This window comes from Pogonomyrmex barbatus, unplaced genomic scaffold (genome assembly GCF_055798465.1).
Source record: "Pogonomyrmex barbatus isolate J1 unplaced genomic scaffold, ASM5579846v1 scaffold6, whole genome shotgun sequence".
Classification (NCBI taxonomy): Eukaryota; Metazoa; Arthropoda; class Insecta; order Hymenoptera; family Formicidae; genus Pogonomyrmex; species Pogonomyrmex barbatus.
Window position 1 is genome coordinate 2576920 of NW_028297160.1, and position 72089 is coordinate 2649008.

The following is a 72089-nucleotide window of genomic DNA, read 5'->3' on the forward strand; positions in this document are numbered from 1 at the left end:
ATTATTTGTCAATGAGATTAGCATTGTCCAAGCCTAGATATGAAACTAGTGCATGTTTTTAAGTGAGACACATACAACTATAACGACAATGTCATTGGAGCCATATCTCCAAAGTATCTCACGTTGATTTAATTTTACAAGGCAAAACTTTTACATTTTCACGCCAATCACTATATATTAAAAAAATTATAATTGTTATTTGTTTATGAAGATATCTAAAAAAACGTTGACACGAACCAAAATTAACTGAATTTAAAATTTTAACATTTTAACAATAAACAGGACTCTCTCTCTCTCTCTCTCTCTCTCTCTCTCTCTCTCTCTCTCTTTCTCTCTCTAATTTGTAATTTGCTTTGCTTTCAAATAAAGAATTTTCTTTACATAGGTAAAAATTATCTATTATCTCTAATAGTTTCTGGATATAATTATTTTCTATAAATATTATAAATGATATTTTTTCTAAACATAGATGCTGTCAATATAAAATTGACTAAAAAAAACGAAAGTTTCAAGATACAATTGGCCGTATAAAGTATTGCCTGTAATTTTGAAAAATCATATAATCATATCAAACCTCTGATCTAATATAACAGCAGCAAAAAAATAACTGAGAGACATGCAACTTTTGTCTAGGTCGTAGTTCGATACGAAGCAGAAAAGTTACGAGTGTCCGATGCAATAAATTGAAAGCTCCGTCTAGGGATAAATTGTATGAGCCACATTTTCCTATATTATACAATATCCACGATGTAAGCGCAGATTATGTAAACGAGTATATCGCGCCGTGTACATGCGAGCAGCATCGTACGGCATGGAAATATGCAGATATGTGTGTGCACATAAGAACTTCGCCATAACGGCTTCAAGGTCTCGTAAAACTGGCTTAGACTATTCGCAGTTACGTACATTCCAGATCGTCGTGGGATTATCTTCTGAGCCTACCTGGGCGCGGTTGTTTACGCATCTTTACTGCGAGCCACCGTATTAATCACAACGGCTAACCCTGTGCGGTCGCCGTCAGGCGTCTGTCAAAGAGAGCGCCTGATCATGAAAGCTAAGTGGAACATGTAGTTCAAGATCAACTACCGCGCGAATGCGCTCGTCGAGAAATGCTCGTGTATATACGTGTCCGATTTGTATCTGCGTTGAACTTTACGGTTGTAACACGCGCGTGTTACACGTGTATTATCCGCGATTTACATGATTTTCCTTTTTTTTTTGTTCTTTTTTTTCTCTCTTTTTTTTTTTTAGTTGTGACGCACAGTATCTGGAACATTAACGTCACAGTTTAGCATTGAGATACCGCAGTCTTTTGTTGATAATTCCTTATTATAATAGTTGATATAATATAATAGTTGACTTAATGTTTTACATGTCACAATTTATTCCCTCGGATTTTAAACAATAACGTTGTATGTAATGCTCAAGAGGTCGATTGAAATCGGGAAACGATACGTATTGTTCCATCTCGATGAGAGACCGTACGACGTAATTACGCGGATACCCTGGGCTGTGAGTCATCTCATAATGCTGGAAGATTGCACAGCAGTCAGTTTTAAGTCCTATGATGCTTCACAGAACCCGTTTATCGATGTTTCATATGCACACGCCCTTCCGACTCATCTAAGAATCGTGCATGCGGACAATATTCCACGTGATTTCTGCAACCACATTTATTTCCTGTACAGATATTGCACCTGTCCATAATGAATATCCCATACAAGGCCCGCGCATAATGGAAGAAATATTAGGAGCAAGAATATAAATATTAAATTTCGGAATAAAAAATTAAACATACATTAAATATAAAACGCATAGACACAAATAAGTATGGCTATATCTTATACTTATACTTGTATTTATTGCGTGTTATGTTTAATTTTTATTCCGCATTTACATTTTCAAAATTATATAATATTTATTTCTGTTCCTAATATTTCTTCCGCGCAGTTTCTTGTGCGAAGTTCCCTAATATTTTAACAGCGTTTTAAGTATTAATTAGAAATTTCGAAAATTCTTCTACAATGAAATATTGAGATTGCAATTGCTTTCAAGTTATAAGCGATCAAAGTTGGCAACAATATCATATAGAATTTGCGTGTTTAAATCTATAATTACAGTTGTTAAGCCAGGAAACAAGTACGAACAAACGCGAACGCTTTACCTCAATGAGCGGCGACACCATTCGATAATCATCGAAGCAAATTGTTCGTATGTTCTTACACACGTCGATTTGTCGTTTGTTATTAATTTTAATAGCTCCAGTGGTATTGATTTTTATTACTCAATTGATCTCTCTTGGTTTCTTAATTGCTGTGTATAGCGATATGTTCAAGACATTTTGAATCATTCCAGATATATCTTAAATATAATCAAAATCTTAAATATTAATTTCAAATATCATTTTGAATAAAAAAATTTGAAGTTACGAATATTTTAAATATTTTTCAGTTAAAAGTTTTAAAAATCTAAGAATATTTGCCTTGGAAATAATTTTCCTGCCAGACAAAATCTCTTTTTGCAAAAGTTTGCATTCAGTTGTTGATTATTATTTTTTATTTATTTATGATTTTTTCGATTCCTTCCCGAACTTCCATCTTCTCTTCTGTGTCTTTGTCTTTTTTTATCACTTGCTCGATATTCACTCGCGAAAACATAATTAATTATGATCGATTGAATATCGAAATATGATATTTTGTGCGGTATTTCGCAGGATATCGTTAATCGCACGCATCAACATGCACTTGTGCATACCGTGATGAAAAAAAAAACATATCGCACAAGGTGATTTGCTTGATCATATCCGCGACAACTCGTAAATTAACGCAGTAAAGAAATCTCGAATAGCGAGAAGTTTAATGAGTTGCGAATGTGCAAATTTAAATTTATTCTACGCAGTTGTCAAAAACCAAAATAAAATTACAACTTTACTTACGAATTAAACGCATTGTTGCGTGATGCTGCTAGACTTGACATTGATTCATTTTGCACACTCGTAACATCCCATTAACGATTGAAAATTTTAAAAGTGATTATCTGTGATATTTTGATTTGCAATATTTGATAGCGCCGGTGAATTAATTCCTTTTCAATCTCTATGCGGCAGCACTATAATCAAATGAGAATAAGTAATTTAATTCTGAGTTCAGTGTAACGTTAAGTAATTTAGTTAAGTAATTCTTGTATAATTTGACAATGAATAAATTATGCTAAGTGAATAATGTAATAGCCCTGATATATAATAGTACGTGATTCAATTCATAAAGTTGGGTCAATCAAGGTCGTTCAAAAATATCACAATTTAATATTACACACGTGTAATATAAATCCCGCGAAATCTATCACAGATAAATCACAGCTTTCCGTTAATTACATCATTAATATTTACATATCATTTCACGTTTTTAATTTTAAACTAGGAAGCAAATTCCACTTATAAGATTAAAAAAAGATATTCAAAGTGTGACAAGTACGACAATATACATATTCAAAGATATAAATCGTAAAAAAAAAAAATAACGATTACGTGATTATTGCGATGTAGCAATTATATAGTTTATAAACTTGTATAATAAATAAACTAAGCAAAATATCTGTCTCATGAGAAATAGTCGTCGTCTTGACTGAGAAATCATCAAGCTCGTGACTTGATTAATCTAACTTGTTGATTATTGTAAAGAATGATCGCATCTCGCTTTTTATAGGATTATATTTGTGCGATTAAAAAATAATGTGAAAATATATTGCGCAATATCTACTTGTTCGAATCTCATTTCAAGATGTTTCCGACTTGACAATCTTGTTGCAGAAATCATATTTATGTTGTTCAAAACAAACGAAGGATGCCACATGCTACTTTACAAAATAAACATTTAACATTTAAACATTTAACATTCAGATGCAATAATTTTGTGTACAAATGTCACTTCAAATGTACATATTTTACAAAAACTTTAAGTTAAAAACTAGTCTGTCATGCTGTGACAAGTTTTTTTATCGGATAAAATATAAAAACACAAAATATTTTATTCCTTGCATATTAAATTTATTTAATATTTGAGAAATGTGGTATGTACAAATGTCTTATGAAATGTACATATTTTAAATTAAATATACTAAAAAGTTTAAATTAAATATGCTATGACGAGCTTTTTATCGAATAAAATATAAAAACACAAAATATACTTTATTCCTTATATAATAAATTTATTTCGAATGATCTAGGATCATACATCAAATTTAATCTTCATTTTAATAGTAAAACTTTATGTTGCTCAAGAATGTATTTATTAAATCTCAATATATATTTATTACTATTTATTATTATATCATATATTTATTATTATTATTGCCGTTTTCATAGAAGTTTTTATATCTCGACAAGAAAAAATTATTCTTGTTTTTCGTAGATTAAGACAAGTTGTTGCATATTTTTTTTTTTTAAATCGCGGCATGATGATAAGATTAGATCGATTTGTATCAATATGATCACATTCTGTAATATTAAACAGACTAGAAATAATAATTTACAAATTAATATGTCTAGTAAATTGAATAATGATTCAGCATTTACAGAATTTTTTCTTAATGATAAACGATCGACTAATTATTGTAACTTTACTTCTGTTATGTATCTAAAAATAGATTGATCAGATTTTTTCTCTCTTGCTAATTTTCTCTCATGCCAACTTGCGTGAGCATTGTAGATATAAATCTTCGATAATAAGTCATAATTGAACCTCCGTTTATTCATTATCGTAAGTTAATTAATCAAGTTCTTAACATATCATGTTCATCTCAATCTTCTATCTCGGACAATACGTCTGTCTATATTTTATATTAAATATTTATTTATTTTTTATGTCTTATCACCCCGGTATATTTTTGTAGTTTCGAAAACAAATCTTAAATGTTTACAGTATTGCAAAGAGCAAACATGCGCTCCGATAGACAATGGGCCTCATTGAAAGCAGTCGGCAAATGACTCTTGTCAACGTGAGAGCTTCAAGATGTCGCAATCAACAGCCAGTTGGCCCTCGACCCCCATCGTTCTCTCCATACCTCTCATCACTACTTGGCGCTCTTACGTTTCTATTTACCTTTCCTCCATTTCCCTCAATCTAATTAGCATGCTTTTCGCGAAATATCCTGTGGAATAATCTTTTACTCTCGTGTAACAATAGAACTTCTAGATAACAAAGTCTCTTTATCATTTATTACTTCGATCTTCTTTTCTCGATCCACGTTCTTGATTTTTAACTTTGCACATATCCCTCTTCTTCTCTTCTCACAAAACAAGCAAGTTCTTCGTCTCCTCATCCTCGGCTATTTCCACTTACTCTCCCACGACAATCTGTCTAAACAACAGCGACACCGACGAACCAACGACACGAATGAGGTGCGCGCGAATCCCCCACCTTTTTCGCCACGGATGACCTCCTCGTGGTCGCGTTCGAACAGTTTCGCAGGGATAAATGTACACTTGGAGTCGTCCACGAGGCTTTTAGCGTCGGCAGAACGAGACTGTCGTTCGTGTTAGTCGTGCTCGATCGGTGGAACGGAATTTTGTACGACGACGACGACGACGACGACGACGACAACGACGAGAAATTACTGTGTGTACCCGCAATTGATCGGACGACACTCGTAACTACTCATTATCGAGGATTAAAACAAATTTAACTTTCGATGAAGTTTGCTTTCGGTGGAACCGGTGGAATGTTGGACCGCATCAGTTTTGTAAGTTCTCAATAGGGTGGTTGTCTCCTGCGAGACGATTTTAACGCTAGAAGGATGAAGATCGCTCATCTTCTTATTCGGATGAATAAGAATAATCTTTGGAAAACGTTACGTTGGAAAATTATACAATTTCAGTCGGCGAAGAATTTGAGAACTTTGATATAGTGTATGTAAGAAATAAGGAAAATACGATTGAGCAGAAAAGAAAAATGTGTGTATCCATTGGAATAATGAGTGCGCTCCTTCTAGTGTTGAATATCGTGAATGATTTCAATGAGACGTATGTGATTAAGTAAATTAGGGACTTAAATAGAGAGAAGCGAATCTAGAAGAGTGTTAAAACTGTGTCAACATTTTTCATACTGTAATATTTGGGATATATAAAAATATTCAGGTATTAAATATATGCAATTTATTTTTTAATCACTTTTCTTCATATACACAATTAAAAAATCAGATATTAATTATTCATATAATTAATATCCGATCATTCTAATAACTCTTTTTGTTTACTTCAAAAATTCAATTACTATATTTCTATACAAATATAAATAATATCCTATTAAAATTCTCTTGGATCAGAAGCTTGTTAATATTTTTCTTAAACTATTATAAATATGCTGTTATTTTTAATAATTATAATACGAATCAAAGTTGATTATTTTAATTATGCAGGATAATTCTAATATATGTAGAATTTATTTATTATCAAATATTTATATAAACTTATTTTATTTATTTATTGAAATTATTTCTTAATGGACTTTACACATCAAATTCTGTATTTTTTTACGTTTATTAAAGAAATAATATTATTTATATTTTATTAAATAGTAGTGTATTTATATTTTATTAAATTAACTTGAATTAATATAGCAAGTTTTATGTGAGACTAATCATTAGAAAACAGATGCAACTTTGCTCAGTATTTATGAATCATCCCTGTTAGATCGTAACGTATGATCTTATTATAATTACGTGTAACAATGACCTCGTTTTTATCTTTATTAAGTATGCTCGGATTTTTTTATTTTTATTTTCCATAAATCTTCTCAATATCTCAATATTATATTATCATGGAATATTATACAGATTTATAGAGAATAATATTAAAATGCGCTTTAGTAGACATGTAAAAAAAACAATTACTTTAATCAGAACCGTAAAATATTAAGCTTTATGCAGTTGCAGATTAAAGAATAAGAAATATGAATAAGAATAAAAAAATATGTATTCTTCAATATGTATTCTTCAAATGTAATTGTATGAAATCAAGGTCATTATATCTCAATCAATCGCAGGTGACCTACTACTGTGCATAAACCTTTCATGTTGGGAAGAAATACGTAACGCAAAGACGTAACACGTGACCGTGAGACCAACAAATGAATTGCGCGTAAATGCTTTGCTCATAATGTCATGACGTGATTTAGAGAAACAATGAGATTTCTATATTAATTTATAAGGAACGAAAGATGTAATAATAATTTAAGTGCGGTATTTTTGACATTATAATTTCTGATACAATAATCTTGCTTAAGTTCGTGTCAGATTATAGACTAGAAAAAGTTCGAATTGATCAAATTCAACCTCAATCTTAATCTTTGATCTGATATAAGCTTTACGAAGTAAGATTCACAAAGAAAAATTCATCATATTGATAATTTAATACAAACGATTTAAATAAAAAAACGATTTAAATAAAAAAACATTAGATCTGAAACGATCTGAAAATTATTCATGATTTATACATTATAGTTTGATGATTATTGTTAGAAATTATCATAAGAATAGTACGAAAATTGAGGTTCACTTGAGGTGAATCATTATCCAAAGGGTCGTTATCCTTTCGGGGCATTACTCTCTTTAACAACTACGCCATTTTACTTTCCTTTAATCAATAACTTTATGTTTACCTAAAGTCTCCCTAAAAGTTTCATTCCCCTGGAAAAACCCGAGAATTTTCACTTTGTATTTCATATATTATCATAGTAACAGCACATGATGATTGATCCTAAAAATGATTAAAGGATATCATAAATAAATGCCATATATATTTTTTATATATTCAAGAGATGTCAGATAATATAAAGATCAATATAAAAAAATGACGTTTTTTAGATATTATTAGGACAAGTTTTGCAAAGATATCTTTAAGACATGTATCGATTTTAAATTTTATGCTGTCTAAGGTCATTATGTTATATATAACAATTGAAAGTGCTTCAAATTTTCAAATTTTTTTATTAGCTGCATCTATATTCAGTACATCTATATTTCATATATCTAAGGAATTTTATATATATTTATTTTATAAATTGGAACACAGTATATTAAGTATACGTATTAAGGAAAAAAATTAGACATATTATAAAAGGAAAGGATTATAAAAGGAATATACATAATTTTACGAAATGAATATTCTTTTGAATATTCCAAAAGTTTAATTACACTATTAAGAATATATCTATACAAAGCAAATGAAAATAAAACATAGTATGATAGAATTATTATATGACAAGTAATTTTAAATTTTTTTAGAGAATTTATCTAATTATTAAGAATGCTAATTAATATAGATTATATGATATTAAGAATTATATATATAAAATTAAACTTCCAATGAACTAAATTTCCAATTTGAGAATTATTTTTCTTTTTATATGAAGTTAACTTTTATTTGTATATTCCGCTATTTAACTTTTATATCCAAAAACTCATGCACCTGTGCGTGCGCGCGCGCGCGCGTGTGTGTAAATATATATGTATGTCAAAGTAGATGTGTTTGAGTATTCACGATATAATAAAATGAAATGAGTTTGTTAAATTTAAATAACTGTGCAAATTAATTATTTTAATAATTTTCAATCACAAACAAAATTTATGTTATGCTTGTAAAGTTTTATTAATAATAATAATTTGTTACGAAACCAGATAGAATTAAGAGATATAATCTCCAATATCATCTAAATCTAAGAAATTTTTTTGTCACTCTTGCTAAAAATAGATTGAGAATCATTTGCCCGGTTTTATCGATTACTGGTCAGCATAAAACCATATGTCATCCTGCCCGTAGGGTCAATATCGAATCCATTGACAAACTCGACTGACCGAGTTCATCAACCTTAGTGACACGTTTTTAGAAATATTAGAATTATGTAGATTAGGTATTATTTATTATATTACTCTCAACAATTCATATAAATTAAATTCATTTATAAATTAAAATAGAATAATAAATACAAGTTAATATTAAAACATAAAACTTGCAAAAATTTTAATTAAAAAAAATATTATTTTAAACACAAAATATCTGAGTCAACATGAAACGTTTAAAATCAAGAACATAAAACATCAGAATATTGAGACGTGTTTAAACATCTTTGGGACGTCTTTCGCAATGATGTTTTATGTCTCTTTGAACTTTGTATTGTCTGTATTTCTTATATTGCGTAATAAAAATTTATAATTTGATATTGTTAACTGGGAATTAATAAAACGCAATTTAAATCAGCTATCATTTTCAATGTAAATACATAAAACAAATAGTTTTTTTTATATGCATGTGTTTAAAATAGAATTTCTATTTGAGAAATGTAACTATGTATAATAAATATATATATGTTTAGGCAATATGGACAGCATTCGTATTTTATCTAATAACAACAGTTTCTGGTCAATTGGATTTGCCACCGTATAGGGGTGAAGATGCAAGCCGACAAGACTCATACACGAATGAAGATGTAGGACGACAAGTGCCTTCCGGTGAATTAAATTATCAAAATATCTTAGCTAAATTAGATTTCCTTGGCGCAGAAAGATGTAGTGCTAATGTAATAGCCCAATGGACGTACGAGACCAATGTCAACGAATATACGCAGCTGCAAGCGGTAAGTTTAAAGTATAATTCGATTTATTTCTAAAAGTTTGTCAAATGAATATTTCACGTAATTTTATCATACATTAAAACAGTTTCGAAACTTTCTCGTTAATCAAACTGACGAAATTTTGACCCGCATGTGCGAAGCCATGTGTTTCTCAATTTGCAATTTAGGTTACCTTATGAAATACAATGTTATCGATATCTATCTATAGAAATGCATCTGTGATAAAGCATATTATTATTGCGAATACTAAAAATATTCAACATCTTGATAATTTAGAATGATAATTTGATAATAACATTTAATTAACATTTAAAAAATTATATTTAATTTCAAAATGACGATAATTCAATTTTTCATAATCAATGAGAGATTGAAATCTAATTTTTAATAAATGTAAATGTACTTTTCAAATAAAATCCTAAAATCTTTCACTTTGCATTAATGCATACAACTGTTGTGTTGAGAGAAACATACGATATTAGATTGAAAGATTAAAGCAAATAATTACTGAAGATCATATGGAGATGTAAATTCTGAAAGCAAAAGTTTAGAAAGACGACATTTTCAACGTTGTAACAAAGTGCAGTGACAACCGTGGAAAATAAGTCGCGTACAATCGCGTATATTTCTCATCCACCCTGTACGAAACGCTTTTTGAAGGGACCTCGACCTCCTCTCTCGGTATCCTCCCGCGCGATTCTTTTGATGTCCGCACACATTGACTTGTCAATCGGCTGATGAAGAACCGCGTGCGCCACCTCGTTGCCGTCGCGACCACGATTTTCCCTGGCACGAGATGCGCTCGCATTGTCCGCGAAAGGCCGAACGCCTCCGCGGGAAATTTTCCCAGGCGATGCCATTGTCGTAATAATTATCCTGGGCGATTGTGCAACGCCCCAGCCGTCTCGTATCGCCGGGAAACGGGAGTTTTGTACTTTTCAATGCGAAACCCAGCGAGGCTCGCGTCGCATGACGTTAATGATAATCGAGGCGCCATTTCCTTTTTCCGCGGACGGGAATGTCGGTGTACGACACGGCGAACCACTGCCTTGTCTCATTATCGCGCGTGGAAGGCATTAGCAACCGGTCGCCGAAGTTGCTTTCGAGCTATTTGAGTTTTGCCTCAATACGCTATATAATTATATAGCGTATATAATTTAATTATTAACGAAAAAGATTCGCGGTATTATAATAATGGGCGATAATAGAGCAAATGAGAGTCAGCGCTGTAGGCGAGGTGCAAATTATATTTTCAATTTTAACTTGAAACTTTTTATTAATAAATTGAGTTAAAATTGAAAATGTAACTTGCGCATCGTCTACAGAACTCATAATAGAGCAATTTGCCTTATTATTGCCCATAATTATATAGCAATTATGATTATTTATATATTTTGTAAAATTATATCGTGGACGCACATGAGTTGTTTCACGGCGATCAGATTACAAAAGTTACATCGCGTGATATTACGTGATATCTGCTCCGAGTCGATTCCTTACGCATGTTGTCATGGTACGTGGAAATGTACCGAGTAATATGTAACTAGAATTTGTCTTTGCATGTTATGCAGTCATGTGGTTTCTTATATAATAATAATAAATATGTAATGTATGTAATGTATAATGTACATGAATATTATAAATAATTATAAATTATATTATAAATTTCAAATTGGTCGCATTACGCGATAATTGTATAATCAAATCACCTAAATTACAGTTGCATTGCACATTTAAATATGGAAGGGTTTAGTTTCATTTTCTTAGGCACTTTTCTCTGAATGCAAGTTATTGTCAGGAAGAACAGACAGATAATTTTATCTCTAACGGTAAAATTATCGTTCACCGATTCGCATTCTCCTCTGACTATGTTTCCTAATCAGTCGTCGACAGAATAGTTTCTTTACGTCATGTAATTAGTACAATTGCACAATCGCGAGATTCACAAAGCAACACGCAACCTTTGTCATTTAAGAGTAATTAAAATAATTTATCTATTTCTTAATAAATATAATTAAAAAGAGCATTTATTTCTTTTCATATGAGATCTGCCTTTAATTTTTTTCCACTTACATTCGCAGCTGGATGCCCAACGTCTGTATGCAGACTTCCAGTACCAGGCTTGGCTTTTAATCTCCAGAATCGACATAAATGCCATTCGAGATCCCATAATTAGACGACGACTCCGTTATTTATCCGCCGTGGGTCCCTCGGCGCTGCCGCCCGATCAACTAGACAGGGTAAATGCTTTATTTGTACAAGTACCATTAACGCCTATATTACAGTTTTAATCTGTGATAGTAAGTATCGACAGCGATGGTAACAGAATTATTTCTTTGCAGTATAATCGCCTGATCAACGATATGCTCGCGATTTATAACGCGGCGACCATATGCGCTTACAACGATCCGTTCCGGTGCGAGCTACGTTTATATCCAGGTAATACATCACGAATTACGCTGAATAACGCCGATCTGATCGGCGCGATGCCGTTCGTTTACGGTTCGTCGCGGCGAAATTCCACGGTGGGAATTTACGTAAGTCCAAAATGCGCATGAAAGTGTGAAGAAAACAGGATACGTCACGCGAGCGCGCGCAAGCCGCGCCGCGGGGAAATCTCTTCGTCTTTTCCGTTAATTTATGAAAACCTCTGTACCGCGCCGTATGCGCCTCTAATTGTCTGTTATCTTTATGTTTAATGTAAATCCCCGGGGGGCACGCCCATTAGACGCAACGCGAGGCTCCTCCAGAGGCACGCAGAATGTGCGCAAATAGAAAGTGAATAATTAAGCGAAGACGCTACGCCGTTAAATGCAGTTTAATACAAAGAACTTAATTAGTCGCTCGTGTCTAGCATGTGCCACGAAATATTAATTGGCTGTGCTCGATCTTCGAGAGCAAAATGATGAATTGAACGACGAAATTTACGACACAATGAAGAAATTTGTGCTTAACGTCGATCAATTACGATTACTGTTACTCTGGATCTTATAATAATTATTAATAATTATTTTTGGTATAATAAAAGACCATTATCGATATAAATTTTGTTTACGTTGTTCAAAATGCGGGAGAATGGTATTTTTATTGATGTAAAGATAAAAAAATTTGCATAATTAGCACAAAATTCATTTATAATTCACTGTATTTAATAAAAAATTGTATAGACAATATAACTCATGTAAAAAATATAAGATAGAGTACTAATTATATTTTAACACAGACATAGCGCAAATTATGGCGAGAAGTCGGGATTGGGACGAACTGCAGTACGTCTGGACAGAATGGAGAAGACGAAGCGGCAGGCCGATTAGAGATCTATATCAACAACTCGTTACGCTGAGCAATGATGCTGCAAGAATGAATAGTACGTCTAATTTTAACTCTACACCGGAAGTATGACGCGTTAAATAGAATCTATAGTGCTGACGAAGTCGATTAGCGTGTAATTTCTTTCTACCTAAGACTGTAAAAAGATTATAGATATCAAAATTTTTTTATCATGAGAAAATTTTTTTGTTTTTAATTTATAGCAGATGACAAAATTATTTTATACTTGGATTAATAAATATAGAATGTGGCATGAAAATCGTACATGTCAATTGAGTCATGTGTTGAATAATATTCCGGATATTTTGAGAATATTAAATAATTATACTATTTTATTTTATAGACTTCACTGATGCCGCCGAGTATTGGATGTTCCCTTATGAATCTCCTAATTTCCAACAAGATATTGACGAGGCTTGGGAATCGATACGTCCACTTTACGAAGAATTGCACGCTTATGTTCGTAAGAAGCTGAGAGATCTCTACGGTCCTGAAAAGATCGGCGGACACGCGCCTCTTCCGTCTCATATTCTTGGTAAGAGCAACGTATTACAAAATATTTATTTCAATTTCTCAACTATTTTACACCATACATATATTATTAGCTATTAGATTGTCAGTTAGTTAAATGCAACTTGCTTGTTGCTATATATTATTATATTTGTGCTATATTATAGTTATGCTATATATCTATTTCTCTTTACTGGATATTTTAGGTAATATATGGGGACAGTCTTGGACCAACCTCTTGGATGTTACTTTGCCATATCCTGGAAAAATATATCCTGATGTTACGCAGGAAATGCGAGCTCAAGTACGTAGATTCTCCTTTTTTTATATAATTAATATTTTATATATAATATTATTATACTGAACATTGATAATATAATATAATATAATCAATATCATATTGATAAATGTTTTTTTTATAATTAGGGTTATACACCCATTGACATGATTCGAGTAGCCGAGGAATTCTATTTGTCCTTAAACTTAAGCGCCATGCCGCCAGAATTTTGGGCTGGAAGTATAATCGCGGATCCCGGGGATCGTCCATTAATCTGTCAAGCGTCTGCGTGGGACTTCTGCAATCGTATAGACTACAGGTCAATATATTTATTAATATTTATCTATTATTATTATTAATGTTAACATGTATAGTGATGAATTAATATGTTGAGTTAATATCAACAAGAGGCTTTTAAAGGCATTATCATAAATGCAAACATATTAAATAATTGTGAAGATATAAAGAAATAAGAGTTTTAATATGGTGTTACGTAATATGGTTTAGAATCAAAATGTGCACAAAGGTGACGATGAAGGATTTAATAACTTTACATCACGAGATGGGACACATCCAGTACTTCCTGCGGTACAGCGGTTTACCTCGCGAATTTCGCGACGGCGCTAATCCAGGTATAAAAATATATTCAGAATCTTCAAGGCTATCTTATACATTTTCTGTAATTAACGCATTAAACAAAAACATATATAATAAAATTATAACATAATTGCGCGATTATATTATATAAATTAAAGCTCAAGTTTACCAAGATTTAATTCACAAATAATAACATTAACCATTATTGTAATCATTAGTATAAATTTTACTTAAAAAAATTCAGAATATAATAAAAATATATATATAAATCAAGTATAAAATGACAAGATAAGTTGCATAATGATAAAGATAAAACTTTTTACAAGAAAATAGTTACTAAGATAAGATGCTATCCCTTGTCTCTATATTTTGCGCGATATAAATAAACAAAAAAATAATATATTAACATTATTATAAAAGTGTTACAACATTTTTAAAACGCTCACAAGACACCGTCCAGATTGATGAATAAAGCGATCAATGTTAGCTGATCAATGTTTCATATAATACACGCGAGAGCGATAGTAAGAAATTGTATCACGCTGAGAAGAAAGCAGAGTAGGACAAAATAATGGGAGACGGTCGGTGGTGATGCCATGCATGCCGGACAAATGACAACTTGTTACATAAGCTTGACGGGTCCGGATTCTCGGGCCGACTTCCGGAAGTCGACTTGCGTGCGTCTTACAGCTAATAGCGCGAAAGCGAGAGCGCATACGACACGCTCGAGGTGTACGCGCGCTGCGCGCTACGCTACTCGCGAATAGCCAAGTGGATGTTACTCGCGTACATTGGCGTCGGGCGCGTACGTTAAAATATTTTTATTACGGTATAATCGCGCTTTCACTGTAGCAACGGCCGGCCGGTCGTTCGCCTTACACCGGAACACAGATTGTTTCAAGTTTCAACGAGAATAGGCCGCTTCGCAGCGGCCTTGCCAATCGTTCGATCGGTTTCACATAAAATCCGAGCGAGAATAAAATCTGCCTCTCCTTAATCATGTAAGATCTACTCCATCTAGGCAATTTATCGCTCCATTTGAGATCGACCTCGGTTACACGACGATCCAGAATTATTCCGGAATTACCGTTCACTTCGACGTCAAATTTCGTTCTGCGTTCGCGAATAATTTTTTTATCGCGGATTTTCATCTACATTCCGCACGTTCGTGTATTCGCAATGGCTAATTAACTCTAATTCTGAGTTACGAAATCGCGCTACGATTAATTACGCGTTCGAGGCGTATGCGCAATTTGCATAGGGAAACGAGATAAGAAAAAAGGAAAATAATCAGCGTCATCTGCCACGCTTGACTAATCCGTAGTAACTGTAATTACATCCTGGTTAGCGCTAAATCGCAACAAATGCAAAAAGCCATCGGGTTATTCGCGGAGAACCTCGAGAAACTTTGCAATAATCGTAGACGGAACTCTACGACAAGCCATCTGTTTCATCCGACGTCGAACTTTCACCGTTCGATTATCAAAGAGCCAAACTTCTCAAAACATCCGCGAATAAAACTCGAAATCTAAAATGATTGATAATAAAAATAATAAAAATAAAAATTTATTACCATAATCTCTTAAATAAAATAAGCATTGTTATAACTTGTTTTATGAATTTAATATCTAAAAATAAATAAATATAACAAAACAAACATATACTAACATTTTAAAATAAGATTTATTAAAAGCAAAACATTGTCGGAAAATTATTGCAGAAAAAGTAAATGCAACTCCTTACTTAATTATTATACTAAATTTCGCTAAAATAATTATTATAATTATCAGGGTTCCATGAGGCGGTCGGCGAAACCGTCGCCTTGAGCGTCGCGACGCCGCAGCATTTGCAAACTCTGGGCTTGGCGAATAGATACATCGACGAACACTCTGCGGACATTAATTATCTCTTCTCCTTGGCGATGGATAAACTGGTATTATTGCCCTTCAGCATCGCGATAGACAGGTGGCGATGGGATGTCTTCCGCGGCTATGTCAATAAGGAGGAATACAATTGCCATTGGCACAGACTCAAGGAACAATACACGGGTACCAAACCGCCGGTTCTACGATCCGAGGATGACTTCGATCCAGGTGCGAAGTATCACATCCCGGCCAATATTCCCTACATACGGTGAGTGATTCTTCTTATTCAAACATTTATTACTTTTATTTCATGCTTCTAATCCCGCTGAGTTTGTACGCAAGTCTCATTTGGATTTCATATAAAGATCGGTTACATCTCGCGTAGATAATCACCTAAAATTAATTGTTAATTGTTTGTTGTTGCGACTTGACAGTTGCGAAAAATGACAATTAAAATTATAGATACGTGAGAAAATTGCGATAATATTGTGTATAAAATAACAGGAAAAAGGTATCCTCTTGCAACATTATTGTATTCTTATCATCTGATTGATAAACTGGATAGCACGTACATTCTGCAAGATATGCGTTGTTGTTTCAACAAGTCTAGTCTTGCTGATTTGACAATAAAGGAACACCTGCTACATACTCGAAACGTACTTTCATATGTAGTTTCCAATACGCCCGAAGCGAATAATCCCATTGCTAACAATTCACCGCGGGCCCGCGGTGCCTCGTGCATCGAGATTGGCGATTTCACTTTTGATTCGCGATCCCGTGTTGCTCCTCCTCTTGTGATCCACTCATTGGCAGATCAGGAGAAAGAGAGGCGCGCGAGAACCCTTTCTCCGACTCTCGTTACATGCATCGCAAGTAGCGCGAACTGCGCGAACGAGTCTAATGCCTGAGATCCGCACGATCCAAATGATAGGTCGCAAGGCAGAACAGGACGCCTGATATCATCGAATCGGAAGTGTTACGTATGCGCTCTTTTCTTTGTTAGTCATGCTAGATAAAAGAAAGTCCTATTTCCATCGTACCGTATATACGAGGGTTAATTACGCATAGAGACTTTTTAGCGGCGCTTAATTATCGGGCGAATTTCCGCGTCTGCAGCACGGCCGAAATTGCGAGAAGTGGCTTTCGCCGGTCTTTTCCGGCTCTCTGCCGGAACAAGAAACCGGAACAACGCCTCGGTCACAATCGAACACCGCTCGCGCGGAGCGAAATATATCGAGCGCACGCGATCAAAGATAAACAATAATTCGTCACGCTACACGAAGTTCAAGGATATTGACGCCAGCCTGACAAATGCGTATCCAAAAAGTTTCTGTCTTCTCGCTATAAATCGACGCTTTGCCGCTTAGCTCGTTCTCCAATGAATGCCAAAGAAATCTGACATATTTAGTTTCATCTGAATATCAATTCGATGCCTAATTCAATTTCGCTCGCAGGGGAAAGGAGTACAAGAGCCGCAAACTGCTTAGTATGCAAGATTTATTGAAGAAGGAGACAAGCGTAAGACTAAACGAGTTTTCATTTCTAAAGAATGGCAATGAGGCTAGGAGTGAATTTCAAGACTTGTTGTGTTTTGCTCTTTGGTTTTATTAAAAAGAAGCGAAAGACATCGTATAAAGACGTCCGTTACATGTTTCGAACGTCGTAAGAGACACACAGTACAATATGTGTTCTCGTAGGTACTTAAGTGTCGATACTACATCTAGGAAATCGTTAGCTGTCTAAGCAGACTCGGAGACCCATAATCATCTTTTGCGGCGCAAAACGGCTGTTCTGCAAACTCACCTTCCTCGTCGGACCCCGCAGCGAGAACGACGCTTAGTTAGGAAAATAAATACGTCCGCGTTTTCCTAGCGGACTCGCACTTCGAACGATAAATTCGCGAGATCCGCGAGTGTCGAGGAAAACGCTTCGTTAACGCTCCGGTACGAAAAATCAGCCGTTGACCGCGTTACAAATCACATTGCTCTATGTTCCCCTCCTCGACGCAATGTATTAAAAAAAAAAAAAGAAATAAGAGAAATGTTATCGCAATATTCCATGATGAGCGCCGATATTCCATACCCGCTCGTATCCGCTGAGTGGATCCGCCGCAGTGGAGAATTTGCACATGTCGGATCTCTCTATGGATCTCGGCCTATCTATACAAATAACTCCAAATTTATATAAATCAACACAATAATCTAATTCTAGTTTTTTCCACAAATATATATATATATATAATAATATAATATATATATAATATATATATATATATATATATATATATATATATAACATATTATATATATATATATATATATATATAATATGTTATATATATAATATATTTAAATGCTTTTTAATGCTTTTATATACAATATTGTGATCGAAATCGCGTTGAATTGACAAATTTTCTTATAGCAATTATTTGTATCAACGCGTTCCCTTTCTCGCCCTTAATTTTGAACTGAAGCAGGAAATCCTCCACTGCCACGCTTTTTCATATTAATATCCCGAGTGTCCTCCGAAGCTAGATTCATATTCACCCCCTAAGTCACCCCCTCCGTGCTCGTGCTCGTGTACTGGTACTGCTACCGGCACTTTTACGGGATATGGTACAGGCTTAGGTACCGGTACGGCTACTGGCTTTGTCACGTGGACTGGCACAGGTCGTTCTACAGGCACTTTTACGGCGTAGGGCACCGGCTTCTCTACCGGTACAGGTATCGGCTTTTCTACCGGGTACGGCGCCGGTACCGGTACTTTAACGTGAACGGGCACTGGCTTCTCTACGGGCACTCCTACTGGTCGCTCCACGTGAACCTTGACTGGATACGGTACCTTCTTCTCAACTGGATAAGGTACTGGTTTTTCAACCGGAACTGGATACGGTTTAGCTACGTGTACTGGATAAGGTCGTTCAACGGGCACTGTTACCGGATACGGTACCGGCTTCTCCACAGGGAAGGGTTGCGGTACGTGCACTGGAACTTTCACAGTGTACGGCACGGGCTTTTCTACCGGGAACGGCTGCGGTACCGGTACTTTTATTGGATACGGTATCTTCTTCTCGACTGGATACGGTTGGGGAACGTATACTTTGTAAGGTACCGGTCTTTCTACCGGCACGTGAACCGGATAGGGCACCTTCTTCTCAACTGGGTACGGTTGCGGTATGTGAACCGGTACCTTTACCAAAACTTTCACTGGTACCGGGATCTTTTTCTCAACCGGATAGGGTTGTGGTACCGGTACTTTAACTGGATACGGTACTTCCTTCTCTACCGGGTAATGGACCTTCTTCTCGACTGGATAGGGCACCTTCTCCGTTTTCACGATCGTGATCTGCTTGATCTTACCGCCGTCATCGCCGCCGCCACCGCCACCGCCACCGCCGTAACCACCATCGTAACCACCACCAATATCATGACCGCCAATGTCTCCACCGCCGAAATCGTGACCACCTTCAAAGCCGCCACCATAACCGCCATCGTCATGTCCTCCAAAGTCTGCCTCGACGTGACTCAGTCCGCGCTTATCTTGTTTCTTCTCCACGTCTTCGGCATTTTCGATTTCCTTACTCGTAATTCCCTTTTTCTTCTCGCACACGGCCAAGGCCAGCAGCCCCGCAAATAGCGTGAGAAACTGTAATCGATAGAAACGTCACGCTGATTACCTCAATTGCTCGCTCATGCAGCATCAATGATCTGTCCCTTGGACCGTGAAAGAATGTCACGCGCGCGTTAAACACAGTTGTTAATGGTCTCGATAATACATTAGCGTGCAGCAGATTATATAAAACATAAGTTTAACCTCAGGCCATTTTTTATTCGTTGAACATAGCTTATCTTTGTAATATCCTTCGCGAAACAATATTAATTTAAATAATTCTATAAATAATTTATTTTGAAAATTAAAATTTATGGTTATTTATGACATTTATTTAAGATGGAATGTTGATGAAGTTTAAAAAGATGATATTAACAAGATGGTTAACGAATTAAACGAAGCTAATTTGCGAATTGTAAGTGCAACTAATTTTGTCTCGATAAAACGAACTCACCAAAATTTTCATCTTTACCAAGATCTCTCTCACGATCTGGTCAATGTCCAGACTTTACTGAATGCTTCCCCCCAAGGTGCTACCGTCTTTATAGCCCACTTTCCCCCGACGTGTATCGAGCGAGCCCCTCTGCACTCTCGCGGAAAAGTGAAACACACGCGTCTGGTGATCGCCCGACGTGCACGGCGCGTTATGGCATTTTTTTTTTACAAATCCTAGACATACAAGCTACGGTGCTTCCATAATCGCGACCAACGGCGTAGCCACTATGGAAAATTACGGAATACCGGAACTTCCTGTAACAGTAACGTTAAAAAGAATCAAAGCTAGAAAGCTAGGCATTCGTCGAGAACAAAAATGTCTTACAAATACTTTTCAATCGAAAAAAAAAAACATAAAGCATAAGAAGAAATGAACGGAAAATTCTACAATGATCTAATAATAATCAACGATATATAATAATTACGAAATTCTGGTACAACTGAGAGAATATTTATCGAGAGAAATTAATGTTTGCCAAGTTTAGATTCTCCAAAGAATGTTTTGACACTTGATAACGACACTTGATAACGATAATTTTCCATTTCATTGAGAGTGATTTTTCTACAATTTTTTTTCTACGAAGAGTCCAAGGATATTTCGCCCTGTTCGTAATTCTATTCATCTACGCCATTGGACGCAGAGATGCGTTTCCATTCCTCCCTTACCTGTCATTTCCCTCCTCTTTCCAAGCAGCCAATCTCCCTCCGCGGTTTTCCATCTCGTGGAAGTTTCTCGCTCGTGCGTACCATCCGGCAGGACTCTGCAAAGTAGCCGCCCCCGCCTCCGCATCCGGTCTCCGCGGAAGGACGCGCGGCAAGCCGCGTGTACGAGTTCTCTCGGCCGAGACGAGGAACACGACGACGGACGCCTAACGGTCTCCCCTGCGATCCGAGGGAGAGCGCGAGAGGAAGAATCGGGAACGGTAGAAGGAGAGAAAAGGTGAAAAATGTCCGGTGAGAGGATAGAAGGACGGGGCAAAGAGAAGATGTAGATCCTAGAAACATTGCGCGCCGATTGACCGCGTTTATCGCGCCGTTTCCTTCTCCGGAGCGCCGCGCAGTAAAGTCGCGTCCCGCGACGACTTGCTCCAATTGAGAAATATCGTACTTGACACTAATATGAGAGAAAGAGAGAGAGAGAGAGAGAGAGAGAGAGAGAGAGAGAGAGAGAACGACGGAGGAAATTATGTCTAAAAGCATAGAACGATAATGAACGTAATTAAGATTGAATTCGCGTAAGTTTCTGATGGGTTTCAGATGTTATCAAATATTTTATTTTGCTATTTATTTTGCTATCGCGTACGCGTGCACAGCGAATTTAATTACTCCCTGCAATTAGAAGATATACCGAAAAGATTATTGGTTACGTACTAATGAAAGAAAGTAGAAGAGGTAAACGATTTGGACAAAAATGACAGAATATAATTTTTTAATCATACGTAAAACAAAACATGGGGAAAAAATATTAATGAATTTAGCTATTAGTTATACAATAAATATATAAAGAAGAAAATTTAAAGAGAAAAGTGAAATAAATTAATCAAATTAGAGAGTAAATTATTTTACTCGGCCAAAGACTGGGAATACATTTATTTAAGATGCAGTAGTATTCAAAATTTTAATTCTTAATTTGATATTCGGAGATAGATGTGTATCTGTAACGATAACTATATAGTGAAAAAATGAAAAGGAGTAAGCGAAACTAATTATTGCTAAAGGAAAAAAAGTGAACGTTCAGACATTACGTTGGTTAAAATTAGAGCAGATTAAAGTAACTAAGATGCTTCACGATACAATAAAAATTGCAGTTTCACTGTTTAATGCATTTATTAACAGCACACATTATAATATACACAGTACAACATTAATTAACAGTTTTATTAAATCTTAGCAAAATAAAGTATACAAGTTAAATATATTTTTTAAGTATAATAAATTTAGGATTTATTGTATAAAAATTGGCTCTGTTTAAATAATAAATAATTTGTTTCTTATTAAATGAATAATTTAATTAATGGTATATATTATAAATATATAGAATTATATGAAAAATTAAAAAAATACTTTATGTAATTCACGTAATTTCTTTCCTAATCGTGTTAAAACAAAACACAAGTTTTATTTTCTTAATTAAGTCAGGAAATGAATGCAAAATTCGGTGCAGGTGTCGTGGCAAAAACGGTACAGACGAATTAAATAGAGTTTTGCAATTTTTATGTAATTATACGGCAACGAAAGCAAAATCTGGTTTTATCACTACGACTTTACGACCGTCCTTTATTTCCTTTCTTCCAATCAAGCACGGATAAGGAAATAATGATTAACTAGGAAACTAATTTTAGTCATATCATGTGTTTCGGTTTTATTTATACATATTTAAAATAATAATTAAATACTCATATAAATCAATGAAAATGTATATATACGCAGATTCTGTTGCGTAAATCAGTTAGAGAGTTTCATGTTACATAATTAAGAGACGATTAGTTAATTTTAACACATAAACTTAGAAGTTGGTGATATGATCATTTAATTAGAGAATCTAAACTTTCTCGAACATTACGAGTTTACCTTAAAGAAATTCTTCTGATTAAACTTATTTACTTAGTTAACAAATATACATAATTACTTTCCCTAAATAAAAAAGTATAATATTTCGATTATAATAATGTGCACGCATTCTCTTAAATTTCTATAAACATATCCATAATCATTAATACACAATTGATATGTTTTCTAATAATCGAATATTTTTTCTACACGAGTATAATATAATAAACATAATTCAGTCATTTTATCAGTAAAAAAGTATTAAATAGAATAACTTTACACAATGTGTATGATAAAATTAGAGTTTGTTCGTTTTGTAATATAAATTGATATTTACTTTAACTATTAAAACTTGAAAATTTCCAAATTTAACAAGTCTCAGATACTAATTTACTCTAATTAATTTAATTTTTCTTTCCACCTTTTCCTAAATTATATTAAATTTATTTGTCGCGGTTTTATATGATATATTTTTTTATATACTTAATGCACGATGAATTGCTAGCAAATAACCACCTGCGATTTTATCAATTGAATGATTCATCTGACCATTGCGGTCATCGCCACTTAGTCTCGGCGCTTTCGCTCTCTAGTAAATCTTCCTTGGTACGATTCTTCCAACCGGGTTTGACGGGTACCGGCACTTGCACGATATACGGAAAGGGCTTTTTCACCGGTATAAGCACTGGCTTCGTCTCGTATACCTCATAAGGTTTGTCCACGGGTACTTTAATCGGGACGGGATAAGGTTTCACTATCTCCACCGACACTGGTTTCTCCACGGTATATGGTTGGGGATCCGGCACTTTGACAGGTACCGGAACCGGCCTCTCGACCGGCACTAGATACGGTTTCTCCACAGGTACTTTAATTCTTACTGGATACGGTTTAGTCACTTCAACCGGATATGGTCTGGTGACCTCTACTGGGTAAGGTTTCGGCATTGGTACCGAATATGGCCGGTCAACAGGAACCTTAACTGGTACTGGTACCTTTTTTTCAACCTCATACGGTGTCGGTATCTTGACAGGTACTTTGACTTCGTAGAGTACCGGCTTGTCGACGGTATACGGCTGCGATATCGGTACCTTTACCTCGACCGGAATCCTCTTCTCGATTGTATATGGCTGCAGTAGTGGCACCTCGACTTTGTACGGCACAGGGTTATCGACCTTCACTTTGTAAGGTACTTGCTTCTCGACTTGATAAGGTTCCGGCACCTCAACCGGTACGTTCACGTAGACCTTGACCGGGTAAGGCACTTTCTTCTCCACTGTGTAAGGCTGTGATACGGGTACTTTGATCTCGTAAGGAACGTGCTTGTAGACTGAATATGGAATTTTCTTTTCGATCGTCACTGGTACTGGTACTGGTACCTTCTTCTGCACGGTCACGATCTTTTTGCTCGGTTTATCCCAACTCGTGTCCTCGTGGGACCAATCACTCCTCGGAAATCTTTTCCAGATATCCGTCATGTCTTTAAAATCGATCTTGCTGAGCCATGCACGAAAGTCTCTGTCTCTTGTGCGTCGAGAGGCAAATCTCGAATTTCGTAAATATCTACTCCAATGGTCCGCGTCTTCTTCTGGTTCCACTTCATCATCTGGCTCCACGCTGCTATCGTCGAAATCGTCGTCCTCTTTCTTCTCTTTGCACGGATCTTTTCTAACATTGGAATAAGATTCACGAATAATCTTGGATTCCGTCGTACTATTCCCGCTATTCAAAGCTTTTTCTACTGCCCTCTCGGCCGCTCTTTCAGCTGCCTTTTCCACTGCAAGCTCAGCGGCCCTCTCGAGTTCCTCTCTACGACTAGCCGACGACGTAAGGGCAATTCCGAAGCACAGAAATGCTATTAAACACTCTCTCTATTAAAAAAAAATACATATTAAAAATAAAAAGACAGTTGTAAATGAGATATAGAAAAATATTTTTAAATTTCAAGATATATCTAATCTGATTAAAATCTGAATAAAATAGATTTTCGTTCCCTTATAAAATTTATATATTTCAAGATTTTTAATTGGACATATAATTCTAATCAAAATAATGCGTAAAATTATAAAATTTATGACAAAAGAATATTTATTATGAAAGAAAAATTAATGATGTAGTTAATTAAAATACCTGATGTCTCATGATGCCTTTGCGATCAAGACCATAGATCAACTTACACTGAATCTAAACGGAAAGGTATCCCACTATTATTTATATACCATAGACTACTTTCGCCGGTTTAACTAGCTAGACCTTTATAGCCTTGCAATACCTTATTCGTGACAATTATCTACGCTTAAATGATTATCATTGTTTTGCGGCTTAACTACGAACGCCATTCAGTCGCAAGGAATGGACCATGCCGCCTATTTTAAAACAGTGCAGTACGCAAAACGCGTAAGCAGTTTGAATCACGATCCATCCCTTCTAAAGAAATGCAAAAGTTTCCACGAAACAAATTTTTTGCTTTTCAAATTTAATTGCTCCATGTGAATTAGCCTCGGTATTTTATACTTATATTATTCACTTATATTAACATCTATATTATTGTTGCTTTTTATATGTTACATAACATTTTTTTTTTATTACATATAAAATATTTTATTCAATAATATTCAGTTTTATGTAATATTAAAAAACTTTATTTATTTTTTTATACACATAATGTTATACAAATAATGTTTATGTTTAGTATAACAATAAGAATATTTACTTTTGTAAAACAAATTATTTAATACAGAAATGCGACAGAAATGCATACGTTACAATCTACAGTTCTATACGTTCTAGTTCATTAATTTATACAATAAGAATAGCGGATTAGTTATGCTATTTACGAATAACCGATGAAAGTGAATAGGCACTTTCTATGTCGAATCATAAAATTGAAAGATTCTTGTATTGCCATGAAGTTTTTGCCTTCTCAGAATATCTGATCACATTTTCCAATAAACACTAATCTTCTAATTTTTCTTATCTTTTGCCGAAAGAATTTCTTTGATCTCTCGTTAATGTTAATAATGATAATGTTAATGGTATATAAAGCACTGCAAATTATATAGAAAAATCCAAATTTTATAGAGTAAATTTCAAAGAAAGAATTTTAATAAAAAATTTTACAAATCCATATAATTCAAATAAATATATTAATTTGCAAATTTTCATATCAAATATCAAATAATTGCTATATTTACAGAGAAAAATAATTTAATATTTTGTGAAGCTGTTGCATTAATTTAATCAAACGCCGTCGCTTTTTTGTAAACAAACTATGTATATTTATGCGTATCGCACAATACGTACGATACGATTAATACTTTCTTCTACAACAAATTAAGTAACTCGATCGAATTTCCTAGATCAGTAATACTAGTGAAACCAAAACCGGTGTAAAAGTGCTCTCCACACATCTCGCCTTCTTAAAGAACTTTCCCGCTTTGGCGGCGGTTGTTTTAACCACTTAAACGCCTATATTTATACGCGCTTCTCGAAACTTTCTTCTGATATTTCCCGGAGATACGAAGAGAAAAAGAAAAATCATTCGTCACTCAGCCACGACAGTTCCAGCTAAGACGGCTGTTCATTTTATTTCAGTTTATTTTTAATTTTTGCATTGGTATTATAATAATATAAAGAAACATGTGGCGCTAATGTTTATCGTAATAATGATTAATGATAATAAATGCATCGAGTGTACGTAGATCGAACGGAGTAGTATCTTTACAACACGGAAGAGTTGAAGTGAAATCGTAACACACGCCGCTTTGGATACTTATTACGCGAACTATAATCATTTATTTCGTAAAGTTTGCACTCGCCGTAAAGAAAAGCATAAAGTGATATAAGAGCGACGTATAACCGTAATTGCCTCGCACGTGGAAGTGCATTAACTCCATTCTACACCTGGAAGTATCCTGTGAGGAGTTTGAGAGACGCGATAGATTTGAAAATGTCTTTCTGTATCTGTAATGTATGTTGTCAATATTAATATATCGTGATCGTGAGTGAAAGTTGCGGAAGATTATAAATTTAAATCCTACATTAGAAACACTAAGAAATAATTTTAATTTTTAAATTAATAGAAAACAATATATTTGTTTGTTTAATAAATAGATAACATAATATGTTTATTATCGACAATAACAACTATAATTGGCATGAACCATAAATTTATATGGATTATATGTAGATTTATGTACATTTATAGTGTTTACTAAAAAGCTCAAATCAATCTTAAAACATAATGCGATTTATTAATGAATTATTAATAAATAATGAAATATTAATAAATTAAACCGTAAGAGACGGTGTGATATTTATTAAATATATATTTATATTCGCGATCTAATTGAGAAATTCAGATAAAATTTGTTTTAAAGTATCTGAATTTTATTTTCCATGACATAGAAATAAGAAAATAATTTGATAATTAAATAATAAAAGTAACATATGCTGCATAAAAGTAATATAATGCTTATTTATCAAAATTATTTTAAATTACGCGACATGAAATAATATTCATTAAATATTTATTTCGAAGTTAAACATATAAGTTAAACACAAATAGCATGAATCTTATACCATGTATAATCTATTATGCCATTTCTTATAATATTACAAAAGAATATTTTGTAATCACAATCATGGTCAATATCGTTGATTGATTAGTATTTTACAGAGATCAATTAAAATGTATCAATCCAATCTCCGTGTAATTACGACACTATGAAAGTACATACGACTGATATTGAAAGACTGTGATAGAAAGAAACTTTAATGGTCAAGAAACATCAATTATCGTATCGCACAAAAAGTTAATTGCGATTTATTCAATTACATTCTACTACCATCTTGCCTGACCGATTATCTCCTTTTACGCGTTAATCGGTTTGGTGAAATTGTTAATTGATCAATTATAGAAACAAAAGTTGAAATCAATTAACTTGAATTCAACAGAAGCATTTAAAATTTTAAATTAAAATGTCATTTAGGATGTGACCGGTTCGGGGGAGATCTTTATTAAACAATAACCAATTATTTTCATAATAATACAATATTCACAGCAACACTGTACACTATGATAAAGACGATTTTGTCGATACATACTGAACGCAGTAACAATACATGTTGCGAAGATGGCGTTATACATACTTTTCATATGCATTTAAGAGTAAAATTCTACATAATGAAAATAAATATACCTTAAAAGAAGGCAAATGCTCAACTATTTATTATATTAATTTTAGTATCATGTTAAAGACTTATGAATTTTGTGTGTTCTTTTATTTTTGATTATTACATATCTTCAAATCGAGAAATGCCTTGATCGAAATTCGAAGCCTCTCTGGCAGCTACTCTAGCAACTCCATTATCATATCATATCAAATAATGCCTCGTTTTTATGAAGGACTGTATTCTTTGGTACCTTCATTTAGTGGCACCGCGACCGGCACCTTAACTGGATAGGGAACAGGTTTTTCGATGTGGTACTCGACCGGCTTGCTCACGTGAACCGGCACTGGCCTCTCTACCGGTACCTTTACCGGTATAGGTACAAATTTCTCAACGGCATATGGTACCTTTTTTTCGACTAAATACGGCGCTGGTATTGGAACCTTGACCTTGACCGGCACCGGTCGGTCCACCGGAACCGGTACCGGTCTTTCCACCTTCACTTTGACCGGAACTGGCACCGGCTTCTCAACGGGATACGGAACCGGTTTCGCGATTTGTACCGGATATGGCTTTGGGACCGGAACCGGTCTCGGTTTGTTCACCTTGATCTTCACAGGATAATGAACAATTTTCTCGACTGGAAATGGTTGAGGTACATGTACCGGTACCTTTACCGGTACAGGTACTCTTCGTTCGATGGGATAGGGTTGCGGTACTGGGATTTTTACTTTATAATGTATCTTCCTCTCGATGGGATATGGTTTCGGAATGTATACCTTGACTGGAACAGGACGATCCACCGGTACCTTAACCGGATACGGAACCTCTTTGACAACCGGTACCGGTCGCGGAATTTTAATAGGAACTTTGACAAAGATCTTTACAGGATATGGTATTTTCTTCTCGACTGCATACGGTTGTGGGACCGGCACTTTAACTGGATATAGTATTTTCTTGATCACAGGATATCTAACAGTCTTTTCTACAGGATACGGTACCGCGATTTTTTTTACGATCGTCACAGTTTTATGCGTGTCATCTAATACCTGGTAATCACGTACGCTTTGCCCTTCTTCTCCAACAAATTTAATATCAAAATTTTTTCCGTAATCATCTTTGATATCTTGATCATCTTTGATTTGTTTAAAATATTCGACGTGAGATTCTGAAACTGAACAATTATTTCTTAATTAAATTATATATAGTTTTATTTATTAAATCTTTAACATTATAGAAAAATACAAGAACAGTATTTTAACAATTATATATTTATATATATGATATATACAAAGTAAAAAATAATATGGTATAGTAAATTAATATCAAGCATTAAGATTCAATGATAATCGTAAAAATACTATTTTATATATATTTCTATTGAACATTAACATTTTGTCAATTTATAAAATGTTTATTAAATCTTGTTTGAAAAATTCTTTACAATATTAAAAAAATGTATTGGTTTTTATATTGCTAATTTTATTTAATATATTAGGATACTTACATTCATTATCTCTAGGCTCTCCTTGTTCAATTCTATGTACATTCGTGTTGTAAATGTTTCCTTTTTCGATATAATTGACTCTATTTTGCTTTATATGGAAAGGCATAACTTTATGATATCGTACTGCAGGGAAGTGTTTATAGTTGTAAATGCGTCTATCATAGCTGTTCTGCATCGGAAAACTCATTGCAGTAACCATGAAGAATGATAATAAAAATCTTGCGTATCCCTGCAAATAATATTAATGATTATAAATTATTATAAATTATTATATATTCAAGATTTTACAAATTTCTCTCTCTTATTTTTAACATAAAATAAATAAAAGCTATTTAAAAATATTTTTGCAAACTGAAAACAAAAAATTTTATCTTCCAAAAGGAAAAATATCTTATCAAATATAAAAATTGTCTAAATAAAATATAAATCAAATCGATTATTTTAAAGAGAACTTGAGACAACATTTCAATAAAATAAGAATTGTATTATTAAATTTAAAGCATGGCAATTAAAAATTTTATGTTTTGTTCTATTCTATTCTACTTGTAATAATTTTTATGAAAAAAATTTAAGATCAAATTAAAAGTAAACAAAAATAAGATTTTTCTTTATTTCTGTAAAAAAATTTTTTTACTTCCTAAAATGAATGATTCAGTCATTTTAATTATATTGATAAATTTGTATTTTATAAACAATAAAAAATTACGCAAAAAAAAAAGTTAAATGAATTAATAAAAAGCATTTTTATGTTATGCACTCTATTGCACTCCTAATGGAATTTTATTGTTATCTAACACAAACGCACTGATCGAGAATGAAATTTACACAATGACACAGTTTAAATCTCAACACTCATTCACGTCACTGAATACTCTAATAGTATAAGAACGTACCCCATGTCCCATCCTGAATTAAATGATCTCGTCTCTGGGAACAATCTCTTCTCTCTTCGAGCACGTTGCTCGAGTTAACAGTAAATAGATCAGGTCGTATACTTTTACCATCTTATATATGTGGCTACTAGATGCGCGTTACTGATCTTAGAGGCTTACACGCGATGCCTTTTTCAAGAGGGGATGAATCACTTTCGCGTTTTATTATACTCGTACGACGAGAGTGAAAATATCCTTTTCGCAACAATAAAAATTGTCTAGAGAAACATGCATGCTGATTCCAATATATTGCATAAAAGGAGTGACACTTATTATTCTGGTGACAAGAGTAGTTCACTTCTTTTTATAGAATGTCGACATTTTTCTCGAACAGTTCCCTTGGCCATGATCTTGAATAGAAGACACTGCCGCACGTTATATAAAATAATAGAATAAAAATAATAGTAAAAAAAATATCTTTTTTAATGAAATATATCTAACAAGAATGACTTTTCATACGTTTGATAAAAATAATCAATCTTTAATAATAATAATAATAATAATAATAATAATAATAATATCAATTGCTCATACCGCGTAACAACAATCTTTATCACTAAGTTTTACATTATTTGTTCTGATGCGTGACGAAGGCTTTATTACCGGAAACATAACCGGTCATTTGAAAACGTAAATGCAATCATAAATCCTGCAAGCTAAACTTCCCCGCTACGCATCGCCGCTTCTCCAAGATAAACCGTCGTAAGCAGAAAGTGAAAAGTGTCAAAGACCTTTTCACGTTGACACGATTGCGGAAACTTGCACGAAGAGATCGGGTAACCAGTTCGACGATCATAAAAATGATCTTTCGGCACTCCCCCAAAAATCGTAATTAACAGTGCTGTACCGTGGCAAATACACAAATTAAGAGAGCGAAGTGAGCTTCGCAATCGTGGTGAACGTATCTCTATTAATCCCGAATTATATAAACATTTCTATATCCATGGATTATACCATTACAAACTAAGTTAACCTTTACTACCAGAGTAATAAAATTATCTAATATCAATCTACCTTATCTAATATCAATATTAATTAAATTATATAAATCGCTTTTTTAAGCAAATACTCGTTTCAAACTGGACTGGCATATTCGACCACTCAACCTGATTATTGTATGTGCTGACGTGTTATCTGAGACGATAATCTGGATTTGTGCAAAAAAAAAGAAACATAAATCACTTATGTAGTTCTCATGTAGAAGCAGCTCTGATTTGTAAGAGTGATAATAAAAGCGAGATAACGGTATGACGCGTATGCAATACAAGTGTACTTAAATGAGATCGTACGTTTACGAATATAACATGATTTTTTTCAACGCCGGTGAGGTGAAAATGATGCTCGCATTGTTTCACATCGTGCACACATCGTTTTGTACGGATTTCGCGATGCGCACGCGATCTTAGCCGCGGTCCGTAGATCACCAATCTTCATCATCGTCTTTCAACGCACATCAGATATTTAACGCTCGAAAGCAAGCGCATTATCATGATAATTAATCCTACAACGTCCTGCACACGTCATTACTCACGATTTCGCGAACGCAGTTCGTCGATTTTTCACGAATACGGAGAGAGTTTATCCGCCCGATCGGATAATTTTCTGTCAAAAATGCGCAGAAATGGACGTCAAAGATGCGGGAGAAACGCGACGGGAAAGCTTACAAGTTACCGATTAACAGTTTTATATAAAATTGCAGTTCAATGTTTTTTTCTGCATAGTGGTGGCTATTAATAATTCTCTTAAAGAGACACCCCGTGGGACTTCTTTGTATTCTCTTTGAGGAAGTCACGAGCGGTGCGTTTTAAAGGTGCATTTCACGGATATCTAGATTATGACATAAATGCGCGAGATTCGTCAAACGATAATATGAAGGAAGAAGCACACTTGTGCGCGCAAATACAAACATCAATTAACGTAAAAAAATTTACTGAGTCTTCGCCTAGGATACGTTTTTTAAATCACTTGTCGACATGGCAATCGACATGGCTATCGTAATAATAGTAATTTTCTGGCCTCACACGTATGATGGCCATCTAGTTGCGGAATCAGTCTTGCGAGACTAATCATATGGTAATAATTTAATATGTTTTTCAATTATGTCGCGCTAAACATTCTCAGTTTTTTAAATCTAATGCCTAAACCATTTACACTAGTGAATCAGCATCACTTATTACGAAAAAAAAAAAAAAATGGAGGACGATTCGATCAAGCATCATTAATAAACACGATATCTACGGATTAAAGCCAATAAATTTAGCGCATAAACCTACCTTCGTAATTAATGTTTTCTTAATAACAGCGGAACTACATGTCCAATGCTCGTAAACTTTCTTACATCTTTAATATATAGGTTTTGCCTTCACTCTCGAGATCACTACGTTATTAGATACGTACAAACTTTCTAGCACACAGAAAACCGTGAAGGCAGCATATCTTAGCTATAGAGGAAAACCGACGCTGTTTTAATTTGTTTTTTAGCCTTCTTAGGTTTTATGTCTCAGTGACCTGCTTAATGCTAAACGCACATCGCAATAATAATTATCGACATACATATTATTATATCACAAAGTCATAATCGCAACAGAAGATTAAATTTCTTATCGTTGTGATCAATATGATATTTCAGATAAAAGACAGATCAGATTTTATATTTTTATATAATTATACTTGTGAATATTCTATCGGAGAATCATAAAGTTTATATCAATAATTCAAATAAAGAAGATACTATTTTTTTAAATAAAATAATATTAACCAAACTAATAATTTAAATTTCTGCTGCAATTAAATTGAATTATGCAAAATGCGCGAAATATGCAAATAGCAAAATATGCGATAACAAAAACATGCAAAAAAATTGTGAATAATAATTACTTAGTAATTATACTTTATATTTACGAGAGATAAATTATTCTGTCCGTTTTGCATCGCACTTTGATAACGTGATACGTATTTCTAAGTTAAAATTACAATGAATTATCATTTATTGTAGCAATTGCAATAAAATGACCCTGTAGATGACGGACGCGTGATCATCGAGAGCATTAAGGGGGACACGATATGTTCGCGTCATTACTTTCGCTTATCGTGAATGACGTTCTCACAATGCAATTTAATGCATATTAATCTTGAATGCAAATTACCGCTTAAACATTATCTGCAATAGCTGCAGTCGATATTATTTCTCACGATATATATCCCAGATGAATCTTGTGAAACGTAATCTGTTAAGATATCCGCACATGATAGTGATCTGAAGTGAAAACATGCAAAAAAATTTGAATTTTAACATTGACAACATTGAAATTACATTATTATTTCACAATTAAATAATAATAATTAAATGAAAATATTGTATCTTTTAGATTTATTATTACTTCTCTTATTAGATAATAATTTCATAGTTTTGTAATATCCAGTTAATTTTAAAAGATTAAATTTTGTATAAATAATCCGGAGCATAGAAAAAATGTTTTAATTTTTATAACTTGATAAAACAATCTTTTAATTAAAAAAGAATATGAAGTATATCTTAATTGTATCAACAAATGTGAAAGAGACTGGCTGCTTTATCGGCTACCGTCGTTGAAAGTAGTTAAGAGAAACACCGTTTCTTTTATGAGACTATAAAACACTTGTCCGATATATAAAGTATTCAATTTTCTTCTGTTTAATTTCTTGAACAACGAATAACAACTTATGCAAGAATTTTTAATCTTTAAATAAAAAAATGTCATTTTAAATAATGATTCAATCGTACAAAACAGGCTTATTAAGCCAATTTAAATTTTAATGCTTAAAAGTTTTATCAACTTTTAAAATTCGAGATGCCTTTAATGAGAAAATTATCTTCTTGATTCTGATTGCATCATTTAATGCTGTGAACATGCGTGGGCAGCTTCAAAGATGAAATGAATATCATACCAAATGTCAAATAACTGGCTTGTGATCCTCTCACTCTAATGCAATTAGGTGATAGGAAATTTCATAACAGAATTACTAACTACGAAGGATAAACATAACGATGGCGAAATTTAAATTATTAGTTTGGTTAATATCATTTTACTTAAAAAAATAGTATCTCCTTTATTTGAATTATTGATATAAATTTTATGATTCTCCGATAGAATATTCACAAGTAATAATTATATACGAAATCTGACCTGATCTTTTATCTGAAATATCATATTGGCCACAACGGTAAGAAATTTAATCTTCTGTCGCGATTAAATGTCAAGTTAAATGTTTACTAAAATGAAGAAGCTCTTCAATTTACGTGAAAAGAAGAAATCCTTAAACGTGAATATAATTTAAAATCCGTCAAAGTTTTGATATTTAAGCGAGCTACCAGCCTTCTCACGTTACGCTTCGGCGTTCGTGATCTTAAGATCTTTGTGGGGCGCAATATTTTATAACGAAGGGCAAGTAACGTCGTTTTACGCTCCGCGTAATTGTCTTAGATGGAACGGTTTCGCGAGTCAAGGCGAAAAGAGGTGCGGCGGGACAGATGGAGGAAGCGAAAGGATTACGGTGGGCCTGGAAAACAAACGAAAGGGGAAGTAGACTTCGCGGCAGCGCGCGATCTTTCTCGGCGCGACGGCGCGATGGCGAAGGGGAGAGACTCTTAACTTTCAGCGTCGCGTGCACTAATGGCACGATTGCGTAACCGTTCCCATACTCGTGGAGACGACGTGGAGCACGTAAGCTGTTGCCTCAAGTCGTGAGTCAAGTGGCAAAGCCACGCGCGCGCGCTCCGGTCGAAGTGGGTCGTGCAGAAATTAATCGCGGATGCATCGACTTCTCCCTCGGCAATGGCACCGCAATGGCGCCAGGGGGGGCCTCTGCCAACACTACAAAACGACCGGATTGGATAATGAAGACCGGAATAACGAGGAATAATCAAAGATCGATTGCTTCGCACGCCCCTTCGAGGCTTTTTCACTTCGTTTCGCCTTCGATGCATCACGACGATTTATTGTAAATCGATACATCGAAATGAAGCGGAAAACGTTTCAGCTTCTCTTTTTTCTTTTGCGTCTTGCAAATCAAAATGTTTCGTTAAATTTATTTTCAAGTTAAAAGAGAGTTTGTATAAATTTTTTATAAAAATATTAGTAAAGATAATGATTGAAATTTGTTAAATCATCATCTCTGCTCGAGTATAATTATTTTATATTTCGTAATCTTTTTGAAAATTTTACAGAGGAAATTTAATCGCAAAGATCATGACATTGGTATTAATTAAAATTGCGGAAGAGGGCGTATACACATAGATAATATCCCATGTATAATTATATCCGACAACACAAATTTTCATTGAGCTCCTTCAAACTTTGGGAATATTTATTCACCTTGCTTCGTTACAATACTTCAATTCTCTGAATTAAAATGGTAACTTTTCAGCGAGGGAAAATAGAGTAGCATTATGAGAATACAAACTTTCACAATTCTCGAGGGAAATTCTGGAAACATAAAATAATGAAGGTCAAAGTAATAAATTTAATTACTTTTAAGTATTGATTTTATCATGTACGTGCATTTTCCTCAAGGTTTCGTGCAAAGATTAGGATATAATTTCCTCTAACGAAAAAGGGCATTAATAAATTTATATGCATAAAATAATGTAAGATAATAATGTAAATCTTAATACAAAGCAACATATAAAGTAATACTGTAATACAAATTTATTTTTTATCAATAATATAATATATAATAATATATATAATATATATTTTTGTAAAAAAATTTAGAAATTGTTAATAATGTATGGCAGAAACAGTAAAAAATACGTGCAGAGAAAAAAATTTATTTAATAAAGCGATAAAATATACCGATAATTATTTTTTAGAAACTGGTGTTCTTCAATAAAATATCTATAATGAATATTAAAAATATTCTTAAGTTAGAAATTGATCTTTTAAGAAGACATCATGAAATTTCTTTCTAAACGTCTTTCAATATACGTGATTAAAATCTTTGAACAAACACGATTAAAAATTAAGACGGTGTTGAAAGCCATAGTGAGTTATGATCAAGGTTATGATTTGGCGGAAACTCGTTGGTGGCGGAAATTGGGTCGACACCTTATCATTCAATTTTGTGCTGTCGATAAAATGCAATGACATTTATCAATAACGAACAGAAAAGAGTGATCCAAGATATTTATGAAAAAGTTGATATTAGTCTTAAAATTTTTTTCTTTGTAAATAACATTTTTTTTGTTTGTCATTTCTTTAAAAAAAGTATTATATAACATCATATAATAAAATATAATATATTATATTTATATATTATGTATATATAATATTATATGACGTTATGTAATCTATATGTTTTTATAAAATATTTATAATTTTATTTATATATATAATATTTAGAAAATGTTACAATAAGTATTATGAATCTTATTTACTTTATTTATGTATGCCGCTTTTAATTTTCTCAGTTTATATTCTTTTATTATATTCTTTCATTTGATAACTCATTATCAGTTTATTCTTTCATAATATTCTTTTATTTAATAACCAAAAAAAATTCAACTAATGCACGCATTCTTAACGCATGTTTTCATCAATTCTTTATTATCTTTAATATCTTTTTGATAAAAAGAAAATACATGGAAGTTAGAAAAATCAATAGATTGCATGTCAATGCACAATTACTTTACAATAATATTTATTTCATTTTCCGTAAAAAAATACATATACTTTGCTAATATCGGTACAAAAGTAAGACAAGCGAGTTGCTCTCGAGCGAAGATCGCTGAAGACGAGTACATCCCTACTGGTCATTCGTTCTTCCTAACTGGCACACGTCGCCGTGCCGCGTCCTCGTTGCGATCGGATTCGTAGGTACGATGGCCCAGTACGCGATTGTCTACCGGGGATCGTCTCCGATTCCGATCCAGGTACAAAGTGGCGGATATCGTTGCGCCGCACGACAACGTTTCGGATCGGTAACCTTCGTAACTTAAGGTCCTCGCGGCTATCCGTCGTCGTCGCGATGGAGTTTCTTGCACGACGATGATGGAGAACCAGCCGGGAGGCAGGTGGCCATTTAGTGATGACCGTAACCTATATCACCACCCTCGTATCCACCGGCGTAGTAGCCGCCATGTCCATGATGCTCATGATGGATGGGCACAGCCACCGGCACTTTAACCGGGTAAGGTACAGGCTTCTCCACGGGGTAGGGCACAGGCTTCTCGACGTGGACGGGATATGGCCTGTCGACTGGAACCTTGATTGGTACTGGTACGGGCCTCTCAACCGGGTAAGGTACTGGCTTCTCAACTGGATACGGTTGCGGTACTGGTACTTTGACTGCGACTGGCACTGGCTTCTCGATGTGGACGGGGTATGGCCTGTCAACTGGGACCTTCACGGGATAAGGTACTGGTTTCTCGACTGGGTAAGGCACAGGCTTCTCGATGTGGACGGCGTAGGGCTTGGGAACGGGCACGTGGATAGGACGATCGACTGGGACTCTGACGGGATAGGGTACGAGTTTCTCAACTGGATAGGGTTGGGGTACGTGGACTGGGACCTTGACTGGTACTGGAACTGGCTTCTCGACGGGGTACGGCTGTGGCACTGCTACTTTTACCGGTACGTGAACGGTTTTCTCAACGGGATAAGGCTGCGGGACGTAGACCTTGACCGGAACAGGACGATCGACTGGTACATGCACCGGGTAGGGAACCTTCTTCTCGACTGGGTACGGCTGGGGCACGTGTACGGGCACCTTCACGAGGACCTTGACCGGGTAAGGCACGTGCTTCTCAACTGGGTACGGTTGCGGTACGGGCACTTTGACGGGAACCGGTACGGGCTTCTCCACCGGATAGGGCACGTGCTTCTCCACGGGGTAAGGCACAGCGACGCTCTTGACAAGGGTCACAGTCTTCACGTGATCGTGATGACCGTGATCGATGTATCCTCCGCCGATGTATCCACCATATCCGCCGTATCCACCGCCTATGTCAAGACCAACGTGTCCACCGGATCCAATATCGTATCCGCCATCATAACCGTAACCGTAGCCCAGACCTAGCAGACCACGCTTCTCTTGCTTTTTCTCGGACTTCTCTATCGATTTCTCGACTTTCGCGGTCTCCTCCGACAGTACTGTCGTAACCGCGAGGGCGGCAACAGTCACGTAGACCTGGAAAAAATGCAAAATATATAATGTCTCGGTCGACGTAAAATAATATCAGTATTCATTAACATATTCGAGATTAACGTAATATTTGGAGGCCTCGCGAAGAACTGGAAAATATTCACGAGATTTCCTTTCTACTAATAACGCAATAATATGCACACATGTCTCTGATATTCTTGCAAAAAACAAGAATTTAATATGAAGATAAATCGTAGATAATATTCTAGATCAATGCAAACAACTATCATTTTCTTTGCTTCAATAAAAATCTATTTTATAATCTAATTTAGAATAGAATTAAACACAGATACATCACCGCACGATATAATAGACATTATCTTAAAACTCTGATAAAACTCTGATAAAAGAATCCTAATAAAAACTTAAAAATGAATAAAATTAATATATCGCGACCAAACATACTAAGTACGAAGATGATTCAATCACAATATGTAGTAAAGCAAAACTATTCTGAGAGCCGTTGAGATTAGTAAAATGCAAAACGTCTGTTAAAAAAAAATACACTCCTCGACAAACTTGTTCAAGAAATTCCGTGATTTTTCTGACGGATATACCGCGACGAAGACGCGCGCGCTTAATCTCCCTCGAACGATTCACACCCCTGATTAATCCCAAGATTTTTCGTCGTCTGTTCGTTCACTTCTCGCAGGTGCCGTTATCTACCCGGGCCTCTTCGTACACGAGGCTTCTCGGACGAGTTTCTCGCGGCTTCCAACAACACGACACCAGGATGAGAGGTATCGACGAGCGAAGTCGACTACGTCGATGGACGTACCAGGATTCTCATTTTTGCTCTCGCGATGTTCCGGGTGCGTCCAGGAGTGAACTGGATGCTGATTGCCGTCGATTCCTGGCCTTTTATACGCGGCACACTTTCGCCTTCGCCACCCGGAGGCCCGTCCGAGGCCCCAAGTCGTATACCCCCACGTTACACCTCTTTGTTCAGCTACGACGACGACGGTCCCACCGTCCCGAGCGGCCACCACTCCCCTTTGGGACAGACGCCCCACTCCCCCTCCCCCACAAATGCGCGAGTTGCGAAGAAATGCTCCTCTCCTTCTTCAACAAACGGGTTTCGTTCCTCCTTCGTCCGAATGCTCTTGCTCGCGATGCCTGACTTCTTTTTTTCGTCGCATATCTTCGCCGGTACCTTGAGCTGTGCTTTGGTTTCATATGATACTTTCTCTGAGGAACGACGGACATACCGAGCGTTACCGTCGTGGATTCCCCTTAGTGTCGGAAGCTGCCGACGGGACATCGATCGTGTCCGCGTGCCTTCCCAGTTCAGGCAAACATCCAGATTATTCTAGTACGAAACTAGTGAAAACTCGTCCTTTCGCACGTAATGTTCGTCAAGAGTCCAGCCTGAATAAATCACGATCCGTTTGCCGATAAATCTGTCAATCGATACGGATACATTGAGAAAAAACGTGACACGCGTCAATCAAGCCAATTGTCGTAAACTGTCACCGTACTATTGACGCTTACGTCTCGGATGAGAAATTTATACATCAATATAAGTTAAATAAAATTTGGTTGAAAAATAAGTTTTCTCGATTTTGGTGTCCGATGCGTATTATGATATTTCATTCAGTTCTCCATCCCGCGATTATTCCGTTTCAAAATGCGGTTAAATTAGCGTTTAAGCCTTTATTACGTGTCGTAGTAGTGTTCGAAGTAGAAATATCTCGCGACTAGAACGGAAATCGGAAATCAAAACCCTTCCGGGGGATTGAATTGCAATCGTTTAAAAGCGCAATTGAGTGCTTCTTACGAAACTTGATAATTTGTTACCACGAATCGTATGCGATTTGTTGTTTAATATTGATCATGGCAACACTTATGTTCCCATTAAGCTTCATTAACATATTTCTCTTTCAACTTCTTTTTTAATATCGGTCTAGAGTAAATTACAGATTACTTATATATATGTATATATGCAAGTATACGTAAGACATTGACATACGCCAAGCTAGCTTCTTCGTCAGTAAATTACACTAATTTTCCTACCCTTTCTCTACAATTCCGTGTTTCCCTACAAGAAACTGCATAATTCGCATTCCAACGTTACCTCCTCTGTATGCCTTCGACATTGTAAATTGTCCGCTTTCCACCCTGCCACTTCTGAATAACTTACAGTACTATAGTGAACTTCTGGAAACATGGCTACTTTTGTTTTATTAATCCAAATATTATTTCAAACATCCGTGACGAATAATTTCTCAGGTACTCAAGTCTCAACTCATTATGTATTAATTGTTCGTTAAGAAAAAAAAAAAAATAATATTTAACTCCAGAGCCTGTGAAAAATAAGAACTTTTATGTAACTGGATAGATAATCCTGAAAACTGGAGTTTCTCGAATTACATGTATATATATATATATATATATATATAAAATTTCCTTTCGTTTTCCAATATCTTTTCCCGTTAAACCTGTCGTATGCCGATCGCACACTGACGCAACGTAATGCGTTTCAGCTACGTGCCGTTCAATACGTCATTTTTCGTGGCGATCGACTGCAACGGTCACGCGAATCGCGCGCGGATCAACGTCATCATCCTCTCCCTTTCGCCATTACCCCGTTTCGTTTTCGTCCTCACCTCGCCCAATGCCTCGTAACGCCGCCACGTAATATCGCGGCATGCATAAACACATACAGAGACGGCGTTGAGGTACTTTGCTAGAATTTATCTCCCACTGATCTCGTGGGTGTACCCATTGTTCTCTTTCATGGGACACGTTGTCCCACGTCACGATCCCGTTTCAGCGACCGGTCGGTCGGTCGATCGGTCGGCCGGTCGGTCGATCGGTCGGTCGGTCGGTCGGTCGGTCGACCGGCGAAGGTTTCCGTTTTCCTCCTCCTCTTCCTCCTCCGACTTACACGCGGCCAAGTATGTCAACGTTTACCGGCGCATTATCCGTAAGACATGATCACCTTACGCGACGAGGCCGCGTAATATTATAGCAACTCCACCTAACAAATGATACTGTGCAAAGTTACAAGTTACAAGGAAATCCACGATACGGGGGGGTTACAAGCCGCTTTTTTTTCATGGGCGAAAGCGACGTATTCCGCAATGCGGAATGAAGGAAGTGAAAAAGAGATTCCTTCTTCATCGAGAGATACAATTTCGCGCGCCTCAATTTGTCATATAACAATGATGGATCGGACCGGAAAGTGCTTCGAAAGTGATTTCGTAATCTGACACTGAAACGACTGATTTTCTGTAAATTAGAAAAGATAATAGAATTGAAATGAGAGAAAGTGAATCAACGTTTAGTTGAATAAGTTTTGGATTTGAAGTGCAATTATTCCGCAAAAGATCAATTAAATATCTACGCGTGTTGATTATAGAATTAATACAAAATTAAGAAAGTTTATATGAAAATATTCTTATTGCATATCTTTTGCCTCTGTCCTAATTTCTCGTCTCGTATGTTCTGTTAAATTTTGTTACGTCATGCTCACTCTCGTTTTTTTTCGCTATTAATTATATTAATGAGAAACACTCGGTATCTCTAATTTTAATGAAGTTTATTTTCATAAAAATGTCATTTTCTGATTAAAAAGCTGCATCAAAATCGAGGTTGAGTCTGACAATGGCTATCATTCAGGGCGAAGATCTCACCTCGGACTCCATTCAACCGTGTAACCTGATTTAATCATCATTCCCTCGCGGAGAGATTCTTTTCTCTCGAATACCGATACCTAGCTTTGACACTCCCGCGATGCCATTTGGATGCGCTCGCCCATCCATGAAGTGTAGGCAGACAAGAAAGGTTAATCGATAAAATTTGCCAGTAAAAACAGCTACGAAATCAAGCAACCTTCCCGCGATGAATTTCGCAACGACCGCAGAATTTATGCCGAATTTTATATTCCAACGTCCGAGCGGATTATCCGCCTGCATCTGAATTTGACTTACGGTAATCATCTCGCACGTCCACTTTACGTCTGCACCAAAGTCTGCAAATTAATGCGCAATAATAATTGCCATAATCAGCAGCATCATAATTAATTAAGCGCGCAGCTATTTATGCGCCGGTTGTAAAATTGATTATAAAACTGATGTCGCGCGAAGTTATGTATTTCGACATATAGTAATGAATCCGGGACGGCAAGCCTGAGCCTATTTATAAGCTGCATGTTCCTTCCTGAAACGTGTTTAGGCTGGGAAATTGTGGATTCCATTAATTTCGTCGATGACCTCACGCACGTATACGCGATATATACATAATCGGGCGTCACACTTGTTACGACACATTTCGTACGTTTTTTTTCAAATGACTCGATTCGTAAGCGAGAGAACCGTCACAGTCGTGGAAAGTGGAGGTGTCGGAATAACGACCAGTAATGCCAAGTCCTCCGGGTGGATCGCCTGGATAGCAGGTATTACGTAAAGGTCGTTGCCGATGAAGAGTCTCTCGGTGAAACGGCAGCACACCTTGCCGGTTTATTGCCGAGCGTCCTCTCTCACTCTCTTCTTCAGAGGCACCTGGCGGCAATGCCGCTCTACGCGCGTGATGAAGGCGAGAGTACTGTCTCCCGTTATATTACTAGGTCTATAGAATACCCGAGATTCTCCATAACCCCGCCGACCTCATTGACACTGGCCTTGGAGGCGTCTCTCTTCAAGGTTCACGAAAATTGACAACTCGATCGTGGCCACCGCATCGTCGTCTATCTTTAGACTCGTTTCTTTGAAATTTAGATCAGTTGTGAATAAGTAATAATCGATTCGCTCGATACAATTCTTCCCTGCGATGCTTTACAGAGGACGTGAGAAATTAATTAAAATAAAATACTTCATTTATATATACACAATTATTTATTTATTGGATATATACAATTTGATGTTATATATTTAATTGTTATCAAATTTGTGCAATTTTGATGGAATATCTTATGCGAGTTTGTTTCATATCATTTCTCGTTTCTGTTAACGTATTCTTCAAACCCCGGTAATACTTTTCAGTATTGTGCATTATAAAATCAGTTAATTGAATAACCATGAAGAAGGCTCGTTGATGTAACAAATAGCTGTCAACTTTTCGCATTACCGGGATATTTTATGCTCTTCGAAATTGTCCCTACGCTGCAATATTTCTTCCCGCGCGAGTGTATACAAAGTTGATTCAACGTTTCATTAAGTGTGTCGAGGCATATGCGTAAGAGGCATGATATAAGCTAATTAGCTTTCTCTCATATTTTACAGGAATTTCGTGGCTGGGATCCTCCAATTTCAGCTGTATCGCGCGCTGTGCCAGGCTGCAGGACAGAGGTACGGAATCGACAATCCGAGGAGGCCGTTGCACAGATGCGACTTTTACAGAAGACCCGAGGCCGGCAGAATCTTAGGGTAAGATTCGAAAAATTCAATAAATTATCGTGCACTTAAACCGGTTAAAGCCTTACATAAATCCGCCGCGTACGAAAAGTGGACATACGGGCGTAAAGGTCTGCGTCTTTTAATAATCGGCTTTTAATCAAGGTGTATCAACCGCGTACTTTCGCAACGGCGCGATTCTTTACGGCACGAAAGCAAACGCGCGATGAAATTGATTGTAGGATTCACTCGCGAATAACGCAAAACGGAAACGGTCGAGACGTCGGCAAAAAAAAAAAAAAAAAAAACAGGCGTTTCTCACATCGGGCTTGCAGATCGAGGCATATTTTTTATTGTTAAAAAAGCTGTATTGCTCACTCACGCTCATTATTTCAACGTCTGGCGCAAAGCAAGCAGAAAGACGCAAATACCGTTTTACCGGTTAAGTGGTGTATTAAAGCCTCGTAAAATGCAAAGGTGAATACGTAACTCGGCAACTCGATTGAGTACCGGATGACGGATGCTTATTATATATAATGAAGAAAAGAACATCGACACAGAATTTTATAATTTACCTGACGCATATTTAGGGTAATGACTCACTTGAGGAATATCAGGCATTTTCGTTAAGAAGGTTTGCAATGTTGACAAAATTAAAGATTTGACATATCTAAGTTGAAAAACTGCTGTGTAATCTAGATCGAATAAAAAAATGTAGATCATGGAGAATGACACAACATCGAGAGAAAGGAAGCAGGATGAAGGAAACTGCTCAATAATATTGCACCTTCAGCATTATCTTCAATTTATTGCTTCAATTACACAGCATTTTTTTCTTAAACACTTCTTAAAAAGTTTGATTTACGATATTTTTTACAACAATTGTAGCATGTTAAGGAGAATATATTTAAATAGATTCTGCATTGTATAAATATCTAAATTTTATTTAATTAATTTTGCAAAATTTAATATTAAATACGCTTGTTTAATTTTAATTCTCAGATCTCTTAATTGTGAGACTACATAATTGCGACATAAAAACAAAAATATCCCCATAAACATAAAAGATGGTACCTCCAGAGGTAGCTACATTTATTGCCCACTTCACTTTCAAAATTTGCTAATTATGCCTAATTATGCCTCTACGAACGAGATGTTCTTGACTTGACCCGGTGACCATATAATCAGATCCGGCCATTTCGAAATGTCAGGAATTTGTAAAATTCCACAGCAAGGCGGGACTGCGAACTCAATCGATGCCTCATTCCGGATCTTGACATTTTGGCCCCGAATCTTTTTAAGATTCAAGGTTAGAATCTTTTTTAATACCGAGTTAATGTACGCATGATGGATATAGAAACTGGGATTTCCTGAAAAGAAGACGAAGAAAGATTGTCGTCTCGTCTTGTCCAGTGATATTTTGCCGATTATTACGCCACGATTAATTTAGCAAGGAATGTTGATTTTCTATATAAAAAAAATTCTATACAACGTGCTCGTGTTAAGCAACGTGACATCGTAATTTTTATTTGTCATTTATTCGCTAATAAATATAAATTCACGAATTGACAGTAGATATTTGTATCGTCCGCATTAATTATTTCAAAAATCACAAATCATGTAATACAAAATATTTTGCTTAAATTTTTAACTTAAAAGCGAATTGTAGACTTTATGTAGTCTAACAATTTAATTTTCATCACTAGAATATTCAGTTGAATTTCACATTTATTTGCTTGTACAATACCCTTCGTTACGATGTTTCACTTGTAACTATATTTAGAATATGGAGCACGAAATCTCTAGGACGATTTCGACATTTATAATTGCGTGTCTTTACAACACGTTTGTTTTCGCGTATATCTTCCAAATAATCGCTCATCGATGTAGACATTAATTGCAGCTTGAAATTAAAGAATATAGCACATAGATAATTGATTCTGAAAGAAAGGAGCTAATATATAAGAAGCTTTTTGATAGAAATCTATTTTATCTATTTTTATAAAAAGTGAAACGATGATTTATGACGATCTTAATATTTTTGTACATATTAATTTTTATAATAAATCTTTTTTAATAAAAAAATCTTTTTCTCTAAATATTAATATAGGCAATTTAATACATCAGTATTTGAATATAAAAAAATAATTGTTTATTATTTTTGATCGTATAATTATTTAAAATTTTTAAATTTTACAATGGTCTTCTAAAAAATTTCACTCCCTCAAGCAGCTCTTTATTAGAAATAATAAAAAAAATTTATTGAATCGCTTGCGAGTAATTAAATAAATCTCTAATTACTGATTTTAAATTTATATTTATATTACAAATATAAAAAAAATTTTTGATTGTACAATTATTTTTAATTTCTAAGTTTTACAATAGCCTTCTAAAAAATTTCACATCTCAAGTAGCTCCTTGTTGAGAACAATAAAAAGATTTGCTTGATGACACCGCTTACGTGTGTTTAAACAAATAGCTAAATTAAATGCTGACAATGTGATACACATAGTGATATAACATAGTTATACAGCTAACTGACTTGAAAGAGGTAGGTCTAAACGGGCGCCTTCAATGCCGAAGTGACATCGCTACGTTTATGTAGATTTCCGCGGTACGAAAAAACGTTCGGCGCCGCTGGGATTGCGGTTTTGCGTCGCTGATTACAGGGCGCATTATACACGCGAGCGTGATCATGATCCCCGGAGAGTGTTGCAAGATGCGTGCGCCACGGTAATGACGCTTATTGTTAAGATCGTATCGGCTTACGATGCAAGAAACGTAGATTTTGACATGGCGCTTTTATTTATGGAGAGACTTCGCTTGCACTTGCTCGTACGCCAAATCCGAACAGTCCTCGTCGTTATCCACGTGACTGGTCCACGTCAAATTCCATTAAGCGTGCCGACTCGCACGTGGCCGAGCATTATATCATCGATCGCTTCGCGATCGAATCTCGATTGCCTTCTCGACGAACTTCTGGCGAACGCTATTTGGGTCAACGAGAGGGAATTTTTCGGCTCCACGATTCGGTTCTACCGATGTGTCGGCCCGGCATTCGTTCTCTCGACATTATTTTGCAACGCGTCGCGTTGTTCCTGCAATTTAATTTAATTAGGACGGGAATATTCTGATGATGACAATAATATCGTTGGTAACCGCCTACGGAAAACGAGGCGTGGATCTTAGTTCGCGGAACGGAGGACACACGTAATCGAACTGGTATAAAGCTGGCGAAATTGCAAAAACATGAGTGTTTATAATCAGTAAATACTATATATTGATATTACACACCGATATTTATATAATCTCGGTGGGTTACGTGGGTAAAAGTGCTTACAGTAATACATGCGCTGTATGAAATGTGTGGTAATACGATTTCCATATTCCTTAAAAGTGCGAGTGTAGTAGTAACAAATATATGAAAACACAATTTTTATTTTACATTGCGAAACGTCAAGACGATTGACAAATGAGTTGTTGTAACGAATGTCCGTTTCATTAGAATTGATAATCATTCGAAAAATTTGATTGACCTTCGTAAAAAATCTCGAGTGATTAAAATTTCGAAACACGTTAAAAGATGGTATAATAAAAGACTAGTAGTCAGACGCGATATAAAAATCGCGAGAGACGCGCGAGAAGGTAAAGTCCCGAGAAAGAAACGAGATAACGTACGCACTTAACTGAAACGCCCGTATTTCCTTTACAGTTACGAAATCGTACTCGCGTTAAAGAGTTACATAAAATGACAAAAAGCATCGGGTAGTAACAGTTTTATTCTAACGTGATAATTTATGTTAGAAACGTTCCCGTCTCTTTCACGATGTACTCGCGAGCTGAGACCGCGGACTCGTTCGTGCACATTTGCAGGCGTAACGCGGGCAAAGTTTTATAGATGTGGAAAGTTGCATGATCCTCTTGGCAAGCGGAAGCTCGATAAGGATTGTTCCGCATTTTGAAGGTGGTCGAGTTCGCAGATCGAAATCTCTTGGCGGACGGCCAAGTTGCCGAGGCATCCTGCAATAAAGCAGTTTTCGTAGAAGCCAAACTAATCTCGATGGAATATAAAATTTATCTTTAATATATACGAACATTATAGTGCAGTATTAAATTATATTGTATGTTATAAACTTATATATATATATATATATATATATATATATATAAGTTTATAACTGCTTTATTTGTTCAATGTGCGATTAATCTATGAAAATTAATTGTCATCTTAGAATAAAATAATAATTATTAATAATAATAAAATTAATAATAATAATAATTTTGATATATCAATTTATCATTTTATCATATATGATAAAATATTGATATATCAAAATTATATTTTATTCTAAGATTACAATTGGTTCAACCGCATATTCAATAAATACGTGGAGAACCTGGGATTTGCAACGATCGTCTATGCAAAATGATAAGTGTATTGCAATAAAACAAAATTAAATCGCATTCGTATTAAGACAAATAAGATAACGGTTCGTATTTGCAAAGCAATAAGAAAAGCAAAATCAGGCCAAAAACGGATCAGATGAGATAATAGTTTATTAAAATTAAATTTTGACTTTTTTTTACCGTTGGAATAATACCTATTCAAAGTCAACTTATGAATGACATGCGAATCTATCGCGCAGTGCATTATCGAATTGTCGGCGTCTAAAGGGAAATTCAGTCAGAGATCGTTTGCTATATAAGAAGATCAAGATTCCGTCGATTGAGATCTGCTGACTTCCTGCAATCGAAGGACGATCTCGGGCTCTCGCTTTACGGCGCGTATCGACGATGTCGTGCCGATTACGAAAGCGGGGTACACATGGTAAATGGAAAAAAGAGAAGAAAGAAAAAAATTACGTGCATGTGTGCACGTAAAGGAACGCGAGAGAGTCCCATGCATGGCGCAGTTATACGGCAAAAGAAACTCGACGACTCGACGAGAGCGCGGTGCGTTGTTACGCGTTACACTTCCGTTTTCACTACGCAAGATTTGAGGGCGTCACACGTGAATAGAAAACTCGTCTGAATTGCCATCCGCAAGAATAAAAAAATCCGCGAGCGAGTAAAGTCGGCTCAAACGTATTTGTAAATTTGAGCGTACATTCAAATTACCGAGATCGAAAGAAAGATGTAGTAAATTTCAAATAAAATATAAGACGCTCCGTATTCCGTTTATGTCAGGTTTAATTGTAATTTTGAATACACGTATGATATATACAATTTTTCTTTTGCATGCTCGAAATTGTTATAAAGATTACTCCATTTTATTAACTTGATTTTTATTTGAAGGATTTACATCTCTTTTAATCGAAAACTTGATAGAATATCATCTTATTCACAAATTTTTTTTTTTTTTTTAATTAGCAGCTTTAAATAGCGTGACATAAATTTTGTGGCCAAGGTTCAGATTCAAGTTCTGTCTTGAAATTATTCAAAAGATTTCGTTATTTATTTACGTTTTATACTCACACTATTAGATTCATTGGTATTACTATATATTCATTATACTTGTATTCATCAATTATTACTCGATCACGTGTCGATTATCTGAATTGCAAAAAAGATATGCGACATCGTGCTTATGCATTCGTTAACCACCGACATGGTGATTTAAACGCAAATGCAAATTGATACTTCGTCCTTGGACGCCACGGACGATCTCGCGGAGGATCGGAAAGGTATCGTTTGAAAGTGCCTTGATCACGAAATAGCAAAAACGTTTTGCGGCATACTGTACAACATTTACGCCTTGAAAGCAATTGAGAGTAACTGCCGCGTAACTGTTCCCTCGGAGCCTTCTGAATGCATGAAATCATCCCTGCCCACGATCGCAGAAACCAAAACACGATTTAAATGAACCGACAACGAGACCGCAATCACATCCGTTTTAACTCATTACTACACATCCTCCCGTTTACGATAATTTATTGTGGATCTTTTCACAAGACTTTCAATCTCTCAATTTCTTCTTAAAATCTGATTTTTGTTCTGCGTTGTCTACTAAGGAACTAAAGTATCTTATTTAATCTCTTTTATTATAAAACAATTAATAAACTTCTTACAAAACTAAACATAAAAGCATTGTTCGTTAATTTGTAGATATTTGTTCTTCGTTTATATTATAAGAAACCGCCTCTCACAATCATGATTCGAAGAGACGCTAGTTATCATCGTTAAATATATGTATAATAAAAGTCTATTATAATTAAATATAATAAGTTAAAAATGTATTATTAAAATGTTAATAACAATAGTAGTAAATTTTATACAAATTTTTATCTACTACATTTTGGAATTAAGTGACTTCCGTCATACGTTTATTTTTTTTTATTATACTTTCGCTGAGATAAGTTTATGCATCTGCTCGTTGATACATCTTATTGGCATTCGCCTCCTCGCAGCATCTCAAACATTGCGAAATGCATCGCTCGTCGGCAGGAAAGTACCGATTTCGCCTACGTGCCGAATACCGGAAATTATGTGATCGATATAAATTATGGGCGAAGGTTGCGTGACAGAGAAGAGAGAGAGAGAGAGAGAGAGAGAGAGAGAGAGAGAGAGAGAGAGAGAGAAAGAGAGAGATCTGGCTTCACAAGAGATATCGAAATATTTTTCACGAGAGGCATGATGGATACATGAACGTTTCGTATTCCGTGTAAATAACCGGAAACGGATTGACTGATGAAACTGATGTCAGAGAGACACATATATCTCTCCCTCATGGCGCCACGCCGCGATTGCGGTCGATGATGTTATCTGTCGGCCGCACTTTCTGATAACGAGATATCATCACAGTTATGCGATAATCGTGATGTAATTGGATGCACGAATTCGGCCCTGAACTGATCGCGGGATCTGTAAAATAATATTATCAAGATTGATCTCTCTCTCTCTCTCATTCGATCTAATTTCTTAGTGGATGCATATTGGATGTATGGTACAAACAAAGCGGTTACTTGAGACTGAAATACAATCGATTAGTTCAGATATTTCAAAGATCAATCAAAGATAAAATCAAATAATTTCTCTGAATAATTTCTCATATCAATTTATTTAGTAATTATGTACAGTACATCAACGATCTATGGTATCTATTAATAAAACACGAACGCAAAGACGTGCAAAAATTTAACGATTCCTGTCGTTAACGAACAAATAACGAGCCGAATAAAGGAAACGTCAGCTCAGGCGCAGCATAGTTAAATCGCACAGTTTGCCGGAGAAGAAAAGATTACACGGCGGAACATTTTAATATCCGCGAGCCGTATTTTAAAACAAGTTCGGCCGAAGTTAAGAGCCCGTTAATCCGTTTAAGTAGTGAATGTTGCGCTATAACGTCGCCACGATACGCCGTGATTATGCATAAAGGAAAAGTTGCGAGAGTTCGCCGAGTTGATTCAGCGATCGATTTGAGAGGCTGATCAGCGCGGAATACCGCCGCCACTGTTGCGTAATCTCCGCGCGTCTAAACAGTCACCTCCGTTGGCACCGTGCACTAGTTCTCAGAGAGCACCGTAGAGCATCGCCTTTAAAGTCACTTAATCTTACGATCGTCGACGACGTTCGACGGTGTCGATGGCCTAATCCGAATTCATTTGCGATCGATCATCCCGCTCGTTGCAGCGATATTGTCTAGCCGATTAAATTTGCATATTAATTTTGGAAGCGCAGCGAGACAGGAATGTTGAAACGGATGTTTGTCTCTTTCACCGCTCTTTTATGCGGCGGATTGCGTTTTTGTGTCTCGCCGAATAAAAAATAGGCAAGAGTAAAAAATGTTTGAGAATTTTTCATCTTGAAAGTTTGCAATTCGCTTTCGAGCCGTGACGATATGAGATTAAAACGCACGGTTTTATAATTGAATTTATGCATCAAAAGAGACTTTGTTCTCGCTGTGTATCTCGCTTCAAGACAAATGAGACTCGTAAAAAATGAAATTAGTCTAAAAAGAATTTAGAATCACTTGTAATATATATTTCTACAAGCGTCTTACACTTCTCTTTTCAAAGTTACAGCTTCACATCTTAAAATAGGTGAGAACAAGAGATATTGCTAGGATAAGTCAGCATCTAAAATAAAATGTCTAAAGAACGAGACATACGAAATGATGATGTGGCTGAATTAACTTGCCGTATTTGTCAAAAATACGACATCGAATGTTGACGTAAATTCTTCATGGAATTTCAAACGACGGTGCACCGCAGTAAATTCCGCCGCTGTCATAACACGGAACATATCGCCCGTCCAGATTAAAATCGGGCTGGAAACGGTTTGTCGAAGGAATGGATTATGGCATGTCGGAGTCAGCGCGGAATACAAATTAAACATAAATAGATAGATATTGCTATTATATATATTATATATTATATATATATATATATATTATATATATTATATATTATTAAGCGCTCTAAGATGACGTACCTAATCAAGTGCTAAGTCATTAGATACATTGTTTCAAACACAGTGGGGTGTGTCATAAGAATTGAGTTTGGTATAAAAATAAAAAGAATAGAGCTGCAGAATCATGATTCTGCAGTTACAAAATCACGTGTTATTACGCCTCTCACTGTGCACCACGTGTCGTTAGTTCGCTACCTCGATTTCGTGTTATCTCATTCTTTCCTAGGTGTGCTCGTGTTTCCGTGTAAAAAGCATATCCGGCAAGAAACAACATTGAGCCGTAAATACCTCGTAGCGCCACGCTAGTTTATATGCGTTATTGAATAATATCCACGTGCAAATCGTCGAGATTATCCTTTATATAATCGTTTTACCGGATTATACAGCTCGTAATCTCTTTTTCTCGACGATCCGCACATTCCATTTGTCCAACAATCCCGCGAACCGCAAACTTCTGCTGAGTAAAGCAAGAAGTACCGCGCATTCTTTACATGCTCTCGCCATTCAATGACAGTTTTACTCTCGTCTAAATAATTTCATTGAGGTATTTTTATTAAAATAATCCGGTAAAAGATACCGACGAGTTTGGTCCCGGCAACTTTTTGTAAGACTTGCCTCGGGCAACACAAGTGTTATATTATAATCAAAAGGTCAGGTTTTTATTAAACTTGTGAATTTATTTAAATTGCCGAGTTACTTAAATTAACAAACACTTAACAAACAATTTTCACTTTCTTACTCTCTAATAATAATGTTCATGCCAAACACTATCAAGTTTATACTTATATTAACATTTTATCATCACTACAATATAATTATAACTTCTCTCTTAACTAATTAAAATACACTATCCAAATATTATAAAAATTACACAATCAATAAATTATTATATTTTTCCCAAAAAATTCAAATCTTATAAATATTTTTTCAATTATATAATCAATATAACAATTTTAATTCAATTTATAGCTCGTCCCATAAATTATAAATCTAGCAACAAATTATTTATCTTTAAATAAAATAATTCCAAAAAAATAATAAATAAAATTATATAATAAACTTAACCGCTTATTATTATATCTATATTTATCTTTTGTACTTTTTTTCAGTTAAATAAAAATTAAATTTACTCAGAAAAAACTAGATATCTTTAAAATTGATTAAAATCTCTTTTCTAAAAAATTATTCATAATAATTATTTCACATTAACTATCATACTCTTCTTAGCTCTTCTAAATTCGAGAATTTTTAATAAATAAAAAAAATATAAATTATTAATCCCTGATACAAAAGGTAAAATAAATAAAATTATCTTCTTTACATTAAACTTTAATTCACTTACGTTACTTAACTTTATAATCATCAAAAAATTAATTTTTTATGATTAATTTTTTTACTTACTACAACAGATATTAAACCATTAAACATTATATAATTTTATTTACCAAATAAATAACATTATCACATTAAAAAAAAATCAATTTTTAAATTTAAAACTAAACATATATCAATTTCTAAATTTAATTCCACTAAATTTCCAAAGAAATTTAAATCCAAATACATTTTCCAATATATTCACTATGTTACGACTTCTCTCATTCATTTATTTCAGAAGATTTTAAAAAATTTCATAAAAGACGTCTACGACATTTTTATTTTCTTCGAAAAGTATTTAAGTTTTAATACTTCTCTGATAATAAAATTCCACGATTGAAAATTCCAGGTAACCGATGGAATAATATCATAAATCAACATATTATTTTTTATTCACAGGAGATTGATGGAGAGAGGTTCGTCCATCCCGTGGCAGGAAACGTTGCGAGAAGCCACCGGTGAAGCTAGATTAGACGGATCCGCTCTTAGGGAATACTTCCGGCCATTGGAGGACTGGTTGAGGACCGAGAATTTGAGAACGGGAGAAGTAGTCGGCTGGTCATACGGTAAGAGTGAGAGAGAGAAAGAGAGAGAGAGAGAGAGAGAGAGAGAGAGAGAGAGAGAGAGCACTGGCTTAAATTTATACGATTTAAATCATTCTTTTCTTAATTACGTTGCGACACTTCCTGTACTATTAATATACAACGACATTCGTACGTGCTTGCTAATTAAAAATAATTATTCCAACGTCGGATACCACGAAGATCGATTCGGGTGACGTCGGTAGAGCCGCCGTAGTGCCTTTCGACGTAACTTGCTACAAATTATGCAATTTCCTACCGTAACAGATTGAAGGTTGCAGTTCCCACGTGCTACTTTACTGGGCGAGCGTTACAAATGTTCATTGTATGACGACATTCGACTTGTGAATTACGATCTGGTGTGGTGGCTAAAATTATTGAGATTAACGGCTTGCGCCCTAAGCGGAGGGCACATTGCATCTTGCCAAATTCTTAACTCTCCGGTCGCCGCCGGTCGACGCGCGCGTACGTTATATAAAAACGCTTACACAGGGAAGAACCTCGGATACGTACATCGTGCCGCGCTCATCCCATAAATTACATCGGTGCGTTTCGAAAGCATATAGCAGAGCACTTCGAGCGGAATAAGTTATGAATTCTCTTAAATAAAGTAAAACCGTTATATGCGTGCGTAATAAATCAAGGAGTGTCGACATCTCTCTCCGGGAACGAAAGGGAAAAGCGAGCAAGGACCACGGCACGGGACGTGGTGGGACGGGTGAATGAAAACGATATCGCATACCGCAAAGTTGCGAGAAATTTATCTTCTCTGGGGAAGAAGAGGAAGAAATTTTCACGGTGATCACGTGTCGTGAAAATCTACAGAACTCACTTGAATGCGAGCAACGCGAATTATTCGACCGGTCTTCGTGAAACGTTCCTTTTTTTCGATACAATGTAGGAAACGTGTTATTTCCGCGGCAGAGGGTCCGCCGAGAGGGAGGGAGGGAGAGAGGAGGGGAGGGGGGGGGTCGATTGTAAAGTTCTGGCCCCGTGGGACTGGAAAATTGCGAAATCAGAGTGTGAAACGAGGAAAAGGCCTCCAGAAGAGGAAAGGATAAACGTTACGGCCGGATGAAAGAAAGAGAGGGAGAGAAAGAGAAAAAGCGATACGGAGGACATATCGTGAGACACTCTCGACGCGCGACCGCACTCTCGTTTCGATCGTAAGAGTTCCTCGGTGCATCCATCTATCCGCTCGCGAATTTTTCGCGAAGAGGCGAAACGAGGCGAGATTCGTGCACGTGCACGTGCTATTAGACGCCGGCATTAGACGCGCCTCCGTTCTCTCTTTTCGCGTGAGAGCGAATATCGCGTTCGCGTTCGCGTTCGATCAATCGGCAGCAGGGCATGCGTGATCGAGAAATCACTCGTGTACGCAATATTGCGTAATGAGATCTCCCACTGGCCGCGCGAACGATCCAGTTTACACAGGAATTTCGTTTCGTCAGGAAGTAGTTCTTCGCAACGGCGAAAAAAAAAAGATACATCCCCCGAAAGAGCGAGCCTTTAAAAATTAAAAATACGTTAAGTGTACTTCGGCACATTGAAGTAAACTGTTAACTTTTTCTCCGTACGGTACCCCTTACGCGCCGTAAAGGAAAATGCAAATCATGAAATAGGAAGATGGATTAGTCATGGCAGGAATATTCGTCATGTCCAGCCGCGGAAAGTGAAAAGACACGGCGTAATGTTAGAGAGTCGCTTTGAACAACCAATTTGCATTGCAGAAGTTCGTTTTACTTGATTGCAACGGTTATGCAGGCAACGTTAGTATCGTTAGCTTAACCTGAATTTGAGTGGTGGCCGGTGGACGCGTGCAGCCCGGCGTCTTGCATAATGCGTACGCCTTGTCAATATTTTCAACCAAAACAGCGGACAAAATACAGGAGAAATGGTGCATAAATCTGTATTTGCTCTTGCTACGGTGCATTCGGAGCAGGAGGAGCTCCCTTCTCGGAGACGATTCCGATCGAAGGAGCAGACGTGCGCGGGAATCATAGCCACGTAACCACGTTAAAAAGAAATCATGGAACGCCAGTCATATAATTTCACTTTCGAGTCGATCTTCGTTCTCGTTTTGCTCGTAATTTCTTCGATTATGATCTACGCGTAACACGCACGCGCTACCGCGGAAAAACAAAGAGCAAATCTCTTGACCGAGACAATGATAACAATTTCTTGACAGCAATCTCTTGCAATCTACGAGGGATTTTAAATACTTCGTGAAAGCTAAAAAATAGAATAGTATTATTTAATACATTTGCTTTATTGTGTGTATATAACTTCATTGTGTGCATATTACGTGTGTATAGAGGAAAGTTGTCGATAAATCTTTTAAAGATACATTACCTTCCTATTTCTCGGAAATAAAAAATTATACTTTATTAATACTGATAAAAACTATTGTGATCTGTTTAAGCGAATAAAGATATAAAAACACATAATTCATATATTTGTAACTTTTTTTATATAAAATCAGTTAAAAACCGATTTTTCAAATGCAAAAATAAAATTTGTACAATTTTTTTGCGTATTTTAAATAATAATGAGTATTGATTATATTAGGTCATTTTACATATTTATAGTTTCTTGAATCTATTTTATTTATATTTGGCCTTTTCTTTTTCTTATAATGCGTTAAATGTACAATCGAGATATAGCGTAAAAACCGACAGATTCAATAAAATAGATACTATAAAACATGGTAACTTAGCCTAAAGTAACTTTATGATTACGCTATTACTTATGTTTTACAGAACAGCAAAAAGGAAAATAAACATAGTTTATTAATTTTCTTCAATATTCTTATAATTCCTTTAATATCTGAACCATATCTGAATTATGGTATCATTGCTTAATATGTCAGTTTTTAGGTTCAATTTTTCAGATGCTCATTTTTAATTATCCTACGAAAAAATTAATTATTATTGTAAAATATAAAACAATATTATAAAAATTGCTATATTATAGATAGAAAATAGTTAATAGTTGATAGAAAATAGTTCTAGTTTGTATTTTTGTTTCATATTTAGCTTTTGTTTAAGAAATATAATCCAAGAATAAAGCGGTATGATGGTATCGATGACTTTCCTATATACGTAATCCTATATAAGTAAAAGTACAGCCTATGATTCATTTTACGCGGCACAAGAACGTAGCCGCAAATAATTGAAAGATAGATCATTCCATCTTTAAAGGAATCAGTACATTGTATACCTTTCAGCTGTGCGCCACCACGATTATCTTATCGTACTTCATTCGAGAAGATTGATGTTATTAAATTTTTCCATTAATGCCCGATCGTAAAAGCGATCGCTAATTTCTAAGGCACGCGCGTTGTGAGAAAAATCGCATTAATACGTCATGCGAGCTGAATGAAGCAATATCGCGCATTGTGCCGAGATAACGAGATACGATTAAATATTCCATTTCCATTTCGTGCCACCTTCCGCCAAGCTTGTGGCCACAAGTGATTAAACCGTACGCGCAAGAAATCGCTATCCGGCGAGACTCACGATCGGTGCGAGCCCCCTTAATTCACGAACGAATCAAGCGGAACGATGAATTACACGTGATCCGAGGCAAAGCGGTACCGATGAATTAGCCGAAAAATATCCGCACTATGAAGAAACTATGAAGAAACAAAAGTTACGAAGGGAAAGGTAAACCGACCTCTCTATCGTGGTTCCCTTTATTCGCCGCGAGACTTTTTTTCTGCTCATGTCGATCTCGATTACAGGATTTTAGAGTGATTTATTTCCCTCCCTCGCCCTCCGGCCAATGATCGTGCGATTTCCGTAGCACGCTCGCTTTAACGATTAAAAAAATATCACAAATGGTATTTCGATAAATAGTTCTATTATTCTTTTTGCCAATTGTTAGAGCAATGATTTCTATCGATCGATCGTAGCGCACAAAGTGTCTCCGCTGTTAGCCATTCTCAATGACCCGAAAAAAGGCGATGCAATTATGTACGATTTAATAATTATCTTAATTATTTGTATTTGTTTTTTATTGTATTTGTTGTTTTATATTTGTATTACAGATGGTGACTTTTGCAAAAGGAGTATAGAGACCGCTGGCCTGCAAGTTTATGGTAGCGGCTTCTATAATAGTGGCGTATCTATTTCCGCATCTTGGATCGCGAGCGGAACCATGATGATTTTTTGGATTATATCAACATTCTATTGAATGTAACGACTAATGACGTACTAATTCATCGAGTATTATTGATAAAAAAAAAGAAAAACTTATTATTATATTATTAATGTGTCAAAATATATTACATCGTATTTTCATATGATCGCCGCAAGAGTTTTAAACACAAAAATAATTCGCTCGAACATATCTGATGGTAAAATAATGTTTACTACTGCCAAGTATATTAAAATATGTACAATCTTGTCAGGCGCCAAGCTGCATGTTTTACGTATTGTAAAAAGATATGCATTTTTTTATCCTAAATATTCGCATTGTTAATTTGCAAACTATTAAATATATTTGTATAATTGTATTATTATTAATATTATACATTCATATAAATTATATATTATACTATAATGGTATATCATCCTATATATATATATATAATACGCAGTATTACAATTAAGAGTATAAAGCGTGACTGAAAATCGTCGTATGTGTCGTGCGTGGGTGTAAGTACATAAATCATTTTATATACTTGAACAGCTCATGATTCACGTTTCTGTAATTATTAACTTCACTGTTGGTAGACCAAATAAAATTATGCCTTTGTTGTAAAACCGAATGGAATTTTTTCCAAGGCACTCGATCGTTCATGTTACATCATCCTTGCGAACAGTTTCATTTTCTAAGCATCTGACTCTGAACGCTCCGGTTCTTCTAACGGGATTGCAAAATCGAGGCTCGGCACCGATAGGCATCCTACGTTACTTTTTTAACATTTGACACGTGAGCGAGCCGAATTATTTTTTTTTTTTTTTATCGGACCACAACTATCGCACAAAAGAGAGCTCGTTAGGCAGTACGTTTACTTTCGCGATGGGGAAAGGGAGGGGGATATTTTATATTCGGGAAAGAAAGAGGATTCCCCTCGAATGGCACGCACAAAAGCTATGTGACGACAAAAGCCGGACGGCTCCCTTATCTTGCGTAATTGAAAGGCGGCGAAATCGTACCAGGTGAAATCGCGCTTTTGCTGTCAAATTACTGGTAAACTCAATCGGGGCCGCCTTATCCTTCGCCACTTTATTGCACCTTTTACCGTAGCCGCTATTAGATCGCTCGAATATTCATCTTAATAACCATATCTTCGCATAACACGCGTATTTTCATTCGCTTCAGCGTTAGCAGATCGTGAATGCGACTAACGATTGCCGAGACGATCTCGATAAGTAGAGTATGAATGTACGTAATTACACGTTAAATCCCCATTTAATTGCGCTTTTTATTTTCATGATATGTCTGGACACGCAATGTAATATTAAATATTTCAATTATCTCATAAATCGATCATAAAGATCTCAGTATTAAGATTAAAAAAAGTTTAATTTCTTTTTAATTTTATTATTGAGATTTTTATCCTCCTATTTTATAGTTTTTAATAAAATGCACAGATTTGTAATATATCAAACACAGGTATTCGCAGACACAGTATCCACTTTCTCGAGGATCAAACGTATTAGATGCATGAACATCAATTTCGAATAGAAGATCATACGACAATGGTACGACTCTTATTAAACTCTTTTGTTTTACGACCGCTCTCTCTCTCTCTCTCTCTCTCTCTCTCTCTCTCTCTCTCTCTCTCTCTCTCTCTCTCTCTCTCTCTCTCTCTCTCTCTCTCGTCCGATTTTTTATTGCGGCGTGCGTCGACGTGTAGGACGTCAGCTTTCACGTGAAAGAGATGCCATTATTGTTTGCAAAAGTCTGCCACTGAAATGTACCCGTAATTGCACAAAGGTGGCCCCTGTACAGAAAACTGGTCCGCCCGTCTTGCGTAACGAGAAGACGCGGAAATCGGCCGCGTCGGGCAAAAAGAAACGCTTGCGTCATCATCGGACGCGCAACGTGCGTGCATTTCATCGCGCGCGCGACCGGAAATATTTCTGATCTTATCATTTCACACGGAGGACGCAAGACATGCTACCTTACGCATAATACACACGCCACGACGACGAAAGTGGAATATTTGATTTTAATACCGGGATCGAGACGCACGCATATCTTCTTATGAGAGGCAGAGATTGATTCCGCATTCAACTTGACTCGAATTGACGACGCAATTATTTCTCCTTTGCATAATCGAGAGAAATAATCTGCGCCGCGAGCCATTCCGCTTCCCGCCGCGGAGGAGATACGGCAACTTCTATTAACTAAAACGACGTATCGATCCGCGGTTTTAATTCGCTCCCGTTATGGCTTAGCTTCAAACGCGGAAATCGACAGTCATAAAACGACCGTGGAATCCGTGGCACTTGACGTGGCTCCAAATTGATCTATCTCATTACGAAAGCGCAGATTGCCCCGCAATTAAGTATCGTCGTGTTTACTCTAAGTTTCTATCTCGAAATTGTTTTGAAATTCTTACTTAACGTTAGTAAGATATTATCTCATACGATACATCAGGCATTGCTTCGGTAACATTACGCTCAAGACAGCAATTCGTATTCCGCTCGATACATATCCGTCGTATCAATCTGAAAATAAGAAATCAAATTGATTGTCAGGAATACATAATCCTCGTTACTTGACATGCACAGGCGTCACTTTATCAAGAAATATAATTTTTCATAATTTTTCCCTCATTCAAAAGTATTCAATAAATAATATTTCTAATATTTCTTCGATATGCTAATTTCAATAACTACAAATAATAGCAAAGTAATAACTTCTGTCACTTGTACAAATCATCTTTTTAAACTATAAATTATATTCGTTGCAGAATTTCATTGATTTTAATTACTAACAATTAGTGCTTTATAAAATAGAGATACTATAGATTAATTATATTATTTTCGCTTTTAGTCTATCTTTTACTTTCGTGACAGAGAGCGACGAAACAGATGAAGGATAAACAAGATGGAAGGAGACATTGATGAAAGAGGTTTCTCTCCCCTCTTTGATAAGCTAGAATTAAGCAATATTGATGAATAACATTGATGAGAGAGGCTTCTGGAGACCGATCATAAATCGTTCGAGATGGAAACCGGTCCGAGATGGATGAACCGGACGTTTGTTTGGTCGATCTGCCCATGGAACGGACGGTTTGGCGATCTGCCCTCAAAACTGGTTCGACCAGTTGCATAATCGGAAGACCGGGAAGTCGTGCCTTTTCGCGAAACGTCTGCGAGGCACACAATGAGAGCCGTCTGACTGGCCACTCTCGTCTACTTTCACCGTCGGTCGCGCGCGCGCACAGTTTTAGCCGGTAGTTTTAGCCGCGATGTGACGATACATCTGATGAGAACGATCAAAATCGGCGAGAAAAAAAAGAGAGAGAAGAGAGAGAGAGAGAGAGAGAGAGAGAGAGAGAGAGAGAGAGAGAGAGAGAGAGAGAGAGAGACAGAGAGAAGGAGAAAAGAGGCGCGCAATTTCGCCGACCGGTCGGAATCGGATGTAATCGAGGTTTAATTGAGGTCCTGGAAAGAGGAGGAGCCTCGATGCTCATACTCGAAATTGTCCGTTTCGAAATTGTGCGTGAAAGTGATCCTGAAAGCAGATCGACACTCCCTCTGCCTCCCTTTGCCTCCGATACGCCAGCAATGGGTACAGGTGTACGTTTTGTAGATCGCGTAAGAAAAGCAAAAAGAAAAAAAAAAAAGAAAGAAATAAAACGTGAGGTTGAAAATAAAACATTGATGTTTCGTATATACTCGAGTTGAGCAACTCGGGGGTAGATATCGGCGCGCCGAATCAATCGATTACATCACGCGTATTAAGCGTATAAAAGAATATACATGAAATGAGTTCGCAAGATAGATGACACGAGATGGACCGGGCACCGAAGGGAATCGATCGCGCGTACTTACGGACACGCGACATCGTCGGTCGTTTCGAAACTATCGGTGAAAGTGATCGAACTCAAAAGAGATTAAACGATAAATATATAATTAAACGACACTAACGACTATATCTAACTCTCTAGCTAAGCGCGTCAGCATATCAAATTAGTTACCCTATAAAATGTAATTAATTAATTCGACAGATTCGAGAGAGTATATTCTAAATTGGCTTAGCTGTACAACTTTCTATCGGGGAATTTGGCGATTCGTTTTTTGCTGTCTTTCTACACATAACAAAAATTAATCGAAGGATAAAGCTCTCCTTTCACTAGATTTTCTTCTAATTTTTGCGTATGCTATTTTTTTAATAGAGCTAATTTTTAACAGACCTTTAATAAGTGATATCTAACGAAATTGTTTTAACAAAAGTTGTTATCATTCTCATCAAGCTATATGCAATATTATTTTAACATAACTTACACAACAGTCAATTTTGCAATAAATCTGCAAATATAGATATAGATATTTTATTGCGTTCACGCGTTACGTATTAATATTAAAATATTAAAAATTGCAGCATATAAAAAAATCGAATCAACGTAAAATAATTTTAATGTCACGATTATCTGATTGATTCTCTACTCGGGAAAAACAATTGTATTACAGTTAACGACATGACAAATAACGAGAGATAATGAAGGTTTTCTGCCTTTTGAAAGGCACTCTTTTGAGAAACAACAGGCTGCACTGAGATCGTTATAGTGATCGTAAAGACTATTACGTCTGCGAAATAAACTCGGGGTCAACGATATCCCAGAATAATATCCAGCATTACTTGACTGGTAATGAAGGTAATTATGATTAGTGTTGTTTCAACGAATGCTCAATGTTTATGCAATGGGAGACGTAGAGCGTTGCCAATGTCACTGTCTCGCGTGATTAGTTTGCCGATTTATGCAACGAATCATGCTGCGGTTGATGCAGAAACTATAGATCAGTTTAATTTAGACATTTTTTTAACTACATTTAAATTTTACTTACTAATTAATTTTATATACTTACTTTAATTATTTTTCTACATAAAAAGAAAATTAAAAGTATTTTATACTTTTTTATTAATTATATAGAAATCTGTATTACAAAAATAATAAAATTGTATAAAATAAATCTTATAATTATGCTTGTTGCAATAATTATATAAGAAATTTAAAGTCAAATAAAATAAATAATATAACGCAAGTTCTATTATCTTTTGCAATTTTTAGCTAAATATGTTTTCCATTCATTAACTGATATGAAGAAATTTCGACTTTTTTATTTTAATAAAACAAAAGATAATTAAAGAACAAAAAACCAGGTTTAATATATTCGAATTGCGAAGCGAAAGCAATTTACGCGCTCGTCGGAAACGCCTTCATGAGAAATGTGAGTTTATTCCTTAAAGATTTATAATGAAACTCCGCAAAAAACATCGTTTCATAACGATTACCATACCAGATTTTTTTTTATACACTTGTCCAATATTAATTTTACCGCTCATCTTTAATCACGCTGCGAATCACGCTGTATCTTACGAAAGCTTTTAAAATTTTCTTATGGGCAATTTCGTATATAAAATTATTAAATTATTAAATTTCTTCAAATTTGATTTTAATTTTTCATCACAGTCGCATAGAATAATAATCAGCAAACCTAATAATTTATAAACAACGTATAGATAAGATAGAGATTCTCTTCGTCTGTTCTTGACATTATTAAACGGAAGTGCCATTCGATCCTGCAGAGAACATCTGAGTTTTATCGTTAACATAATGTCGATCCGTGTAATTTATTATCTACAATAAAATTCAAGAATTTATGCACAAATATTAAAGTGCCGCGGGAGACGTTGATTTCCCGCTCCGTCGAGACGCCTCATCGTTCTCCATTACTCTTTGATATTATTCTTCGATATTAGAATGCTTGATGAGCACGAAAAAATTTCTGCAACTCGACCGCTTTCTATTTCCCGTATCCAAATCGCGGTATCTCGCAACGCACGACGCATGAGCGTCGTTTGAACGTTTCACCCGATCGGCCGGGCGCATTAAACAACGCGACATATTAGCGTAATCGTTATGCAACTCCCGTTGTTCCGTGCGGTTTCTACCTTCAATCGATTCGCAATCGAAATCTCGCAGAGGCGGTTCCCAATGCGGATGCAGAATTGCATAAATCCGGGGCCGGGGCTAATATCGAAGTATCCCACTCTTTCTCTCCTCTCGAACAATAATCCCACATAATCTCCTCGGATCGTGTAAAATCAATTATCGGTTATCCATTTCTTCGAGGTGCACACTCGACGCGAGCGTCATCGGCGATTACGAAGAAATGTTTCCCTCGGCAATTATTCTTGAGCAATCAGTCAGTTTGCGACGATCGTCATCGTATCGGCGCACGATCGGCGCAAAATTGGTGCGAAAAGTCCAGGCGTAGTTTAAGAAACGAAAAATCGACGGAAAAACGAGTAGATGTTATTTACGAGGGTCGCTCCTTGCAGCAGCGGCTTGTTTATCCACTTTAGATGCAAGGACGAAGAGAAGTTTAATTCGATCTAAATACCACGAGCAAGTCCATAGTTCTCAGTCCTCGTTCTCTTTCCTCAATTGCTCGGCAAATCGCCGAGTTTAATTGTATCGCGAAAAAAAGTTCGACAATCTCACTCGCCAATAATCAACTAGTTAATAAGAGAAATGCTCGTCGATGTATAAATCTTCTCATTTTTATTTTAGAGCAATCGCTACTAAATTTGGAAAAAATATAAATGTGTGTCAACGTAGCTGTATATATTCATGACACATTTTTGCAACGTAATTTTTATTTTACCTTATCTAAAGGAAAAAAAGTCAGGTCAGATTTTGATTTAGTTTTATGTAGAATTTGTAATTCAATTTTGGTATATTTTTACTATAAATCTCATATAGATAATAATAATCTATATATATATGATTGCCACGTCCCAATGTTTTAAATAAATTGGAAATATATATTTCACACGCAGATGTCCGAATCCTCCGCGCATTATTGAGCAACGGTGCTCTCAGCGTGATTTCACACAAAATTGCGAAATGAAATTAATCGGCGTGCTGCGAATGCGCGCGACACCCAGTTGGCTCTACCATCATTAAAAACGTTCGTATTAATTATGCAGTGACGAACAAACGGGAATTCGGTCAGGGATTTGAACGAAAAACGAGTATCTCTTGGGAAAACACTTGACGCTTCGCGACACATATTTATGCACCATTTCCGTTGCCGGAATTAACGAGATCTATTAAATCTCGACGAGTAATACGAGCCACTGGATACGAGAATGTAGTTTAATAAAGCTTACAAAAAATTACTTTTTCCAAATAAAACAGGTAAGTAAAAGCATTGGCGCATATTACGTAAAAAATTTACACCTACACCAACGAGGAAGAGCATTTAACTTTTATATTACTTAAGAAAAAAAATAGATTAGAATCAACAGGCGGATACGATCACTCGATAAAAATATTTTTTTTTTTTTTAACAAGCTGCATTCTTATAAAGCCCATAATACAGCGAAGAATGTTACATATTACTTTATAATTTTCTAATGCAATATTTGAATTTAATATACAAATGACTTTTACAAAATTTATATTATTATGGCGAGTTTAAATTTAACTGATTATAAATAAGGCACGCACACATTATATTATTATATTAATAAAATAAAAGCGTTGTGTTAATGCAAATAAATTAAATTATGCAAGTAGTTTATATATATATAAACTACTTGCATAATTTAATTTATTTGCATTAACACAACGCTTTTCATATATATATATATATGAAAATCATTTTATTTTCATATATATATATATATATATATATATATATATATATATATATATATGAAAATGAAATAATAATTCTTGGAAATTTTTATTGCGTTTCAAAATTGATAATTAATTTTGAATTTTTGCGTGTTGTTAAACGCAGGAAGTATGCCTCCTTGTGTTTTTCTTCGTGCATCGGATGGTCGCCGAAATGCATCATGTAGATAAATGATATGCAACTTAGATGCAGAGCCCACTCGTTCGTGGCTATTGCGCCTTATAATTGCGAAATGTTTGTTTAGCTGGCTGCAATTGCACGATAGAGTGCACACGTAGGACATGCGTCATCGAGGTTGGCATTTGAAAATGCAGAATAACTGAAGAACTGAAAGAACTGAAAGAAAAGGACTGCTGTATTTTCCTCAACATTATACATTTTACTTTTAGATAAAGCTAAAGTTGTAAGATATTAATAAAAATCAGGTAAAACAATTATTTAATATTGTTTCACGATACGTTATTTAAAAACTGCATCTCTAAAATTTATAAAAGCATCTAACAACTTATATTAATTTTTATATTTATAATTTTTTAAATCAATTTGTATATTTATTTTTATATATTAATTTTTTAATTGAAAATCTTTGATGCTTCAAAGTTATCAAAGGGTTGACAATAAATTCGATAAATTGTCTGAAGCTACGCAAGATTTGGTTTTATTTTCAACAATGATTATTTTCAACGAAGCATGCAGGAGGGAGACGTTCCTCTGTAATTGCTAATTACTCTATTTAATAGGATGTTGTGCAGCATTACGGGATTAAGCGGTCGATGCTTCGGACGACGATCCAGTCGTAGCACGATCTATTGCGTGCCGCGAGAACAAGAGGGAACACGGTGAATTGCCCTCCCAATCATCTCATTACATGAGTCTGCCTGCTCTCGACTGTTCCGACAGACAACTCTAAATTCTAAACCGGCTTTCGCCTATCTATTCCAATTCTTTCCTAACATTCTTTCCACCAGTCGCATCCACATCCGACATATCAGGTTACGAGCGAAAATAAACTATTACGACTGCGGCACAAATTGTGGAGAATTGTGATAACAGAGCGTGCGTTATTAATGATGTAAATAGTGCAAATTAATGCACAATTTAATTACGTAACAGACAAATATAGTACAACTATAGCAGATAATGCTAAGTAATGTACAATGTGTTGTTTCGGTACAATGTTGTAATGCCGAACGAAAGCCCTAGATTACATTATGGAATATTACAAGTTCTCATACTTCGCGCTTGTCGCCCGATCATTTCCGTCGTGCAGTCGAGCGTGATCGAAGAAAAAAGTGCTATATCAATTCCCACGAGATCGAAAGCGATTTTTTTCCCCAGTTAAATTGGATACGTAAGAAAGGTCGATTTTTGTTTCAATAATTTACTTTTTCGAGAACACGCCGCTCGGTCGCTTCGTCGAGTCACATCTTCCCGCTCTCGAAACCATGCCGAATTTCATTATATTTCTCCATATACGCAATGTCGATCTCACATCTCCCATCATCATGCTTCGTCGCTGGTGACTCGTAATGGCACTTTGCTGGTCGCAATGTCAATGTCTCCGCAAGAAGGATATCCGCGACGTTTTGCAAACCGAAGTACCAGCATGATGGTACCGCGCCGTCTCCCTCCGACTTCGGAACGAGGGCCCACTGTTCGCCCCTCTGGACTTGCCCTCCCCTCGGACCTCCCCTCCGTAGCGTGGTCGTCGTCGTAGTCGTCGTGTTCGTCGGAGTTGTCAGAGGGTCGGAGTTCATTGTGCCACAAGTGCATTCCGAGTACCGGCTACGCCAATTGCTCGTTACGAGCCAGTTACGAATCGCTCTGTGAAAGCGACAGTGACATTTCCCGGAGCCCGGAGGGCTCGGCCTCAGATAAAGAAAAAAAAATTCTGCTCGTAGAATCGTGCACAGCTGCGTGCAGCCGCGAGATGATATTGGTGTTGTCGCGAGATAAAGGGCAACGACATGGTCCATCGTTTCGCTTATCTCAATACGACCGCGTTTTGCATCAGGCAGAAGTTTCTTGTATCGTAAGAAGTTAACTTGTTGTTTTTGTTCCAAACGCGTTATCGTGTTTTCAAAGATTATGAGAAGAGTGATAAATTAAGATTTAGCGTGAAAGTGGTATAACATTTAAAGAACTACGTGGATTAAATCGAAGTTCAGTACGCATACTGTGAAAAAAAAGTGAGTAAAAAAGTAATTAAGTTATATTTTTATTTGAATTATTAAAATACTCTGTGTATAATAAATTTTCTCAGAAATATTCATATAAATTTAAGCTGGAAATTTAATCTACATAATTTTTAGAAATTTTAATAAAATAAATTTAATAAATAAATTTAATAAATTTTTAAAGGACAAATTTTGCAGAAAATGTTATGTAATGCACAAATTAGAACCGAATTACTAGTATTATTATATTTTATTATCGCTGCAATAATAATTGGAAACGTTTGCACGTTTTATTAAAAAGAAAAAAATAACGCCAAACTAAAAACGACACGGAAAGCGATTGCATTTAAATTACATACCAAACTGGCAATAACATAACGACATATATCTTTTTTCTTCTTTGCGAGACGATTAAACGATTGCAGTAAAGACATATTGCTTTACTTTCTTCATCCTTTCCTCATAAACTATCATGAGAAAGGTTTTTTTTTAGCCTAATTGGCACGGTCATACTGATTATAATTACATAAGCGCTCGTAAAAGAGCTCGGTGAAACGCATGTAAACTGAAATATTGAGAGCTAATTTGTATTTACATTTTCATTGCTGATTTTACAGTCCTACATAAGACTCGGTGCGTTTTCGGCTTAGGTATTTCAATAATTGTAAATTGTGCAATCGTGACAATTGCCATCAATTGCTTTCAGGAATTTTAAATCGTTCAAATCCGCGGAACAGAATATTCAAAGACTTTTGTGTAGACGAAAAAATTGACGACCTCTGAATTAATACTAAAAAATAGATATCCTTGGAATTTATATTTTGATCGCATCGGTTGAAGATATTGATGCTTTTTGTAAATTATGGCATAAATTTATCACGGACCCTTCTTATTTCGGCAATCCTGATGTATAAATGCATAGATATTATAAAATACGAAGGCAGTTACAAAATGCTGAAAAATTCAAACATCCAGACCAGTTAACTCTCGGAATTTATTAAACACAAAAATATATTTTTCTTTCAGTATTTATTACAATTATATACGAGATAGTCAAAATAGAATTGTTTTTGTAACAGAGAAAAATTTTATGAATTATAAAAATAATTAAATAAATTATACCTGTATGTAATAACTATTTTCTTTTCCCAAATATTAATTTGATTAGACTATCAAAATATAATTATGCAGACCATTTGAACTAATTATAAGAATATAAGAGATTTTTATTATAATTATACTTAAACTACATAATTATTTGGATAGTCCAACAAAATTATTTTCAACTCTGTATTTGGCCTAATTTTTAGGTATTTCAACGAAACCATTCTTTTCGTGTAACTTTCACGCATATATAACGAATGATATCAGTAAACATGTATCTCAATTAAAAGACTTTCTTTCAAATTACGAGAATTGGTTGTTGCAATAGTTTCAGATAGAAGAAATAAAATTCTCACGAATAGAACAGCTGGTCGACGCGTTTGAATGAACATCGTCGGTTTTTTGCCTGCCCCATGTAAAGCTGTAATAGAAGATATAAAAACGCTGTGTTATGTAGCACATGTGGAATTTCAAAATGTCCGTACTAATATTAGTTAATTGAATTAACGTATTGTAGCAGCTATTCTAATCAACTGCGAAATTCTTATTTCGCATCATTTTCATAACTCATCATTTAATACAAAGATCATTTTTAAAATTATAGTTGAATCATAATTGACATAACAAAATTGTTCATAATATATTTACAATATATTATACATTTATTATAACAATATCTCAAATCAATAAATAATAAATAAATAAATAATGCAGTAAATGACTTGACTTTATCAGATCAGATATGATTAATACGCAATTAAATTGTTGCAGAAATTATTACAAAATTTATTTGTTCCTCAAAATAAAGATTTTTTTCACGTGCAAATATCGATTTCGATACGTTTCATTTCGGCAGTGTTTCATTCTGTCATGCAATATTCTACATCTCTGTCGCGACTGTCTGCTTTGACATTCACACTTGACGTATGTTCAATATTGAATGTCGCACTTTACTGTACCACGATTGGAGTCAGTTAATACTTCCTCCCAAAGATCTTTTTCGGAGGGGACGTTCCCTTGTCAGGCATTCATTTGCAACTAATATTTCGGACCATATCCTGTACGACTGTCCGAACAGCGTCACGATAATATAATCGGAGATTTCACAAAGTTCTTTTTTATTCAAATTATTATAATTTATGATCCTATATATTACAACACGTCTGATGAGAAGAATTCATTTATCACAACGTCTGAATTCTGTTTCCTTAAATTATCAACAGTAAAGCACGAAATACTTTCTATCTTATAATAGTTCTTTTCTTCAACTAATTAGCCGATTTCTGGTTGGATGTACAAACGGAAAATGGAAGGGTCACTTTTACTCAGACAACGGCGACAACCACCGGAGTCTTTTCAATGTGGATTGTTCTAAGGAAATCGTGTGTGTTTAGGAATTAAAAAATCCTCCTCTCCTTTTAGTAAGTACATTCCAAGATGATCTATAATATTTATATTATCTAGAAAGTTTAATCGAGAGATATTTTTTAGCTTTGCAATTTTACTGAAATGAGTCTCTTGGAGATTTCGTGGATCTTTGTCCTAATCGTGGCATTTGAAACTGTATTCTTCGCTAACTCGTTGACCGGAGATCACATTTGCTCAAGAATAGAGAAGTTAGTATCAAAACACGGTAATTAGATACAGCTCATTTTAATAATTTAACAACTTATCTTCATAAATTTTCATAAATTTGATTTAATTATAAATCAAAAGTTCAAAATTATGACTTTATGCTTATTTTTTTATCATTGCACTAGACTGTACTAAAACTTTCTTTCTCACTTTCACAAACTTTAAACATCTTTTATTCCAAATATAAAAAGTACTTGTTTAACTGTAAAAAATTGTCCATAATAAATAATAAAAAAGCAATTGAAAAATTTAGGACACACACACACACACACACACGCGCGCGCGCGCGCGCGCGCGAAGATTATGAGTAGCTTCTTTAATTTAAATTGTTGATTATTCAAATCAGGCTTAAGCGATTTCGATTTTTAATTCGATATATTGGATATTTTTTTAAAAGACCTTCACCTAAATGCCTTGACAATGCAGCCAGCATATATAATACAAATCATTATTATGCACACCTCGCCTCATACCTTGCTGTAACCCGATAAGGGAATTGGATCAATTAGTGGTTAATTAATCGACTTTACAGTTATACGATTACATCATACGAGACTTATACCGAGCCGGTTGTAGTCAACTCGTTCACTTGGTGCCTACAAATTCCTCCAAGATGTCCCAAGACGTGGACCGAGCTACGACAACGATATCGTCTAAAGGTAAGTCAAAATCCTTCATAGTTTGTGACAATTCAACTTCATTGACAAATTCTATTCACGAATTTTTTTCTACCTAATAATTTAGGGTAAGGTATTAACGTTATTAATATTTATCATTAATTGTACGTTATATTTATAAAAGATAATTTTTATTTTACATATAATTTTCTCGTCCAAAATTTAAATTCGGAAAAGATAATTTTAATTAATTCTTTAAAATGTCATGGGTTTGTATATTTTACCATTTTATTTTATTATTATTTTTTTTCAATCAATTT

General features: G+C 35.4%; 6 protein-coding genes and 1 long non-coding RNA gene across 9 annotated transcripts in view; 2 read left to right on the forward strand and 5 right to left on the reverse strand.

Annotated features, from left to right (window-relative positions):
* Positions 1-4023: 4023 nt before the first annotated feature.
* Positions 4024-5350, reverse strand: LOC148935087 (uncharacterized). The gene is made up of 2 exons (XR_016140603.1): positions 5221-5350; positions 4024-5148 (listed from the first exon to the last, which is right to left on the reverse strand). It is a non-coding gene; the product is annotated as an uncharacterized LOC148935087 (long non-coding RNA).
* On the forward strand, positions 5335-59111 carry Ance-3 (angiotensin-converting enzyme Ance-3). The gene is made up of 13 exons (XM_011639906.3): positions 5335-5739; positions 9369-9629; positions 11708-11866; positions 11969-12065; positions 12850-12993; positions 13300-13491; positions 13673-13770; positions 13893-14062; positions 14251-14375; positions 16131-16473; positions 43871-44014; positions 54164-54330; positions 58394-59111. Exons 1-13 carry the CDS (start codon positions 5689-5691, stop codon positions 58537-58539), a joined length of 2097 nt encoding a protein of 698 aa, XP_011638208.2. The 5' UTR covers positions 5335-5688; the 3' UTR covers positions 58540-59111.
* On the reverse strand, positions 17686-21080 carry LOC105427912 (uncharacterized). Its single transcript, XM_089082353.1, has 3 exons — positions 20976-21080; positions 20269-20564; positions 17686-19850 (listed from the first exon to the last, which is right to left on the reverse strand). Exons 2-3 carry the CDS (start codon positions 20278-20280, stop codon positions 18711-18713), a joined length of 1152 nt encoding a protein of 383 aa, XP_088938479.1. The 5' UTR covers positions 20281-20564; positions 20976-21080; the 3' UTR covers positions 17686-18710.
* Positions 22048-25037, reverse strand: LOC112552688 (uncharacterized). The gene is made up of 2 exons (XM_025218449.2): positions 24987-25037; positions 22048-24727 (listed from the first exon to the last, which is right to left on the reverse strand). The coding sequence occupies exons 1-2, from the start codon at positions 24996-24998 to the stop codon at positions 23417-23419; spliced, it is 1323 nt and encodes a 440-aa protein (XP_025074234.2). The 5' UTR covers positions 24999-25037; the 3' UTR covers positions 22048-23416.
* On the reverse strand, positions 27174-31094 carry LOC105427962 (uncharacterized). Its single transcript, XM_025218450.2, has 3 exons — positions 30429-31094; positions 29536-29764; positions 27174-29202 (listed from the first exon to the last, which is right to left on the reverse strand). The coding sequence occupies exons 1-3, from the start codon at positions 30438-30440 to the stop codon at positions 28256-28258; spliced, it is 1188 nt and encodes a 395-aa protein (XP_025074235.2). The 5' UTR covers positions 30441-31094; the 3' UTR covers positions 27174-28255.
* Positions 37129-39583, reverse strand: LOC105427911 (uncharacterized). The gene is made up of 2 exons (XM_011639904.3): positions 39427-39583; positions 37129-38633 (listed from the first exon to the last, which is right to left on the reverse strand). The coding sequence occupies exons 1-2, from the start codon at positions 39436-39438 to the stop codon at positions 37527-37529; spliced, it is 1119 nt and encodes a 372-aa protein (XP_011638206.2). The 5' UTR covers positions 39439-39583; the 3' UTR covers positions 37129-37526.
* An 8853-nt stretch (positions 59112-67964) lies between the features above and the next one.
* Positions 67965-72089, forward strand: part of LOC105427915 (uncharacterized) — an 18064-nt gene continuing 13939 nt past the window's right edge. The window contains exons 1-4 of one of the 3 annotated variants that reach the window (XM_011639908.3): positions 67965-68425; positions 70794-70938; positions 71009-71133; positions 71685-71811. In XM_011639908.3, coding sequence (XP_011638210.2) covers positions 71027-71133; positions 71685-71811 — 234 coding nt within the window. In that variant the 5' untranslated portion in view covers positions 67965-68425; positions 70794-70938; positions 71009-71026. Of the gene's footprint in view, positions 68426-70793; positions 70939-71008; positions 71151-71684; positions 71812-72089 lie in introns of those variants that run through there. The other 2 variants (XM_011639907.3, XM_089082416.1) reach the window with 2 other exon arrangements.

Bases quoted from the DNA above. Each gene is read 5' to 3' on its own strand.
- Ance-3 (XM_011639906.3), top strand. From the start codon at position 5,689: ATGAAGTTTGCTTTCGGTGGAACCGGTGGAATGTTGGACCGCATCAGT. The intron at 11,867-11,968 runs GTAAATGCTTTA...ATTTCTTTGCAG, and splicing joins CGCCCGATCAACTAGACAGG to TATAATCGCCTGATCAACGA. The intron at 16,474-43,870 runs GTGAGTGATTCT...CATATTTTACAG, and splicing joins GCCAATATTCCCTACATACG to GAATTTCGTGGCTGGGATCC.
- LOC105427962 (XM_025218450.2), bottom strand. The intron at 29,203-29,535 runs GTAAGTATCCTA...ATAATTGTTCAG, and splicing joins AGAGCCTAGAGATAATGAAT to TTTCAGAATCTCACGTCGAA.